The sequence below is a fragment of the Henckelia pumila genome, chromosome 4, assembly GCF_033568475.1.
Source record: "Henckelia pumila isolate YLH828 chromosome 4, ASM3356847v2, whole genome shotgun sequence".
Classification (NCBI taxonomy): domain Eukaryota; kingdom Viridiplantae; phylum Streptophyta; class Magnoliopsida; order Lamiales; family Gesneriaceae; genus Henckelia; species Henckelia pumila.
The window spans coordinates 185,895,553-185,967,641 of NC_133123.1; the positions used below are offsets into that span (position 1 = coordinate 185,895,553).

The 72,089-nt window shown below is 37.1% G+C and overlaps 3 protein-coding genes across 17 annotated transcripts; 2 read left to right on the forward strand and 1 right to left on the reverse strand.

Annotated features, from left to right (window-relative positions):
- Nucleotides 1–24,480: 24,480 nt before the first annotated feature.
- LOC140862439 (uncharacterized) lies at nucleotides 24,481–26,081 on the forward strand. The gene is made up of 2 exons (XM_073265461.1): nucleotides 24,481–25,632; nucleotides 25,830–26,081. Exons 1-2 carry the CDS (start codon nucleotides 24,481–24,483, stop codon nucleotides 26,079–26,081), a joined length of 1,404 nt encoding a protein of 467 aa, XP_073121562.1.
- Nucleotides 26,082–42,417: 16,336 nt separating this feature from the next.
- LOC140864296 (cytochrome P450 83B1-like) lies at nucleotides 42,418–45,557 on the forward strand. The gene is made up of 2 exons (XM_073268391.1): nucleotides 42,418–43,364; nucleotides 44,915–45,557. Exons 1-2 carry the CDS (start codon nucleotides 42,477–42,479, stop codon nucleotides 45,530–45,532), a joined length of 1,506 nt encoding a protein of 501 aa, XP_073124492.1. The 5' UTR covers nucleotides 42,418–42,476; the 3' UTR covers nucleotides 45,533–45,557.
- A 1,268-nt stretch (nucleotides 45,558–46,825) lies between these two features.
- LOC140863264 (galacturonokinase-like) lies at nucleotides 46,826–51,804 on the reverse strand. Of its 15 annotated transcripts, XR_012143878.1 has the most exons (10): nucleotides 51,514–51,804; nucleotides 50,431–50,471; nucleotides 49,927–50,027; nucleotides 49,482–49,544; nucleotides 49,255–49,334; nucleotides 49,014–49,113; nucleotides 48,660–48,865; nucleotides 48,474–48,566; nucleotides 47,743–47,973; nucleotides 46,826–47,109 (listed from the first exon to the last, which is right to left on the reverse strand). XR_012143878.1 is itself a non-coding variant. In XM_073266571.1 (7 exons), the coding sequence occupies exons 1-4, from the start codon at nucleotides 49,554–49,556 to the stop codon at nucleotides 48,766–48,768; spliced, it is 261 nt and encodes an 86-aa protein (XP_073122672.1). In that variant the 5' UTR covers nucleotides 49,557–49,917; the 3' UTR covers nucleotides 46,826–47,109; nucleotides 47,743–47,973; nucleotides 48,474–48,566; nucleotides 48,660–48,765. The 15 variants fall into 15 exon arrangements, 4 of the variants coding, with proteins under 4 accessions (XP_073122672.1, XP_073122669.1, XP_073122670.1 ...); XR_012143881.1 differs by lacking the exon at nucleotides 49,927–50,027; XR_012143879.1 differs by lacking the exon at nucleotides 49,482–49,544.
- Nucleotides 51,805–72,089: the final 20,285 nt, after the last annotated feature.

The following is a 72,089-nucleotide window of genomic DNA, read 5'->3' on the forward strand; positions in this document are numbered from 1 at the left end:
CCGAGTCACAAGGAGTTGTGAGCCCACGGCTAGCTGTATCCCTGAACCATTGAGGGTCACACAGTGTAATGGAGTTTTAATCCCCGTTGAGATAGTTAAATTTAAAGAGTTAAATTTAATGAACTAAGGAGTTGGACTTCTTAAATAAGAGTAAGGGAGTAGGATTTCCTAAAATGACATAGGGATGGACATTTTTGGAAACCACTGAATTCGGATTCAGGAAAATTTATTTTGACTTTAAAACGTGCAGAAATGGTTTCTGTGCACATTGGTGAAATCGTTTCATCAATCGGAGTCACGATGAATTTTATATTAATTTCTGAACGAGCGGGCTTTGCTTGTCGGGCCCCAGCTTATGACTAATGGGCCCTAAGGTGTTAGTGGCCTGCATTATAAATAAGTTATTTCAGTACAGAAATTAAACACAACAGGTCATAAATTTTGAGAGCAATTTTCGAAAACCCTACCCTCTCTCTCAAACATATTTCGGCCGCCCCCCTTCACTCTGCCCGAGAAATTCCGGTCTGTGATTTTGAATTGCAGTCAGGAATAACGAATCAGATTCGTGTAATTCTCTTCGCAGAAAACTTCTGATAGATTTTCTAGTGCAATCTATCAGAGGGATTAAACCTCTGTTCGTGGACCTGATTGAAGGCGTTCATCGGTTCCAGGGAGAGACAACAAGAGCAGAATTGTTCTGTTGGTGTCCATTAATCTCGTTGCGAGATTTGAGGTAAAATTTATTTAATTGTTATTTAAATTTTACACACACGTAATTCAATCGATGAACGGTTGATACCCATACCATGGAAACGTTCCATGAAAATTTTTAAACTTCCGCTGCACCGGGTATCAATCGTAATTGGTCTGGGAACTCGCCAGTTTTCCAACAGTGGTATCAAAGCCAGGTTGCTCAGATCAATCGATTGAATAATCAATTGTACAAAATTTTTGAGTCTCGGTTTATGAAACAAAATAAATATTTTTAATAAAAAAAAAATTTTTTCGGGGCAAAACCCGGGCAGCGATTGGATCGCTGCCCGGTGGGGCAGCAATTGTTGCTGCCCCGGGCGGCGCACGGCGCCGCCCAAAGGGGGCGCACGGCGCCGCCCAGGGCGGCGACCGTCGCCGCCCAGGGCGGCGCACGGCGCTGCCCAGGGCGGCGCACAGCGCCGCCCAGGGCGACGCACGGCGCCGCCCAGCGGCGGCGCCAGGCGCCGCCAGGGCAGCAAACGTTGCTGCCCTAAGGGGGCAGCCGGGCTGCCCCGGCCCGCGCCCCGGGTGCGGGCCGGCCCGGGAGTGTCCCGGGCGGCCCGCGGGAAAAATTATATTTTTAATTTTAATATTTAAAATTTTATTTTTGGTCCGGTCAAAAATTGTTTTTGATTGGTTCACGAGATTTCGGATCGAATTGTTCGAGTCCGTAAATTTTAAAATTGATTTTGGATAAATTTGAATTTTTGGAAAATTTTAATATTTTATCCGTAAATTGAATTTTGAAATCAATTATTTTGGTACAATTGATGATAAGATATGATCTTATGATATATTAGATAAAATATGATTTTATTTGTAAAATTGGATTTTATAGATAAAATATGATTTTATTTGATATGGAGATAAAATATGATTTTATATGTGAAATGTGATTTTATATATAAAATATGATTTTATCTTGTTTAAATTTGAATTGCCACAGCATGTTATCCAATAAATTAATTTTGAATTAAATGTTATTGGATAATGATGATCGATTGCCATGACCAATTTTGTAGGTGTATGTTAGGAATTTACATTTTGTCTTTATTGTTGTTGGTTTTATTAATGGGCCTGGTTTATGGCCCGATATGAATGTCATATGTAATAAAAGTGGGCTTGGTTTATAGCCCGTTCCCACCCCCTAAAAATGTATCCCCTACTTGTCATTGTTATTTAATTGTAAATACATTAGATTTAGTGGGAGATCAAGATTTGAAGATGGTGGGCCCAGCAGACAATGAAGACTGAAGAAATGTAAATTGGAAGCATATGTAATAGGATTGCATTTGCATACTGCATATTACCTAGGATTGGACTAAGACCCGTGATTGGCAACCACGGGTCAATTAGAAATGGAATCGATCATCCTATATAATATGTGATATTATGATTGTATGCATGTTTAGACATAAATTGCGTGAATCCGGCAATGCATGCAATAAATTTAATATGATGAGACAAATGTTTTTATAAATAAAAATCCCTCATTTTAAATATGATTTAAAATTTATATCAAGATAAATAAAGGAAATTTAAATATTGTTTAAATGTTCCTACCTTCCATCAACGGTCAATGTATGTGATGCTACCCGCGGATACGGTCCGGCTCATATTATTGGGGGGGCCCGTCCGTCGGAAAGCTGTACATTGGATCGACAAATGTTGTAAGTTGGGTGGAACTCCCATGGGATCGGCTCATATTATTGGGGGATCCACATGGCGACCGTCCATCACAACTTAATATTGATGGGTCATCTTGACATGTCACTTTAAACGGCGTCATATTATTGGGCCCTTATTGGACATGAGGTAAATACATGGGGGTTGCTTAGGAAGCAATTGGGCTCTACCTTTTGAGAATTATGGTTGGCTGATATTATTCGGGACCATAAGTTTGTCAATTGGACTCCATGTTCTCACTAAGGAAAAAGTTTCCCGTTTTCACTAGAGGGTGGTGAAATCGTTAAAATAGTGGGAGTGAGATTCATAAAATAAAATTCGCCAATTTTATGTCTTAGTAAATTATTTAAACAATCATCGATAATTGTCTGTTTTATCTCAGTAATCCACATGTTTCTGTTCTCCAACAAAACAAACTTATTGACGCAAACAATACAGAATGATTCCATAAGTTAAGATTGTCCTAAGTTCGGAAAAAGATTTTCTAAGTGTTAGAAAAGGCTTCTCCGAAAACAGCCACGGCTGATGTAACTAGAGAAATGGTTGGACCATGATCTCAAGGCAAAATGTTACATACAAAATTGGACAAGTCTAAACAAGTTTGCCATCACTGCAAGAAACCCGGTTATTGGAAACGTAACTGCAAGGAATACCTCGAGCAGTTGCGAACTGCAAAGGGTATGTTATACATTGAAATAAATATTTTTAATACTACTTCTTGGGTATTGGATACCAGATGTAGATCTCATATTTGCAATGAGTTGCAAATGATGATAAGAAGTAATAGGCTAAGGATGGGTGAGACCCAGTCAAGGCTCGGGAATGGTTCCAGAGTTAAATCCATAGCTATGGGAAATATTTATTTTTTGCAGAACGGTTTTAAGTTACTTTTGATAGATGTTTTATTTGTGCCAGATTTAATTAAAAACATTATTTCTATTTCTATGCTTGATAGAGATGGTTATTCTTGTAATTTTGTGAATGAGATTTGCAATATTTACAAGAATGAATGTTTAATTGGAAATGGACAACTTGAAAACGATCTATACAATTTAAAACTAAAAGACGTTCCAGTAAATTGTATTGACAAACCGGCGACAACAAACAAAAGGAAAAACGATAGTCAAAACCCGGCAAACCTTTGGCACGCTAGACTAGGTCATATTTCCTCAAGGAGGATGAACAAGCTAGTGGGAGAGGGCATGTTTGATATGTCTGATATTAACTCTCTACCTACTTGTGAATCCTGCCTAAAAGGGAAAATTACTAAATCCCCTTTTAAGGGGAAACCTGAGCGTAGTCAAAATCTGTTGGATTTGATCCATACAGATGTTTGTGGTCCATTTAGAGTAGGGACTCAACATGGCCACACCTACTTCATTACCTTTACTGATGATTATTCAAGGTATGGGTATTTATATTTAATGAAATATAAGTCTGAAGCATTTGAAAAGTTCAAAGAATTCAAGGCTGAAGTAGAAAACAAGCTAGGTAAAAGTATTAAAGCACTTCGATCGGATCGAGGTGGAGAATACTTGAGTACCGAGTTTTTGGACTATCTGAAAGAGAATGGGATTCTCTCTCAGTGGACTCCTCCTATGACACCACAGCTTAATGGTGTATCGGAGCGTCGTAATCGAACTTTGTTGGACATGGTTCGATCTATGATGAGCTTCACTGAGCTTCCACCTTCGTTTTGGGGCTATGCGCTTGAAACGGCGGTATTGTTGTTGAACAACGTCCACACTAAAGCAGTGGACAAAACACCATACGAGTTATGGAATGGCAAAGCTCCTAAGTATTCGTACTTGAGGATTTGGGGATGTCCTGCTTACGTGAAGCGGACAGTAGGAGATAAGTTGGATAGTCGATCCAGCTTGTGTTATTTTGTGGGGTATCCGAAGAATTCAATCGGATATTATTTCTATTATCCTGCTGAAACAAAGGTGTTTGTTTCACGGAATGCCACCTTCTTGGAGAAGGAGTTCTTATTGGATAAGAAAGGCGAGATGATGGAACTCGAAGAAGTTCGAGAAGAACCCGAAATACAAAATAACGATCCCACACCTCAGGAACCATTGCTGGACACGCCTGCACCTAGAAGATCCGAGAGGACTTCTAGACCTCCAGTTCGATATGGTCTTCTTCTTGAAGAGGGTCAAGATGAACCCGACATTGGATGTGATCCAAGAAGCTTCAAGGAAGCAATTTCTGATGCGGATTCGAATTTATGGCTTGAAGCTATGCAGTCAGAATTGGATTCGATGCATACTAACCAAGTCTGGACTTTAGTGGATCCTCCCGATGGAAATGTTCCAATAGGGTGTAAATGGATCTACAAAAGAAAGCTTGGGCCTGATGGTAAGGTATTGACCTACAAGGCGCGATTGGTGGCTAAAGGTTATACTCAAAGGCAAGGAGTTGACTATGACGAAACCTTTTCACCAGTTGCAATGTTCAAGTCCATAAGAATCCTTATTGCCATAGCTGCATGGTATGACTATGAGATATGGCAAATGGATGTGAAGACTGCTTTTCTTAATGGAGACATTAAGGAAGAAATCTATATGAAGCAGCCTGAGGGGTACACATCCATGGGAAGCGAGCATAAGGTATGCAAGCTTCAGAGATCAATTTATGGTCTAAAACAAGCATCAAGAAGTTGGAACCAGAAATTTGATGAAACAATTAAAGACTTTGGTTTCATCAAGAACCCGGAGGAACCTTGCGTGTACAAGAAAGTAGTTAAGGATGCGGTGACATTCTTAGTACTTTATGTTGATGACATCCTACTCATTGGGAATGATGTAGGGATGTTGCAGTCAACAAAGATATGGTTATCAGGTAGATTTTCGATGAAGGATTTGGGTGAGGCATCCTACATTCTTGGGATACAGATCTATAGGGATAGATCTAAGAGAATGATAGGACTCACTCAATCAACCTACATCGATACCATATTGAAACGGTTTTCAATGGATGGGTCCAAGAGAGGACATCTACCCATGTGTCATGGAGTTTCTCTATCCAAGTCTATGTGTCCCAAGACTGATGCAGAGATAGAGAATATGACACATGTACCATATGCGTCAGCTATAGGTAGTATCATGTATGGGATGATATCTACCAGACCGGATGTAGCATTTGCTCTGAGTGTCACGAGCAGATATCAGTCTAATCCTGGTCAGATGCATTGGAAAGCCGTGAAGGACATTCTTAAGTACTTGCGAAGGACTAAGAATATGTTCATGGTTTATGGAGGACGAGAACTCAAACTGGAAGGCTATACCGACTCTAGCTTCCAAAGTGATGTGGATGACTCGAAGTCAACCTCTGGATTTGTGTTCATGCTCAATGGCGGTGCTGTCTCTTGGAAGAGTTCCAAGCAGGACACCACAGCGGATTCCACCACTGAGGCTGAATACATTGCAGCATCAGCTGCTGCTAAAGAGGCCGTTTGGATGAGGAATTTCGTCCAAGAGTTGGGCGTCATTCCTGAATTTGTTGGTCCAGTCCCGGTGTACTGCGACAACACGGGTGCCGTTGCTCAAGCAAAGGAACCAAGGTCTCATCAAAGATCCAAACACGTACTGAGGAAATACCACATAATCCGGGAGATTGTGGAAAGAGGAGACATCAGTGTCGAACGAGTGGCCTCTGCAGACAATATCGCTGATCCACTTACTAAGCCTTTGCCAGGACCATTGTTTGACAAACATCGCGAAGCAATGGGTCTACGTAGTATGACTAGTTGGCTATAGGGCAAGTGGGAGATTGTAAGAGTGGGTGCCCAGTGAGCCAACTGTGTGGCTATGGGCTTTGTTGACTCTTTGTATAAACAATCTTTTGTTTAATATTATTTACACTTTTATGGCAATGACTTTATATTACTTCATATTGTTATATTATGATATACTATTGTTGTTTTGATAAAGACCTTGAATATACTATAGTGTATGTAAGATGTGGTAGAACATGGAGATGTCTATCATGAAATACATCTTATAGTCACTGTATATTCTAAAACCGTTCCTAGTCGATTGAGCCGTCCGATAATAAGGATAAGGATCGCTCGAGTTTGAGACTAGCATTTGCGATGCGGAGTACCACGTTTCATTGGTAGGGAACATGGAGATGTTCGAAGCATGCAAATGGATATTCATAGGATGAATAATCGAACTACCCTATCCGGACTTTCCAAGTGGTTATCACTTATCGAGTGGATAAAGTCCGCGGTTTTGGTTGTACACCATTAGTCCTTACGACTTGAAACATCATGGAGACTCTATATGCTAGTACTGTGCTTTGACTCGTTTACCGACTCTGAGGGGGTCATCAGGTGTCGAGATTGGGTACAGTTACGACACATATAGGAGTCAATGCATTGTTGTCAAGGATTCACCACATACTTGCGAGTGTGGATATCCTATGCGATCTGAGGAGATATTAGTGTGACAAATCTCTGGCCAGAGTACTTGATGTGATTTAAGAAATGGTTTCTTAGTAGCACATGCGATGTCACTAATTTGATCTTCAAGATGCATTGCATAGTTATCGAATCTTGAGCGACTCTCGATATACCAATGGTTGTTGATTCGATCGGGATATATGGATGAAGGGACCGTACTGTACGTTAACCAAAATCTACTGGTTCTTGTAGGCACTATCAGTGATACCTAGGGAATCATGGGGCGATGTTGCTAGGCGCTTTACCATGATTCGTTGGGCAAGTCGGAAAGTGTTGTTCCGAGTCACAAGGAGTTGTGAGCCCACGGCTAGCTGTATCCCTGAACCATTGAGGGTCACACAGTGTAATGGAGTTTTAATCCCCGTTGAGATAGTTAAATTTAAAGAGTTAAATTTAATGAACTAAGGAGTTGGACTTCTTAAATAAGAGTAAGGGAGTAGGATTTCCTAAAATGACATAGGGATGGACATTTTTGGAAACCACTGAATTCGGATTCAGGAAAATTTATTTTGACTTTAAAACGTGCAGAAATGGTTTCTGTGCACATTGGTGAAATCGTTTCATCAATCGGAGTCACGATGAATTTTATATTAATTTCTGAACGAGCGGGCTTTGCTTGTCGGGCCCCAGCTTATGACTAATGGGCCCTAAGGTGTTAGTGGCCTGCATTATAAATAAGTTATTTCAGTACAGAAATTAAACACAACAGGTCATAAATTTTGAGAGCAATTTTCGAAAACCCTACCCTCTCTCTCAAACATATTTCGGCCGCCCCCCTTCACTCTGCCCGAGAAATTCCGGTCTGTGATTTTGAATTGCAGTCAGGAATAACGAATCAGATTCGTGTAATTCTCTTCGCAGAAAACTTCTGATAGATTTTCTAGTGCAATCTATCAGAGGGATTAAACCTCTGTTCGTGGACCTGATTGAAGGCGTTCATCGGTTCCAGGGAGAGACAACAAGAGCAGAATTGTTCTGTTGGTGTCCATTAATCTCGTTGCGAGATTTGAGGTAAAATTTATTTAATTGTTATTTAAATTTTACACACACGTAATTCAATCGATGAACGGTTGATACCCATACCATGGAAACGTTCCATGAAAATTTTTAAACTTCCGCTGCACCGGGTATCAATCGTAATTGGTCTGGGAACTCGCCAGTTTTCCAACAGGTCCATATAGGAATGTTTCTTAGTAATGATTTATCAAAGACTCAGGGATGAGTTATGCCAGGATGCTGATGATTGTCGGGTTTTGAGATGGTATAGTAAGTGCGACCTTATGCCGGTATTATGAGGCCTAGATTCTAATCATGCAATCTCAGGGTAATTAAATTAATCAACTCAATTAAAAGAATAGGATTAAAGAATTCAAATATATTTTTTTTTAAAGATGGTGCTCGCTCGATCGGTAAAATCTTACCGATCGAGCGGGCCAAAGATTCCAGTTCTCTGTCCAAGGATCAGGACCCCTTGCTCGATCGGTAAAATCTTATCGATCGAGCGAGCACAAAATTCAAATACACTGCCTCGCTACAAAAGGTGCTCGCTCGATCCGCAAGAATTCGCCGATCAAGCGAGACCCTTTGCCCAGAAAAATTCTGGTTTCTTCTCCAATTACCAATTCCATTCAATCCACAATAACAACATCAAAATCCCATTCAATAAGATACAACATATATGTAATAAGTTATACAAACCTCACAAAATAAAGCATGCATAATAAGGTCCATCTAGTTCTGACTTATTCAATACAAAAAGGAGTTCAATTACAAAGTGACTCCTAACATCCCAGCCTCACTCTATTCTCTCAATCCTCTAGCCATGTTGTCTCTGATTCGTTCCTGCCCCACCTGTTGCCAAGTACACATACAAACAAAGACAACAGCCGGATAATCCGGTGAGAATAATATTCCCAGTAAAAGAGACTGACATGCAATCAAATAAACATATCAAGTCATATAAAAACTCGTTCCCCATATAATCAAATAATCCAATCAAGTACTTTATTTAAAATGATATGCATGTCTTTAAACTTCTGGATTATCAGACTCAGATAATCAAATGAAATTCTTCTATTATTTCTTTCTTCGGTTTGGGATCCCGAGGTTAAAAACATCCACAATCACACCGACTCTCCTCTCGAGGTGGACATGGCATGCTTTAATCCCCTAGACTCAAGAGCATTATAGTGAGCTACTCGACAAGGTAGTAAATCGCCTACCAAGCTACTCAACTACAATCCCTAGATCGTCTAATTCAAATTCAATAAATCAAGGCTCAATATGAATGCATATGTAATCTCATGCAATCAATATAAATTCAATCATATAATCAATAAGCAATCAAATCATGCAATATGTGATTTATTCTAGGACACTCGAATCAATCCCGACTCGAGTTAATCGTCCTATTCCATTCCAAAGTCATCTTATACCTCTTCTTTGTCGTTCCCAAACTTCAATCTGAAAACAACAATTCTCAATTCAAAAACTGTCCAATCAAGTTCATTAATCGATATAGAAAGACATCGATACTATATCGGCTCAACTCTTCCAAACTTGCCAAAAGCTGCGACTCTAGCAACTTCAAGGACTCCCAATCAATCTATCAGAAGAAGTCACGGATCAAAATCGATATCAAAACTCAATCAAAACTCAATACGATCAAAATATCGAAACGATATCCAAAACTCAAACTGACGGCATAACCGATATAAACTGACCAATCCGGAAATGCAAACAGCAAAACAACAGCTCAACATACTCATTCCAATCCTCAAACATCAAACTCAACACAAAATCAACACATCTCAAAATCATCATTTTCGAAAATGACAAGAAAAATCATAACAATTCCATTCGTTGCCCAAACTCAAAACCGACAGATAATAAACGATCAGAACTCTGTCAATAACAACATACTCGAATCTCGCACGATTCTAACAACATCCAAAAACTAGAATGTATCCGATCGTAGAAAAACTTACGATATAACGGAGCTCTCGAAGCCGTGATCGTAGATATCAAGTCAGAATTCAATTCTACCGGACGGATTGAGACAGAATCGAAATCACAAAAGCTTGGAAGCTTTTTGATCGTCTTCAATGGAGGGAAATCGAGATGGAGGAGATAAGGGAAGGAAATTAAGACTTATTCAAAGTCTCAATCTTATAACAAATCCGCTTTTTGCATTTTAGTCTCTGAAATTTCCGAAAATTGCAAAAAGGTCCCTGATTAATAAAAAGTCCGATCTCGAATTCTGAAATCACCGAATATCTCAAATAACATCAATTAAGATAAAAACGGGGCGTTACAATTCTCCCCCTCTAAGAAAAGATTTCGTCCTCGAAATCATCGATATCAACTCATAAGAAGATAATTAAGAATTCAAGAACAGAATTAAAACTCACATCAGACGAATAACTCAGGAAATCTCTGTCTCATGTCAGATTCTGTCTTCCAAGTCGCTTCTTCGACTCCGTGACGACTCCACTGAACTTTCACCAGAGGAATCGATTTGGTTTTGAGCTGTTTCTCCTTTCTGTCAAGGATCTGAATCGGTCTTTTGAAATAACTCAGAGTTTCATCAAGTTCGGCTTCATCAGGCTGAAGTACATGAGAAGGATCGGGATGGTATTTCCTCAACATCGAGACGTGAAAGACGTCGTGAATACCAGATAAATAAGGAGGAAGTGCTAAACGGTAGGCTAGATCGCCTATCTTCTGTAAAATTTCATACGGACCGATGAATCTCGGTGACAACTTCCCTCTCTTCCCAAATCTAACAGTACCTCTAAACGGAGAAATCTTCAAGAATACACGTTCTCCCTGATCAAAAGATAGAGGTCTGCGTATGATATTCGCATACTTCGCTTGTCGGTCCTGAGCAGTCTTCATTCTCAATCGAATAATCTTCACCTGCTCAGCCATATCACGAATCATATCTGGTCCCAAGTCTGGGGACTCAGACATCTCATCCCAGTACAGAGGAGATCTGCACTTCTTCTCGTACAACACTTCAAAGGGTGTCATTCCTATACTCATCTGGAAGCTGTTGTTGTACGAAAACTCAACGAGAGGCAATGAATCTTGCCAAGTAGTGCCAAAGTCAAGCACCACTGCTCGTAACATATCCTCCAGAGTCTGAATTGTCCGTTCTGATTGACCGTCGGTCTGAGGATGGTATGTTGTACTCAAGTGAAATCTAGTACCAAGAGCCTCTTGCAGACTGTGCCAGAAGTGAGAAGTAAACCGAGGATCTCAGTTAGAAACAATGGATCTCGGCACACCGTGCAATCTGACGATCTCTCTGACGTACAACTCTGCCATCTGGTCGTGTCGATAAGTCATCCGATACGGAATGAAACAAGCAGACTTCGTCAACCTATCAATCACAACCCAAATAGCATCACAACCCCGAACAGACGGGGGTAGTTTCGTGACGAAGTCCATCCAGATATGATCCCATTTCCATTCCGGAATAGACAAACTGTGCAGAAGACCTCCTGGCCTCTTTCTCTCGGCTTTCACTTGCTGACAGTTCAGACATCGGTAAACAAACCTCGCAACATCACTCTTCATCTTCTTCCACCAAAACTGAATCTTCAGGTCGTTATACATCTTTCGGCCTTTGGGATGAACACTGAACCGACTACAATGCGCCTCTCTCAGAATACGCTGTCTTAACTCATCAATCTCAGGCACAACAATATGGCTATTCACAAACAAAACATCATCCCTGACCTGAAACTCAGACTGGTGTCCTAATCTCACTTTCTCTATCGACTTCCGAATACTCTCATCTGATTTCTGTGCTTCTTTGATCGACACAAACAATTCTGGCTCGGCCTGAATCGCACAAACTCTGATCGGATTCCTATCTGACTCAAACTCCAATCCAGAATTGCAACAGTCGTCAATCAAACGAGACACACCGATCGTCGAAATAGATAAAGAGCAAAGCTTACGACTCAAAGCATCAGCAGCTGCATTCGACTTCCCCGGGTAATACTTAATCTCGCAGTCGAAGTCTTTCAGAAAATCTAACAATCTCCTCTGTCTCATATTCAACTCAGACTGTGAAAATAAGTATTTAAGACTCTTTTGATCCGAAAAGATCTCAAAAGACTCACCGTACAAGTAGTGACGCCAAATCTTCAAGGCAAAAACAATAGCAGCAAGTTCAAGATCATGATCTGGGTAGCGAGTCTCGTGCGGTTTCAGCTGCCTCGACGCATATGCTATCACGTGCTTCCTCTGCATAAGAATACATCCGAGACCAAGATGAGAAGCATCGCAATAAACTGTGAAACCTCCAGAACCAGATGGAATAGAAAGAATCGGAGCACTGGTTAATCTCTTCTTCAACTCAACAAAACTGGCTTCACAATCATCTGTCCACAGAAAAGGAGCATTCTTCTGAGTCAGCTGGGTGATAGGCTTCGCAATAGAAGAGAAAACCTGAATAAATCTATGATAGTAACCCACCAAACCCATAAAACTGCGGATTTTTGGCACAGAAGTCGGCCTGCGCCAGTTCGTCACTGTTTCTATCTTGCGGGATCCACAGCAATCCCATATCCTGAAATAATGTGCCCCAGAAAGACAACTTTGTCAAGCCAAAACTCACATTTCGAAAGCTTGGCGAATAACTGTTCCGTCCTCAAAATCTGCAACACAGTTCTCAAATGTTCTTCATGCTCGGTACGGCTCTTAGAATAGATCAAGATATCGTCAATGAAATAATCACAAACTCATCATGAAAACGTTGAAAGATTCGGTTTATCAACCCCATAAAGACCGCTGGGGCGTTCGTCAAACCAAACGGAATGACAAGAAATTCAAAATGACCATACCTCGTTCGAAACGCCGTCTTAGGGACATCCTCTTCATGAACTCTCAGCTGGTGATACCCAGACCTCAAATCTATCTTCGAATAGATACACGAATCCTGCAATTGATCAAAAAGATAATCTATACGTGGTAAAGGATACCTGTTCTTAACTGTCGCCTGATTCAGTTGGCGGTAGTCAATGCAGAGACGCATAGAGCCATCTTTCTTTCTAACAAACAGGACAGGATCACCCCAAGGCGATACACTGGGTCGAATGTATCCCTTGGCAATCAAATATTCCAACTGCTCCTTCAGTTCCTTCAATTTGATCGGAGCCATTCTGTACGGATCTTTCGAAATCGGTTGAGTACCTGACGTCAGATCAATGCCAAACTCAATCTCTCTAATCGGTGGCAAACCCGGAATTTCATCTGCAAACACATCAGGGAATTCCCTAACCACTGGTATATCGTTCAGCTCAGGGCTAAACTTCAGAATATCGATCGCATAAACAAGGAATCCTTCGGCTCCTCTCTGTAATAATCTGGTCATAGATAAGACAGATATCAAAGGAATTTTAGAATGAGAACCCTTACCGAAGAATCTCCATTCATCTGCCATCTCTGGTCTGAAACGTACTATCTTCTGAAAACAATCTACTTTAGCCCTGTACTTAGTCAAAACATCTATGCCAACTATGCAGTCAAAGTCAGACAACCCAAGTACAATACAGTCGAACTCGATCAAATTCCCCTCAAAACTCAAACCACAATTTCTAACGAAATTCTTCAAAACAATTCCTCCACCCAAAGGTGAAGTAACAGAAACTACAGCAGGCAAAGGCTCAAAAGGCAAGGCATGCATCGACACAAATTTCTCAGATAAGAAATAGTGAGAAGCACCTGTATCTATCAGAATAAATGCAGGATAACCAAAAATCTTACAGTTACCTGTAATCACATCATTCGGTGCAGCTTGAGCCTAATCTTCGTTCAGAGCAAACACTCTAGCCTGCGGTCGGGAAGATTGATTCGAACTTTGATTACCTCCCTGACGATTCTGTTGTTGAGGTTAGAACGAGTGAACTACAGTCGATTGCCTCTGAGGCTGAGATGACTGTCGAGAGGCATTTCCACTCCGAGTCTTGTCAGAACTGAACTGTCTCGAACCACTCGAGCTCGAAGAACTGCTTCCATACTTCTTGAACTGCTTTCCTTTGGGACGGAAATAGTTCTTCTTGCCACCACCACTGTTACCACCCTCATTCATCTGCGGCTGATTTTGATACTGCCTCTGCTGTTGCTGTTGAGGCTGGTACTGATTCTCCCTCTTCCTTAACATTCCCGCTTCTGCCACCTTGGCCTGATCCATCGCATCTGAAAAGTTATCTGGCCTCCCAGTATTCACCAGAATAAAGATGTCAGGGTGCAAACCGTTAATGAACTGGTCTGCTTTTGCCTCCTCATTGTCGGCAATATGCGGGGCGAACCTCAGTAAACTGTCAAATTTCGCAACATAGTCCTCGATACTCATATTCCCTTGCTTCAACTTTGCAAACTCGGCACCTTTGTCCTTTCGATAGGAAACTGGGAAAAATCTTTTATAGAATTCAGATTTAAAAAGTGCCCAAGTGATTTCCGTACCTCTGTTCTCTTTGGCTTTCTTGGTTGTCATCCACCAACTTTTTGCCACTCCCTGCAGTTGATGAATAACCAACCTAACCCTGCGGTCGTCAGAGTAGTCGAGCGAATCGAAGAGCTGATCTATATCATCAAACCAACTATCACAATCTACCGGATTCTCTTTCCCATTCAAATACGGTGGCCTGAAGGATTTGAATCTTTTCAGTAAGGCTTCCATAGGCATGATCGTCTCATCCATCTTTACCACCGGAGGAGTCATAACCGGAGGAGTTTCTGTAGTAGGAGCAATCGGTGGAGTATTCATGTCTAGCCTTCTTCGAGTACCCATCTAAATTGACAGGGGTTAGAACACGGATAATTCAATTCACATCTCACCATTTCAGTGTTAAGAAACCTCTGATCATCTTACCAATACGATAGATGGAACTCAGATCAATGCATGAATACAGTTCATATCTCAATCAAATCATGCTTTAACAATTTGAATCTCCAAGTCACGCAATTCAAATAAATTTTCAATCCATAAAGCATGCTCGCATATTCTGTAATCATAGAATTAATCAATCACATGCGAGAAATCCAGTTCAAGCGGACTCGGTCTACCCCGCTCACTTCTAGAACAAAGTCCAAGAACTTATCTCTCTGATACCACTTAATGTGAGGCCTAGATTCTAATCATGCAATCTCAGGGTAATTAAATTAATCAACTCAATTAAAAGAATAGGATTAAAAAATTCAAAAAATTTTTTTTTTTTTAAAAGATGGTGCTCGCTCGATCGGTAAAATCTTACCGATCGAGCGGGCCAAAGATTCCAGTTCTCTGTCCAAGGATCAGGACCCCTTACCTCGAGCGAGCACAAAATTCAAATACACTGCCTTGCTACAAAATGTGCTCGCTCGATCCGCAAGAATTCGCCGATCGAGCGAGACCCTCTGCCCAGAAAAATTCTGGTTTCTTCTCCAATTACCAATTCCATTCAATGTAATAAGTTATACAAATCTCACAAAATAAATCATGCATAATAAGGTCCATCTAGTTCTGACTTATTCAATACAAAAAGGAGTTCAATTACAAAGTGACTCCTAACATCCCAGCCTCACTCTATTCTCTCAATCCTCTAGCCATGTTGTCTCTGATTATTTCCTGCCCCACCTGTTGCCAAGTACACATACAAACAAAGACAACAGCCGGATAATCCGGTGAGAATAATATTCCCAGTAAAAGAGACTGACATGCAATCAAATAAACATATCAAGTCATATAAAAAATCGTTCCCCATATAATCAAATAATCCAATCAAGTACTGTATTTAAAATGATATGCATGTCTTTAAAATTCGGGATTATCAGACTCAGATAATCAAATGAAATTATTCTATTCTTTCTTTCTTCAGTTTGGGATCCCGAGGTTAAAAACATCCACAATCACACCGACTCTCCTCTCGAGGTGGACATGGCATGCTTTAATCCCCTAGACTCAAGAGCATTATAGTGAGCTACTCGACAAGGTAGTAAATTGCCTACCAAGCACTCAACTACAATCCCTAGATCGTCTAATTCAAATTGAATAAATCAAGGCTCAATATGAATGCATATGTAATCTCATGCACTCAATATAAATTCAATCATATAATCAATAAGCAATCAAATCATGCAATATGTGATTTCTTCTAGGACACTCGAATCAATCCCGACTCGAGTTAATCGTCCTATTCCATTCCAAATTCATCTTATACCTCTTCTTTGTCGTTCCAAAACTTCAATCTGAAAACAACAATTCTCAATTCAAAAACTATCCAATCAAGTTCATTAATCGATATAGAAAGACGTCGATACTATATCGGCTCAACTCTTCCAAACTTGCCAAAAGCTGCGACTCTAGCAACTTCAAGGACTCCCAATCAATCTATCAGAAGAAGTCACGGATCAAAATCGATATCAAAACTCAATCAAAACTCAATACGATCAAAATATCGAAACGATATCCAAAACTCAAACTGACGGCATAACGACTATAAACTGACCAATCCGGAAATGCAGATAGCAAAACAACAACTCAACATACTCATTCCAATCCTCAAACATCAAATTCAACACAAAATCAACACATCTCAAAATCATCATTTTCAAAAATGACAAGAAAAATCATAACAATTCCATTCGTTGCCCAAACTCAAAACCGACAGATAATAAATGATCAGAACTCTGTCAAGAACAACATACTCGAATCTCGCACGATTCTAACAACATCCAAAAACTAGAATGTATCCGATCGTAGAAAAACTTACGATATAACGGAGCTCTCGAAGTCGTGATCGTAGATATCAAGTCAGAATTCAATTCTACCGGACGGATTGAGCTAGAATCAAAATCACAAAAGCTTGGAAGCTTTTTGATAGTCTTCAATGGAGGGAAATCGAGATAGAGGAGATAAGGGAAGGAAATGAAGACTTAGTCAAAGTCTCAATCTTATAAAAAATCCGCTTTTTGCATTTTAGTCTCTGAAATTTCCAAAAATTGCAAAAAGTTCCCTGATTAATAAAAAGTCCGATCTCGAATTCTGAAATCACCGAATATCTCAAATAACATCAATTAAGATAAAAAAAGGGGCGTTACAGGTATACTCTGGAAGGATCCTTCTATTCCAATGTGGCATTTTAGTAAGACTTACCTCAGTCTCGATGTATGTACAGTCATAACAATGGGTATAACTATCCAGAGGATATTCAGATTTTATTTGAGTCTTCTAAAGCTTATTCTTGATAGTGTCAAGGATTATGATAAGTTATCATCTAACTTCGTCAGAGATGCAGGTCTTGATTTCCGTGGATAGAATAGTCTTGGAAATGATTCCTTGACAAGTTTTTATCCTTGACGGATAGTTTTTCGCACATGATACTAGGGGAGAACCAAGAGGTTTGACCAGTATTGACAGATTCTATCAGAGATGTAGTTATTAATCAGGATCTTGATTAATGAATGGGAATTCCAATTGATGGATTTACTTAGATAAGTTTTCCTGTAAGAACTAGAATTTGATTGTTGGATTTTCAAGTAAAGACAAGTTTACATCAGAACACTGAGATGATTTATATTGGGAGACGTGAACTATGATCAGGACTAGACTTAGTGGAGTATATTTTCAATATTATTCTGGAAGTCTTTTGCACTTCAGAGGGTTATGAAAATTTACTCAATATAGAGATCATTGAAACAGTAACTTGGTGTCAGTTTGATAACCTTGAAAGGATACTTGATCTTATTAGTGGATAAGAATTGTGACGGGATAAGTGTTTCCTGGCTAGGAATGTTTTGCATCAGAAGAGTTTGATATCTATCAGATGATTGATCTAGTTAGTATTTGATGGATTTCATGAGCCTAATAAGTTACAATATGGATTTGGCAGTATGAGAATTCAGTTGGATAGTTAAAAAGCGCACTTAGGTGTTCATGTTTGCTATGAAATAGTTAGTCTTGGAAAGATTAGTGCCCAGTGACCATTTGTGACTATCATCTGAGGCAGTCAGAGATAGACATAGTTATTACCAAGAAATATGCTAGTTCAGCTTTTGGGTTTCCTTCTGCTTAAGAAGAATTGATAAGAAGTTTTACTTCTAATCTATCTGTGGTAGATACAGATGTTGTAACCTCGTGATGGGGGAGGTAATTGTTCTTTTGTAGAAAGAACAATTGAAATTGTTCATTACTTGATGATTAGGAACTGAACTGTGAGATTGTTGAATACAGTACCCTGATAAGCGGTACTTACAAAAAATTTTGCAGTACTTCTAGGATTTAAGTATCAGAAATTGATCTAGCAAGTGTTTAAATTTCAATGGGTAGTAATAGGATAGCATCAAGTGTTTAGACATGGAAAAAGAACACCAGCTGAGATCTAAGTTACCAGGTCTAGTGGGATTGTTGACATGGATTTTCTGGTATGTATAATGGATGTGTTAGGCCATTGATAAGTGTGATTCGATGAATCAAGTGATGGGTTAGCTAGATTTTTTTGATTTAAGGACTTTGCCAAAGAGGGATGAAACAGTTTTGTTCATCTAGTAGCGCATGTCAGAATTCAGCAAGGAATTGTTATCCATGGCAAGATAATCAGTATTCTCATTTTCAGGTGCTATCTCAAGTTATGAAATAGATGTCATTATTAGTACTAGGGATTGTACTAATAGACTTTTGAGTCAACAGAATAAATATTGATATTTCCAAGAAGAGAACTTGAAGAGTTCAGAAAACCAAAAATTGTAGACAGCGACGTTGTCACATGTGTTATGACAAGTGTTAGTCATTAGTATGAGAATATTTTCGGTATACAAGGTTTTGGTGGAAAGGAATGAAGTGAAGTATGTATCAGTATGTCTCTAGATGATTGGTGTGTCAGTAGGTCAAGACAAAACACCGACGACCTGGAAGGTTGCTTCACTGTTCACCTATTCCTGAGTGGAAATGGGAGCTGATCACGATGGACTTCGTGACCCATTTATTGGTGACCTCGAGAAATTGTGATACTATTTGGATTGTGATGGACCGACTCACCAAGTCTGCACATTTCATTCCTTATAATCGGGATTTCAGTTTTGACAGGATGTCACATTTGTACATCCAGGATATTGTTCGATTGCACAGAGTGCCTGTGAGCATGGTTAGCGATCGAGACCCCAGGTTTACTTCCAGGTTCTGGGGAAGTCTTCAGCGCGCTATGGGTACTACTCTTAGCTTGAGTACTGCATATCACCCAGAGAATGACGGGAAGTCAGAGCGCACGATTCGTACTCTTGAAGACATGTTGAGTGCATGTTCTTTGGATTTTGGTCCAGTATGGCAAGATCAGTTGTCATTGATTGAGTTCGCGTACAACAACAGTTACCATCGCAGTATTGATATGGCTCCGTTTGAGGCGTTGTACGGACGACGATGTCGTACTACACTGTTATGGAAAGAAGTGGAGGAAATGACAGGTTGAAGAACCAGAATTGAAAGGTATATCTTGGGTTTATTGGTCTAATTGGGTTATTGTACAATAATATGAGATATAGTACAGATTTTCAATGTTGCTTTATAGGTCTAGCATTCAAGATGTGTACTATGTATCACTATAGTGATGATTTTGATAGATGAGTCTTACATCTTGTAATCATCTAAGGTACAATGGATATAGATTTAACGTTTATGAAGATACCATGTTGTTATTAGTGATTATTTGGATTATAGTGAGATCATGTAAAATGATATAAAAGAATAAATAACTTGTTGTTCTTATTCAAGTCCGTATCGGTACTTAAGATTTATTTCGAGGATGAAATTATCTTAAGTGGGGGACAATGTAGTAGTCCGGTTCTATTTTACACGATTAAGAGATTTTAAACATGCTAGAAAATGACATATAATTTTAAAAGTGTCAAAACATGTTTAAGGAGTCATTATTTGGTAAAACTAAGTTGAAAATAAGATCCGAAACGTCCAAAAATGGTAGGAATGGTCCCGGGGGTCTCAGACAGTCCAGAAGCAGCCAAACGAGTTCGGAAGGACCAGACCACAACGTTGTGTCCGAACCAGAACGGACGCAACGATACGAGAACGTTGCTTTCAATCTGGAGAACGTTGCTTCCGTTCTGCTGGCTGGACAGGTGTCAACGAGATCAAGACACGTGGCTGTATGGTGCAAGAACATTGCGTCCGATTTGGAGAACGTTGATTCCATTCTGCTGGCTGTACAGATGTCAACAAGATCATTACACGTGGCTGGATGGTGCAAAAGGTTGCGTCTAATCTCCAAAAAGTTGCGTCCGTTCTCCGTCTATAAATATGGGCGAGATTTGTTCATTTTGAGCCGTTCAGAATCCTCTCCTTTGCCCATATGGCTCTATTTTAGGGCATTTTGTGTACTCTTATTTTAGAGTTGGAGTAGAAAGTATATATTTTAGTATAGTCAGACTGTCTGACATAGTAGCGGACAGTGTCCGTAGTAGCGGCCGGGTGGCAGAGCTCTGGCAAAGCGTCCAAGGGTCGTAGCTAGGCTATGCCCAGGCTCTAGGCATGCGCCAGCAGCGGGCTGACAACGGACGAAGCTATGGCTCTGGTTCCCTGATAACTGTGTTTTATATGCATATTTTTGTGATTTTTTTTCATGCATTCATATGTTTTTGTTGTTGTTTTATTTGGTTTTAGCATATTTCATGCATTTGTCTGAATAATACTCTTCCTGGTTCATTTTGTAGGGAAACTCGGAAAAAACAAGATTTTGGACAGCTTTACACTCGCTCGAGCAGATGGTTATGCTCGCTCGAGCGAGGCCGAGAAGACGGGAAAAATTTTATAAGGTTTCTCGCTCGAGCGCATTTTGTGCTCGCTCGAGCGAGAGAGAAAGAATCATCGAAACAGAGAAGTTCTCGCTCGAGCGCACCTTGTGCTCGCTCGAGAGAGAAAGACGGGCCAGGAAATCTTCGGAGCAGAAATTTGCTCGCTCGAGCGCATCTTGTGTACAGAGTTTTTATTTTTTAAAATTCTTGCTCGGGAAGGATATTATATTTTGGGGATTCTTGGAAATTGAAATACCGACTTATTCATTAGATTAAGGGTTACGCTGAAAGAGTGGGTGCCCAGTGAGCCAACTTGTGGCTATGGGCTTTGATGACTCTTTGTACAAACGATCTTTTGTTTAATATAATTTACACTTTTATTAATGGCAATGACTTTATCTTTCTTCATATTGTTATATTGTGATATACTATTGTTGTTTTGATAAAGACCTTGAATATACTATAGTGTATGTAAGATGTGGTAGAACATGGGGATGTCTATCATGAAATACATCTTATAGTCACTGTATATTCTAAACTGTTCCTAGTCGATTGAGCCGTCCGATAATAAGGATAAGGATCGCTCGAGTTTGAGACTAGCATTTGCGATGCGGAGTACCACGTTTCATTGGTAGGGAACATGGAGATGTTCGAAGCATGCAAATGGATATTCATAGGATGAATAATCGAACTACCCTATCCGGACTTTCCAAGTGGTTATCACTTATCGAGTGGATAAAGTCCGCGGTTTTGGTTGTACACCATTAGTCCTTACTACTTGAAACATCATGGAGACTCTATATGCTAGTACTGTGCTTTGACTCGTTTACCGACTCTATGGGGGTCATCAGGTGTCGGGATTGGGTACAGTTACAACACATATAGGAGTCGATGCATTGTTGTCAAGGATTCACCACATACTTGCGAGTGTGGATATCCTATGCGATCTGAGGAGATATTAGTGTGACGAATCTCTGGCCAGAGTACTTGATGTGATTTAAGAAATGGTTTCTTAGTAGCACATGCGATGTCACTAATTTGATCTTCAAGATGTATTGCATAGTTATCGAATCTTGAGCGACTCTCGATATACCAATGGTTGTTGATTCGATCGGGATATTTGGATGAAGGGACCGTACTGTACGCGAACCAAAATCTACTGGTTCTTGTAGGCACTATCAGTGATACCTAGGGAATCATGGGGCGATGTTGCTAGGCGCTTTACCATGATTCGTTGGGCAAGTCGGAAATCGTTGTTCCGAGTCACAAGGAGTTGTGAGCCCACGGCTAGCTGTATCCCTGAACCATTGAGGGTCACACAGTGTAATGGAGTTTTAATCCCCGTTGAGATAGTTAAATTTAAAGAGTTAAATTTAATGAATAAAGAAGTTGGACTTCTTAAATAAGAGTAAGGGAGTAGGATTTCCTAAAATGACATAGGGATGTACATTTTTGGAAACCACTGAATTCGGATTCAGGAAAATTTATCTTGACTTTAAAATGTGCAGAAATGGTTTCTGTGCACATTGGTAAAATCGGTTTATCAATCGGAGTCACGATGAATTTTATATTAATTTCTGAACATGCGGGCTTTGCTTGTCGGGCCTCAACTTATGACTAATGGGCCCTAAGGTGTTAGTGGCCTGCATTATAAATAAGTTATTACAGTACAGAAATTACACACAACAGGTCATAATTTGAGACAGGTTTTTCGAAAACCCTAGCCTCCTCTCTCTCAAATCGGCCGCCCCCCTTCCCTTCTCTGCGTGAGAAATTCCGGTCTGTGATTTTGAATTGCAGTCTGGAATAGCGAATCAAATTCGTTTATTCTCTTCGTAGAAAACTTCTGATAGATTTTCTAGTGCAATCTATCAGAGGGATTAAACCTCCATTCGTGGACCTGATTGAAGGAAATCTTGTTCATCAGTTCCAGGGAGATACAAGAAGCGCAGAGAAATCTGTGTGGTGTCCAATAATCTCGCTTCGAGATTGAAGGTAAAATTTAATAATAGTTATTTAATTTTACACACACAAATAATTTAATCGTTAAACGGTTGATACCTACACTATGGAATTGTTCCATAATAAAATTTTAAACTTCCGCTGCACCGGGTATCAATCGTGATTGATCTGAGAGCCGAGTTTTCCAACATACGCAACACTTTTGAAGGCAAGAGGCGGCCAACATCATCCTCTCAATCTATTCTTCTTCCTTTCTTTTATTTTTGATTTTTGGTGGATGTTTTGGATTAAAAACCTTTTTTTATGAATCATGTTGAACTTTGAGTATTTTTTTTCTTTTTGACCAAGGCCACATGATTGGGCCAGAAAAATTTATATAGAAAATTTGAATGTTTATTTGGGATTTTTCAGACTTGATTTTATTTTATTGATTGTCAAATTTATATTTTTCTTGTAAATGATCTGGCCAGTTATTTGCTTGCATGTTAATCGATTCAAAGTCGACAGAGCAGGAATTGACTTTGATCACTTTGATAATCAACACATGGAAAACCAACTAGAAATAGAATTCGGTTTCAGTGTGCGGTTTAGGTGTAAACTGAATTTTCACAATTCTTTATGCATTCAAATTTGATTAGAATTACGAAAAATTAATTCGTCAATATTTGAATAGGTTTAATTGTTCTAAAAATAAACCTTCGAATAAGTTAGGAGAATTCCCATAATTTAAGATTAACTCTGAGTCCTGAATTGAATACTTGTTACATAATTTGTCTGGTACCTAACGTGTGTCCTTGATCGTGGTTTTCCTATATTGAATTTAATCCAAAATCTATGCTGCATTTTCAATTGAACTTTATTTGCAATCTAATTTCTTTTAGTTAAAAATATGAATTTTCATCACTTTTATTGATTAGTCTAGATTAAGTAGGAATAATCATATTTTGGTATTCATACATATACGGTCCATGTGGGTTCGATATCTGGACCTTTGTACACTTTACTATTACTTGATCTGGTACGCTTTTCAGTAGATTTCTATCACACCGATTTAAGCGGTCAAGTTTTTGGCGCCGTTTTCGGGGACTGTTTTGATATCAGAATTTTTATTTCACTTCAGATTAGACTTTATTTATTTTCTTAAATTTTGAATTTTATTTCTTGGTGATTTTCAGGTACTACCTGTTGTGCAAGCATAGCATTTGATCTAGGGAACTACTACCACTTGATTTAGAGAAGAGAGCTATTAATCTTGAACTTGAGACAGAATCTGAATCAGGGGAAGATATGGCGGACAACAAAAGTTTTCTTGATTTGATTCGTCCACCTACTGCAGGCTATGGCTCTAGCATCGTTTGCCCTGCTGTGGAGGAGAATAATTTTGAATTGAAGCCTTCAATCATTCAGATTATTTAGTTACAAGCAATATTTGGGGGCACGTCTGTGAAAGACCCCTACGCTCATCTGGAGAGTGCGACTATGGTTATTTCAAGGTTAATGGGGTAACATCTGATGCAGTGCGACTATGGTTATTCCCATTCTCTCTGCAAGGCGAAGCTGTTGAATGGCTGGATGAATTGCCTGTGGGTTCTATCACTACGTGGACCCAACTTGTTCAAACTTTTTTGAAGTATTTCCCTCCTACGAAGATGGAAAAATTATTTTTTGACATCATCTCATTCAAGCAGAAGGAGGCTGAATCTCTTCATGTGGCATGGACCAGATTTAAAAAGATTTTGAGGATGTGTCCTCAACATAATCTTACTTAGAGGCAGCAGACTCAAACTTTCTACAATGGAGCTGATCAATCTGTTTGATCTATGCTGGACGCTGTTGCTAATGGAAGCTTATTTAGGAATACACCAGCGGAGGCATGGGAGATCATTGGAAACATGGCTGAAAGCAACATTGGATGGCCAGATGTGAAGAAGGAGAAAAAGGCTGGAGTTCTAGAAGTTGATGCACTTACAGCACTGAATGCCAAAATTGATGCTCTTACACATCAGATGGCGATTATGAAGACAGCTCCAGCCAATCAGGTACAATCTCAACAACCCGAGGAACAACAAGTATTTGAGATTGATGCGGCAAACTTCATGGGAAATCAAGGGAGACATCAGTACAATCCTTACAACAATACTTATAATCCTTGCTGGAAGAATCATCCGAATCTCTCATGGAAATCTGCAGATCCCACCGTCAACACATCCAAGCCAGTTGAGCAGAAGCCATCCTTTGAAGAAATTATGATGAAGTATGTAGCGGGTACTGAGACTCGCTTGCAAAATCAAGAAGCAATGATGTATAGGTTGGAAACACAAATGGCTCAGATAGCGACACAACTGCCAACCAGGCCAGAAGGGTCGTTGCCTAGCAATAGAGTTAAGAATCCAAGGGATGTGAATGCAATTATGGTGGTGACAAGGGCACAACATGAGGAGCCAGAGGATAGTGACAATGGGAAGAACATGGAGAGGACAAAATATTCAGCAGTCAAGGAGGACACGCATGGTGCGGAACATTCTTCCATGACAGGTAAGAAAAAGAAAGTTAAGACTTCAAAATTTGAAGTTAATGATGATGTAGATGTGTCTAGCCTTCCCTTTCCTAAGCGAGCTAAGCAAGTACTATTTGATCATCAATTTAAAAAATTTCTTAAAATTTTCAAGAAACTATTTATTAACCTTTCTTTTGTAGATGTCTTAGCTCAGATGCCGAGTTATGCCAAATTTTTGAAGGACTTGCTGAAAAATAAAAAGAAGTTGAATGATATAACGCACACAATGAACGAGGAGTGTTCGGCTGTGATGCAAAACAAGTGCCCACGCAAATTTCAGGACCCATGGAGTTTTTCTATACCTTGTCAAGTAGTGAGTTTGTCTTTTGAGAATGTATTGTGTGACCGAGGAGCAAGTATAAACCTGATGTCGCACTCACTTTCTAAGAGGTTGGGTATAAGCAACATTGAACCGGTAAATATTTCTCTTAAATTTTGTGATGGGTCCATAAAATACCCAAGAGGAGTTGTGGAAAATGTTTTAGTCAAGATAGACAAATTAATATGTCCTATAGATTTTGTTATTCTTGACATGAATGAAAATTGTGAAGTTCCTCTGATTTTAGGACGTCTCTTCTTAGCTATGAGTATTGCGTTAATTGACGTGGAAAGGGCGAATTAGTTCTAAGGATGAATGTTGATCACGTCGTATTTCATATGCTTAAATCGGCAAGCGATAGTCCTCACTCCAATTCTTACTCTGCTGTGAATTTTGTAGATGTGTTTGAAGAATTTTTTGATAAAAATTTGCAGGTTCAGCGCTATGAAAGCATAAATCCCATACACCAAATTTGTGGAAGTGAAGCACGCAGCAGTTGTGGGATTGATCAGACATTATTCAAGAGGGTGGATAAGCCACCATGAGTTTGCCACTAAAGAGGGGAATATAGTCGGGCTATAGACTATAAATTTAGCGCTGACTGGGAGGCAACCCAGTGTTCTTTACCTTGCTTTTTAGTTTCTTTTTGCTTAGTTTTATTTTATCTTTATTTTATTTTTTGCTTCTTTCTCATTCCATTTTGTCGTGCCTGACTCATATACCCAGTCTGCTACTGTCACCCGAAAAGGTACTGCCGAGGAGGAAGATGAAGATGATTCTTATGACCAGGGGAGTGTTTTTTTTTGTTTCATTGTGTTTATGCTTGTTTTGCATTTGTTCGTTTTGCATTCTGTTCATTGTTCTGAAGCATTGAGGGCAATTCTTTAGATAATTATGGGGGGGTGTTGTTTAGTTATGTTTTGTTTCGTTAATCATTGTGTTTTGCATTCATTTGGTTTAGTTCATTGCATATAGTTCGTAATCATGCATGTCATGATGTTGTTGTGTTGTATGAATAAGTAGGATGATGAATGTTGGCCGATGATGATAGAGTTGAAAAAAAAAATTTGTTGTTTGTGTGAAAATGTTGCTTTTGATTGAACATGAAAATCTGTTGGTTGAATCGTGAATCATTTTAAGCACGCATGTTAGACTATTGTAGTGTAGCGATGTAATTGATGAAGTTCATGTTGCTTGACCGTTGCACGATAATAGGTGTTTGTTGATCATGATAGTGTATTTTGATTCTTGATGATTGTCTGACATTGCAAGAATGATCTTGGGGTACCTAAAAAATTTTTTGAAAAATTTTTGGTTGAAATTTAAGTTAACTCCATCCGGGTTACGATTAAGGGATTGAAATCCTAATCCCCTGTTCTTGACTAAGTATGCGGATTTTATGGGGTTAAAATTTTGAAATTTTTTAAAATAACAATTTCATCCTAGCTTGGAAAATTATTGAAATCCTAATCAATTTTCCATAGCTAAGTTTGTGGGTTAAATGAGATTGTTGCTCCATCCGGGCTATAGACGAGGGGATTGAAATTCTAATCCTATCTTAGTTATAGCTAAGTTTGCGAGTAATTATTGGGGCTTAAGAAAACCGGGTGCGAAATCTGGAGATATGTAATTAATCTCAAGAAAGTGCATGCTTTTTCTTGGGATTGTTGGGATGAAGGAATGCTGGAGTGTGACACTTCCATTGAATTGTCATTGGTCGCTAAGCATGTTTTAGGATGTATTCTTTTGAAGTTGCACGAAACTGAAATAACATGGCACACACGAACGTTTACGTTAAACCGTAAGTGTATTGTGGACAATCAGAAGTTGTTGTGGTTTTTAGTTGTTGAAGTGGACTTATTTGAGGCTATGATGTACATGAATCATTCTCACTTATGTCGTTCTTGCATTTTGTTTTTGTATATCTTGCTCGAGAGCGAGCAATGTTTAAGTATGGGGGAGTTGATAACTGTGTTTCATATGCATATTTTTGTGATTGTTTTTCATGAATTCATATGTTTTTGTTGTTGTTTTATTTGGTTTTAGCATATTTCATGCATTTGTCTGCATAATACTCTTCCTGGTTCATTTTGTATGGAAACTCAGAAAAAAAAAAAAGATTTTGGACAGCTTTACACTCGCTCGAATGGATGGTTATGCTCGCTCGAGCGAGGCCGAGAAGACAGGAAAAATTTCAGAAGGTTGCTTGCTCGAGCGCATTTTGTGCTCGCTCGAGCGAGAAAAACGGGCCAGGAAATCTTCGGAGCAGAAAGTTGCTCGCTCGAGCGCATCTTGTGTCCGCTCAAGCGAGCCATGCGTACAAAGTTTTTATTTTTGGAAAATTCTTGCTCGGGAAGGATATTATCTTTTGGGAATTTTTGGCCATTTAAATACCGACTTATTCATTAGATTAAGGGTTATGCAACACTTTTGAAGAAAAGAGGCGGCCAACATCATACTCTCAATCTATTCTTCTTCCTTTCTTTTATTTTTTATTTTTGGTGGATGTTTTGGATTAAAAATTTTTGTTTATGAATCATGTTGAACTTTGAGTAGTTTTCTCCTTTTCGATCAAGACCACGTGATTGAGCCAGACAAATTTATGTAGAAAATTTGAATTTTTATTTGAGATTTTTTAGACTTGATTTTATTTTATTGATTATCAAATTTATATTTATTTTGTGAATGATCTGGCCAGTTATTTGCTTGCATGTTAATCGATTCTAAGTCGATAGAGTAGGAATTGATTTTGATCACTTTGATAATCAACACATGGTAAAATCGACTAGAAATAAAATTCGGTTTCAGTGTGCGGTTTAGGTGTAAACTGAATTTTCACAATTCTTTATGCATTCAAATTTGATTAGAATTACGAAATATTAATCCGTTAATATTTGAATAGCTAGGTTTGATTGTTATAGAAATAGACCTTCGAATAAGTTAGGAGAATTTCCGTAATTTAAGATTAACTCTGAGTCCTGAATTGACTACTTGTTACATAACATGTCTGGTACCTATGTGTGTCCTTGATCGAGCTTTTCTTATATTGAATTTAATCCAAAATCTCTGCTGTGTTTTCAGGAACTTTATTTGAAATTTAATTTCTTTTAATTAAAAATCTGAATTTTCATCACTTTTATTGATTAATATAGATTAAGTATGAATAATCATATTTTGGTATTTATACATATACAGTCCCTGTGGGTTCGATATCAGGACCTTTGTCCACTTTACTATTAATTGACCTGGTACGCTTGCCAGTAGATTTCTATCACACCGATTTAAGCGGTCATTCCCTATAGTAAATAGGGAGTAGACTATAGTTTAATTAAGGTTTTTAGAGCCTGTTAGGTAATGTTTGACATGATTAGATAATGCATAGTATTTATGCATTGTAATGCTGCATGGTAGGCTTGGACCTAGAGGGAAGCTTCTAGAATCTGCCTTAGAAAGGTACATAAGTATTATTCGAGATATCCAGATTGAGTATGCATGCATTATTTGTTTACATGGATTATGTGATTGCATGTTTTATATGCCTTTATATACAGCATGTCATGATTGTATGTTGCATACATGAGCATATTGAGTCTTTACCTTAGAGGTATCCTGTAGTAGGGTGCTCACCCAACGAGTTTGAGGTTGGTTGGATATGTAAGTCTTGTGTCAAGTCACCGTGATGATTGGACACAAGTACTAGTATCAGGTCACCATTATCCACTGGGTATATGAGCCACCTCCTGAGGCGACGGCGCAGCGTGCTATATGAAAGAGTGGGTGCCCGGTTAGCCAACTTGTGGCTAAGGGCTTTGATGACTCTATGTAAAACAATCTTTTGTTTAATATAATTTACACTTTTATAATGGCATTGACTTTATCTTTCTTCATATTGTTATATTATGATATACTATTGTTGTTTTGATAAAGACCTTGAATATACTATAGTGTATGTAAGATGTGGTAGCACATGGGGATGGCTATCATGAAACACATCTTATAGTCACTGTATATTCTAAACTGTTCCTAGTCGATTGAGCCGTCCGCAAATAAGGATAAGGATCGCTCGAGATTGAGACTAGCATTTGCGATGCCGAGTACCACGTTTCATTGGTATGGAATATAGAGATGTTCAAAGCATGCAAATGGATATTTATATGATGAATGATCGAACTACCCTATTCGGACTTTCCAAGTGGTTATCACTTATCGAGTGGATAAAGTCCGCGGTTTTGGTTGTACACCATTAGTCCTTATTACTTGAAACATCATTGAAACTCTATATGCTAGTACTGTACTTTGACTCGTTTACCGACTCTATTGGGGTCATCAGGTATCGGGATTGGGTACAGTTACGACACATATAGGATTCGATGCTTTGTTTTCAAGGATTCACCACATACTTGCGAGTGTGGATATCCTATGCGAACTGAGGAGATATTAGTGTGACGAATCTCTGGCCAGAGTACATGATGTGTTTTAGGTTAATTGGTTATCCTAGTAACACATGCGATGTCACTATTTGATCTCCAAGATGTAAGGCATAGTTATCGAATTTTGAACGACTCTCGATATACCAATGGTTGTTGATTCGATCGGGATATATGGATGAAGGGACCGTACTGTACGCTAACCAAAATCTACTGGTTCTTGCAGGCACTATCAGTAATACCTAAGGAATCATGGGGCGATGTTGCTAGGCGCTCTTACCATGATTCGATGGGTAAGTCGGAAATTGTTGTTCCGAGTCACAAGGAGTTGTGAGCCCACAGCTAGCTGTATTCCTGAACCATTGAGGGCTACACAAGTAATGGATTACTAAAACCCCGTAGAGATAGTTAAATTTAAAGAGTTAAATTTAATGAAAGAGAAGTTGGACTTCTTAACTAAAGGGAGTGAGATTTCCTAAAATGACATAGGGATGGGCATTTTTGGAAATCACTGAATTCGGATTCAGAAAAATTATCTTGACTCTAAAAGATGCAGAAATGGTTTCTGTGCACATTGGTGAAATCAATTTATCAATCGGAGTCACGATGAATTTTATATTAATTTTTTAGAACAACGGGCTTGGCTTGTTGGGCTTAAGTTATGGATTGTGGGCTTTAAGGAGTTAGAGTCCTAACACAATTATAACTTAACCTAGTCTAGAAATTATCTATAAATACATGTAATGGGTTCAAAAATTGTGTGTGATTCAGTCTTAATTTTCGAACACTGCATATTATTTTCTAAGGGTTTTTCGAAAATCCTTGCTCCTTTTTGAGAAAATTCGGATTGTGATTTTTGTGAAAAATTACAATTCTGAATTAACAGATCATATCTGTTTATTCTCTACGCAAAACTTCTGATTGATTTCTAGTGCAGTCAATCAGAGGGTTTCTTTTTTTTGTTCGTGGACCTTATTCCGGTGATTGATCGTGACGCCATCAGTTCCCGGGATTTACAAGAAGAGCAGATTAAATTCTGTTGGAGTCCATTATCTCGTTTCGAGATTTAAGGTAAAACATTAATTGTGATTATTTGTTTTACTTGTGTGAATTTAATCGTAAAAGTTTTGATACCCAGATATGGAATCGTTCCATATTAATAAAAATAAATTTTTAAACTTTCGCTGCACCGGGTATCAATTCTAATTGATCTGAACACCGTTTTCCAACAGTGGTATCAGAGCCAGGTTGCTCAGATCAAACGATTAAATTAATCGATTGTACAAAATTTTTAAGCCTCGGTTTTTGAAACAAAACAAATTTTTAAAATTAAATTTTTGACGGGCAAAACACGGGCAGCGATCGGATTGCTGCCCAGGGCAGCGATTGTCGCTGCCCAGGACAGCTCACGGCGCTGCCCAATGGGCAGCGACGGGCTGCCCGGGATTGTCCCGGGCAGCCCGAGAAATTAAAATTTTAATTTTTTAAAATTTTGAATTTTTGAAATTCGAGTGTTTGATCCGATCGAAAATTGTTTTTGATTAGATCACGAGGCATCGGATCGAATTGTTCGAGTCCGAAATTTTTAAAATTGATTTTTGGATAAATTTGAATTTTTGGAAAATTTATAAATTTTATCCGTTAAATTAAATTTTATAAAAATAATTATTTTGGTACAATTGATAATAAGATATGATCTTATGGATGCATAAGATAAAATATGATTTTATCTTTTTAATTATGATGCCATTGCATGTTTATCCAATTATTTTAATTATTGAATTAATTATTGGATAAAAGGATGATCGATTGCCATGACCAATATTTTAGGTGTATGTTAGGTGATTTACATTTGTCTTATTGTTGTTGGTGTTTATTAATGGGCTTGGTTTATAGCCCAATATGATTGTCATATGTAATAAAAGTGGGCCTGGTTTATGGCCCGTTCCCACCCCTAAAAATGTATCCCATATTTGTCATCGAAATTTATTGTAAATTTATTAGACTTAGTGGGAGATAATGTTTTGAAGAAATGGTGGGCCCAGCAGACAATGAAGACGAAGAAATGTAAATTGGAAGCTCAATGTAATAGGATTGCATACTTGCATATCACCTAGGATTGGACTTAGACTCGTGATTGGCAACCACGGGTCGATTAGTAAATGGGATCGATCATCCTTAAATAATATATGATATTATTGATGTATGCATGTTTAGACATAAATTGTATGAATCCCGCAAGCATACATAAATTGCATGATGAGACAAATTTTCAAAATAAAATCCCTCATTTTAAATATGATTTAAAATTGATATCAAGATAAACAAAAGGGAATTTTAAATATTGTTTAAATATTCCTACCTTCCATCAACGATCAATGTATGTGATGCTACCCGCGGATACGGTCCGGCTCTTATTATTAGGGGGGCCCGTTCGTCGGAAAGTTGTACATTGGATCGACACATGTTGTAAGTTGGGTGGAACTCCCATGGGATTGGCTCATATTATTGGGGATCCACATGGCGACCGTCCATCACAACTTAATATTGATGGGTCATCTTGACATGTCACAATAAACGGCGTCATATTATTGGGCCCTTATTGGACATGAGGTAAAAACATGGAGGTTGCTTTGGAAGCAATTGGGTTCTACCTTTTGAAAATTATGGTTGGCTGATATTATTCGGGACCATAGTTTGTCAATTGGACTCCATGTTTCCACTAAAGAAAATGTTTCTCGTTTTCACTAGAGGGTAGTGAAATCGTCAAAATAGTGGGAGTGTAATTCATAAAATGAAATTTGCCATATTTTATGTCTTAGTAAATTAATTGAACAAATCACTGATTATTGTCTGTTTCCTTTTCAGTATTTCATTACTATGAATTCGCGTAATCCACTACTCTCAATTCTCGATCAAAACAAGTTGACTGGCTCTAACTATACGGAATGGTTCCGTAAGTTAAAAATCATTCTAAATTCAGAGAAGGCTTTCTACGTGTTAGAGAAGCGTCCTCCGAAGGAAGCCCCGGCTAACACTAGTCTGGAAGAGTTGAAAAAGCTTGACGATTGGTGGGACCATGATGTCAAGGCAAAGAGTTATATGCTAGCATCAATGTCTGATGAACTCCAGAGGCGATTTGAGGATGCGGTGAATGCTGCTGACATTCACAGCGCACTCAAGGAACTTTTTGGAGCTCAGTCAAGGGCCGAGAAATTTGCGAATGTCAAAGAGCTCATGACTTGCCGCATGCGAGATGGGACTTCGGTCCGTGAGCATGGGGTACACATGATTGGGCTCATTGAAAAGTTGGTAAAACTCGAACTGACATTAGATCATGAACTCAATGTGGACTTGTTACTTCTTTCACTTCCTTCGTCATTTGACGGCTTTGTGATGAACTTCAATATGAACAAGATAGAGGTCACCCTTGAAGAGATGATCAATATGCTTGTGACTTATGAAGCCACACTAAAGAAGGATAAACCGGCACTCTTGGTTGGCTCCTCTTCTAACTCTAAGAAAGGACCAAGTGAAAAGGGTAAGAAACGTTCTGCCCCGCCCAAGAAGATTGTACCAAATAAGAAGGGAAAGGCCAAGGCTTCAATTGAGATAAAAGATGAAAACGTTTGCCATTACTGCAAGAAATCCGGTCATTGGAAACGTAACTGCAAGGAATACCTCGAACAGTTGCGAACTGCAAAGGGTATGTTTTACATTGAAATAAATGTTTCGCTTAATACTTCTTCTTGGGTATTGGATACCGGATGTGGATCTCATATTTGCAATGATTTGCAGGTAATGACAAGAAGTCGTAAGCTAAGGATGGGTGAGACCCAGCTAAGGCTCGGGAATGGTTCTAGAGTCGAAGCCAAAGCTATAGGAGACATTTATTTAGTTTTGCAGAACAATTTTAAGTTATTTTTTAGAGATGTTTTATATGTTCCGGATTTGGTCAAAAACATTATATCTATTTCTATGCTTGATAGAGATGGTTTTTCTTGCAATTTTGTAAATGGGATTTGCAATATTTACAAGAATGAATGTTTGATTGGAAATGGACAACTTGAAAACGATCTATATAGCTTAAAATTAAAAGACGTTCCAATTAATTATGTTGATAAACCGGTAACAACAATTAAAAGGAAGGACGATAGTCAAAACCCGGCAAACCTTTGGCATGCTAGGCTAGGTCATATTTTCTCAAGGAGGATGAACAAGCTAGTGGGAGAGGGCATGTTTGATACGTCTGATATTAACTCTCTACCTACTTGTGAGTCCTGCCTAAAGGGAAAAATGACTAAATCTCCTTCCAAAGGGAAACCTGAGCGTAGTCAAAATCTGTTGGATTTGATCCATATAGATGTTTGCGGTCCATTTAGGATTGGTACTAAATGTGGCAACACCTACTTCATTACCTTTACTGATGATCATTCTAGGTATGGGTATTTATATTTAATGAAATATAAGTCTGAAGCATTTGAAAGGTTCAAAGAATTCAAGGCTGAAGTAGAAAACAAACTAGGTAAAAGTATTAAGGCACTTCGATCGGATCGAGGTGGAGAATACTTAAATACCGAGTTTTTTTACTATCTAAAAGAGAATGAGATTCTCTCTCAGTGGACTCCTCCTATGACACCTCAGCTTAATGGTGTTTCGGAGCGTCGCAATCGAACTTTGTTGGACATGGTTCGATCCATGATGAGCTTCACTGAGCTACCACCTTCATTTTGGGGCTACGCGCTTGAAACGGTGCTATTGTTGTTAAACAACGTCCACACTAAAGCAGTAAATAAAACACCATACGAGTTATGGAATGGCAAAGCTCCTAAGTATTCGTACTTGAGGATTTGGGGATGTCCTGCTTACGTGAAGCAGACAGTGGGAGATAAGTTGGATAGTCGATCTTCCTTATGTTATTTTGTGGGGTATCCGAAGAATTCAATCGGATATTATTTCTATCATCCTAATGAAACAAAAGTGTTTGTTTCAAGGAATGCCACCTTCTTGGAGAAGGAGTTCTTATTGGATAAGAAAGGCAAGATGATGGAACTCGAAGAAATTCGAGAAGAACCCGAGATACAAAATAGCGATCTTACACCTCAAGAATCATCACAAGACACGCCTATTACTAGGAGATCCGAAAGGACTTCTAGGCCTCCTATAAGATATGGTCTTCTTCTTGAAGGGGATCAAAGTGAACCCGACATTGGATGTGATCCAAGAAACTTCAAGGAAGCAATTTCTGATGCGGATTCAAATTTATGGCTTGAAGCTATGCAATCGAAAATAGATTCGATGCATTCTAACCAAGTTTGGTCTTTAGTAGATCCTCCCGATGGAATTGTTCCAATAGGGTGCAAATGGATCTACAAGAAAAAGCTTGGGCCTGACGGAAAGGTATTGACCTACAAGGCACGATTGGTGGCAAAAGGTTATACTCAAAGACAAGGAGTTGACTATGATGAAACCTTTTCACCAGTCGCAAAGTTCAAGTCCATAAGAATCCTTATTGCCATAGCAGCATGGTATGACTATGAGATATGGCAAATGGATGTAAAGACTCCTTTTTTTAATGGAAACATTAAGGAAGAGATCTATATGATGCAGCCTGAGGGATACACATCCATGGGAAGCGAGCATAAGGTATGCAAGCTTCAGAGATCAATTTATGGTCTCAAACAAGCATCAAGAAGTTGGAACCAGAAATTTGATGAAACAATAAAGGATTTTGGTTTCATCAAGAACCCGGAGGAACCATGCGTGTACAAGAAAGTAGTTAAGGATGCGGTAACATTCTTAGTACTTTATGTTGATGACATCCTACTCATGGGGAATGACGTAGGGATGTTGCAGTCAACAAAGATATGGTTATCAGGTAGATTCTCGATGAAGGATTTGGGTGAGGCCTCCTATATTCTAGGGATACAGATCTATAGAGATAGATCTAAGAGAATGATAGGACTTACTCAATCAACCTACATCGAAACCATATTGAAAAGGTTTTCAATGGATGGGTCCAAGAGAGGACATCTACCTATGTGTCATGGAGTTTCTTTATCCAAGTCTATGTATCCCAAGACTGACGAAGAGATAGAGAAGATGACACACATACCATATGCGTCAGCCATTGGTAGTATCATGTATGGGATGATATCTACCAGACCGGATGTGGCCTATGCTCTGAGCGTCACGAGCAGATATCAAGCCAATCCCGGTCAAATGCATTGGAAAGCCGTGAAGGATATTCTTAAGTACTTGCGAAGGACTAAGAATATATTCATGGTTTATGGAGGAAGAGAATTGAAGTTGGAAGGCTACACCGACTCTAGCTTCCAATGTGACGTGGATGACTCGAAATCAACCTCTGGATTTGTATTCGTGCTCAATGGCGGTGCTGTCTCTTGGAAGAGTTCCAAGCAAGACACCACAGCGGATTCCACCACTGAGGCAGAATACATTGCAGCATCAGATGCTGCTAAAGAGGCGGTTTGGATAAGGAAATTCATCCAAGAGTTGGGTGTAATTCCTGAAGCTGTTGGTCCAGTCCCGATGTACTGTGACAATACGGGTGCCGTTGCTTAGGCAAAGGAGCCAAGGTCTCATCAGAAGTCCAAACACGTACTGAGGAAATACCACATCATCCGGGAGATTGTGGAAAGAGGAGACATCAGTGTCGAGAGAGTGGCCTCTACAGACAATATCGCTGATCCGCTTACTAAGCCCTTGCCAGGACCATTGTTTGACAAACATCGCGAAGCAATGGGATTACGTAGTATGACTAGTTGGCTTTAGGGCAAGTGGGAGATTGAAAGAGTGGGTGCCCGGTTAGCCAACTTGTGGCTAAGGGCTTTGATGACTCTATGTAAAACAATATTTTGTTTAATAACTTTTATAATGGCATTGACATTATCTTTCTTCATATTGTTATATTATGATATACTATTGTTGTTTTGATAAAGACCTTGAATATACTATAGTGTATGTAAGATGTGGTAGCACATGGGGATGGCTATCATGAAACACATCTTATAGTCACTGTATATTCTAAACTGTTCCTAGTCGATTGAGCCGTCCGCAAATAAGGATAATGATCGCTCGAGATTGAGACTAGCATTTGCGATGCCGAGTACCACGTTTCATTGGTATAGAACATAGAGATGTTCAAAGCATGCAAATGGATATTCATATGATGAATGATCGAATTACCCTATTCGGACTTTCCAAGTGGTTATCACTTATCGAGTGGATAAAGTCCGCGGTTTTGGTTGTACACCATTAGTCCTTATTACTTGAAACATCATTGAGACTCTATATGCTAGTACTGTACTTTGACTCGTTTACCGACTCTATTGGGGTCATCAGGTGTCGGGATTGGGTACAGTTACGACACATATAGGATTCGATGCTTTGTTGTCAAGGATTCACCATGCGATGTCACTATTTGATCTTCAAGATGTAATGCATAGTTATCGAATTTTGAACGACTCTCGATATACCAATGGTTGTTGATTCGATCGGGATATATGGATGAAGGGACCGTACTGTACGCTAACCAAAATCTACTGGTTCTTGCAGGCACTATCAGTAATACCTAGGGAATCATGGGGCGATGTTGCTAGGCGCTCTTACCATGATTCGATGGGTAAGTCGGAAATTATTGTTCCGAGTCACAAGGAGTTGTGAGCCCACGGCTAGCTGTATTCCTGAACCATTGAGGGTTACACAAGTAATGGATTACTAAAACCCCGTAGAGATAGTTAAATTTAAAGAGTTAAATTTAATGAAAGAGAAGTTGGACTTCTTAACTAAAGGGAGTTAGATTTCTAAAATGACATAGGGATGAGCATTTTTGGAAATCACTGAATTCGGATTCAGAAAAATTATCTTGACTCTAAAAGATGCAGAAATGGTTTCTGTGCACATTGGTGAAATCAGTTTATCAATCGGAGTCACGATGAATTTTATATTAATTTTTTAGAACAACGGGCTTGGCTTGTTGGGCTTAAGTTATGGATTGTGGGCTTTAAGGAGTTAGAGTCCTAACACAATTATAACTTAACCTAGTCTAGAAATTATCTATAAATACATGTAGTGGGTTCGAAAATTGTGTGTGATTCAGTCTTAATTTTCGAACACTGCATATTATTTTCTAAGGGTTTTTCGAAAATCCTTGCTCCTTTTTGAGAAAATTCGGATTGTGATTTTTGTGAAAAATTACAATTCTGAATTAACAGATCATATCTGTTTATTCTCTACGCAAAACTTCTGATTGATTTCTAGTGCAGTCAATCAGAGGGTTTCTGTTTTCTGTTCGTGGACCTTATTCCGGTGATTGATCGTGACGCCATCAGTTCCCGGGATTTACAAGAAGAGCAGATTAAATTCTGTTGGAGTCCATTATCTCGTTTCGAGATTTAAGGTAAAATATTAATTGTGATTATTTGTTTTACTTGTGTGAATTTAATCGTAAAAGTTTTGATACCCAGATATGGAATCGTTCCATATTAATAAAAATAAATTTTTAAACTTCCGCTGCACCGGGTATCAATTCTAATTGATCTGAACACCGTTTTCCAACACTATATACTCTGGGCCCGGTCTATGAGCTAGTTTCTTGACCTGAGTGTCTTGGTACCCAGTTCATTTTCATTCATGCGCATAAATAGTGTATACTCATTCTCTCGTACTGAACATTTTATGCTCACTTCCGGTTATTTTTTGTTATCTGGATACCCCATTCAATGGGAAAGATGCAGTTTGTTACTCCTGAGGTCAAGAAGATTAGGTGGTGACCAAGACTGGATAGCAGAGTTGACCACTAGACTTTACTTTCTTGTATTGCCTTATTTTAAGTTCCGCATTTAATGTGATTTAGATTAATTATTGAATAATTGCATGCTAAAGGTTTTGATTAGTTGGTGATCACGAAGTGGGTCACTATAGAGATTATAGCCGAGATTCACAAGATTGCAATCCCTATATCCTCGGGTTTTAATTATGGAAAGGCGGCACCAAATCTGGAAATCTCTCCTACAAATACTAGGTTTGATTTCATTATAAAGGATTCCAATTTCTTTCGAGTGCACACACATCGCTCACTATATTTTGTTATCCTAACATCTGATTTGAGCGTAGGAGGGGATACGCCGGAACACCTTCCGGCCCCTTTTAACACTTTTGCTTTTGGTTGTAGATTCCATTAGCTTGGATTCATCTTCCTTGGCTCGGTCAGGGTAATCATTTTATTGAGTAATATCATTATAAATCGGGTTATTTTAATAAAAATATATTAAGCCAACTATTTTATTAAAATTTCAAACTTCCCTCTACTGTGCAATTATGTGTTTTCAAATAACTTTACTTGATCTTGAGGCCAATATCCCGTTCTTCTTTGGAAAATAATAAAATTGGTCATGTAATTATTGAAATTTTCAAGATTAATATGCACTCTTTCTGTCCACGTTTAAATTCGATACTCCAAACCCGATAAAATTTAACTTAAGTAGATCACTTATTTGAGTTCTATTTTTCAAGATAATTGTCCATGTTTAAATTCGATATTTCAAACCCGATAAAATTTAACTTAAGTAGATCAATTATTTGGGTTCTATCTTTCAAGATAAAAATTCATAAATGCATTTAATTAAATATGTAAGCCGATCAATTTTTGAGGTCTATCTTTCAAGATAAAAATCCATAAATATATTTTAATTAAATATGTAAGCCCGCAAGATTATTTTTCAACCTTTCGAATTTCAATCTTTCTTATCTCTCTAATCAAAGTTCAATCTCAATACACTGAAAAACAGGAATTGTTTTTTTTTTTTTTTTAAAAAAAAAATTGACCTCGAAGGGGACCTCATCCCAGAGACTCATTGGGTCATTCGTGGTTAAATCGAGAGATGTGCACGAGTGACAGAAACTTAAGATGGAGCAACATGGTCAACCTCCAGAGCATACCCTACAATATTTCAGTAGGGAATATGCTTCACACAAGGATCGAACCCGCAAAGCTGGGGATTTTTTTCCACGTCACCTCAGGCCTTACCAACTCGCTTATGCCCCTGTGCGCAAGCAGAAATTGCTTTTGTTGCAATTTTAGTTCGTTTTCATTAAAATTCTCTCGTAGTATTGGATATTTTAGTCATTAATATCTTACACTCCTTATCACACATGAAAAAATGAATGAAATTGTAGACGAAGCAAAGCTATTGCATTAATGTTAAAATTTAATTAATAAGACGATCAAATTTTTTTTAAAAAATAGGATAATATTCAAAAATTTCGGCCTTCTTTTTCTACCATTCCACCGCAAATTTCTTGCAGGCCCCTCTTTGGAAAAGATGGAGCACGTCCTTTTTCCTTTTCACAAACTAGTTTGAATTTAATTCTCTTAGATTTTGTCATATAATTAATTTAACGCGCGCGTAACCACAAAATTCAAGTCTTTTATATTATTATATTATTATATTACATATGTAAAAATTCAAAGAATTCGTGTTTACTTGATTCAAACATAGGCCATAGCAACTACCAATCTCGTGGAAATATCACATCAAAATACCTCATGAAATATTATTAATTTTTATGCAAAAAAATATCACTTTTTATTGTAAACATGAATATGTATGATCCGTTTCAGAAATAATTAAAGAGTTGTGTGACTGTTTATAAAGAACCTACTCAAATATAATTGATGGACCTTTTTTCCAATGGTCGAAGTCTCTTTCATCTGTAGAATAAATTCCGTGAATTAATACCAAACACGCAATTTTATATATGTTGAAATTATATGTCCTCCAAAGTCCAAACAATTTATTTGATATTAATCATGCATATTATATTTTTGGTAACATACTATAATTAATATGTGATATCATTTTAATATTTACTTAGATATATATATTTATTATTAAATCATGATTTTGATTAAATAATCATTCGTAGAAATTAATACTTTAATTATGATTATCGAAGTCGTTATGGATAATAAAATAATGTAACATATCCTGGTTGTAACGTGCGTATACAGTATGCTAATTAGTTATATAAATTCACAACTCTCAATTAAAGAATTTCCATATTTGACTAGACTCAAATTAAATCGACCGGTAATTAGTTATATAAATTCACAACTCTCAATTAAAGAATTTCCATATTTGACTAGACTCAAATTAAATCGACCGGTGCTATTTTAAAGTATTTTATATTTTTTGACGATAACGCTTGCAATTTTATTGAAAAAACATATGATTTAGAATCATGCTAGATATACACTTCAAATTACACCCAAAATGACATATTTTCTTTTCTAGGGTAATCGATAATAAACAAAATAAAAAAGATGCAATTCAATTCAAGTGTATGTTTGTAATTTATCACGCAAAATGTAAGCCTTGCGTGTAGCCTAAAGCGTACCTCAAAATTTTCCTATGATTATGATATGTTGGGAGAAAAAACTTGCAATTTTGTAGATATAACGGATTTGGAAAATGCTATACGTACAAGTTGTTCGGTTACATATTCTCTTTGTATTTTACAAATTATTTATGCACTTTATTTGAAAAAAAAAAACTATTTCAAAAATGCATTTAGGATAATTTTGTAATTTCAAATAAAATATGTAATCCAATGTGAACTTTCATCATACGTGTACCATAACCCAAACGATTTTATCAATATCAATATCTATATCGATGATTATTTATGGAACTCAAAATAAGTGATTCTCTATATAAAGGAAGATTGATGTGCATTTTGAAAATCATGATCAATCAACCACAAAAAAAAATACATTCACAAAATTTTATAGAGTGCATGAATATCTTGTGACGTAACATATATATACTTGAATTGCTCGAAAATCCAAATTCCAAAGGTTAAATCAAATCAATATTCATTTTTAACTTATTAATAAAATCTTTGAATCAAAATTTTCTGTTCGAGTTAAACTAACAATAATTAACTTTGGCTGAAGATATTTGATTAAACTAGCTAACAATATGGCCTCTTAATCAACTTTGGCGTTCGAAATTTATCTTTTCTAAAATAATTTCAAATGTTGACATTGGACTTTTCCTGTGTTTATACAAAGCCAACTTTGACGTTTGAAATTTATTAATGCAAATGGGGTTTAATTATATTTATAGAAAGAGGTAATGACATCACTTCGAGTGTCAGCTCTTTATACAAAGTCAATTTTTCATACAAAGAGGTAATGGTCAATGGGGTTTAACTTTGACGTTTGAAATTTATTAATGCAAATGGGCTTAACACTAAATTGTTTCATTTTCAAGGTAAGAGTAAGACATCATAAAAATATATTTATATATATACGAATTATCTTTACATTTGTTAGATTTTCTATGTAAAATATAATGGCGTAGACTTTAAGAACCAAGGAATACAAAGTCCCCCAACTATAAATAACAAGCATATATAGTACACTAATAAAAACACAAACCAGCTTTACAAATTATAATCTAAAAAAGGAAGAATAATTATAATACAATGTATTTTCTTCTCCTAGTGCTAGTGCTGTCTTTCTCAATCATCTTTCTTTTCAATTATCTCTTGAAACCTAAAAATGGCAAGAAAAGCAGTGTTCTTCCACCAGGTCCCAAAGGGCTTCCGTTGATCGGAAACTTGCATGAGATCGACACGGTGCATCCCCACGTCTATCTCCACCAACTCGCCAAAAAATACGGCCCCCTCATGTCGTTGAGATTCGGTTTCCGGCCGACGATCATAATTTCATCTGCAAGAGTAGCCAAAATAGCCTTGACAAAAAATGACCTAGTACTCGCAGGCAGGCCACCACTTATTGGGTTGCAAAAGTATTCGTACAATGGCAATGATATTGCTTTCTCTAATTACAACGAAACTTGGAGGGAAATGAGGAAACTGAGCGTGATTCATCTGTTTAGTCTTAAACAGGTGGTTTCATTTCTTCCTATTCGAAAAGACGAAGTTTCGCGAATGATCAAAGATATGATCAACAAATCCCATTCGTCTGAGGTCATAAACTTGAGCCAGGCTGCCTTTTTTTTGACTAATAGGATCATATGTCGAGTAGGGTTCGGGAAAGAGTACGATGAATTGGGTAAAAGAAAATTCGGTCTGGTTTTTAAAGAAGCTCAGAAACTATCCAAAGCCTTTTGTTTTGGTGATTACTTTCCTTTATTGGGTTGGATGGATAAATTAACCGGGATGATTTCAAGACTCGACAAGAATGTTAGGGATTTGGATGATTTTTTTCAAGAACTTATAGATGATCATCTTGATCCAAATCGGCCCGACTCCATGAAAGGGGACATTCTTGATTTGTTGATTAAGTTGAAACAAGATCAAGCAGCTTCAGTTCACATTGAATGGGAAAATATCAAGGGAATTCTCATGGTATGACTTTCAAATCTACCTTTGCTTTTTAAATCGCAACTACTTTATATATTTTCAAGATATTGATGATGATATATATTTCAAAAAAAAAAAAAAGAATAGAAGATATTGATAATATATCATATATATGACCGTTTGCGAACTTATATAACAAAATCTGTAGTTTGCATTCCTTCATAGCTTCTGATTACTGATTTGTGGGTTCCCATACCCCATTTATGCTACTAATTTCACATTAATTTTTTTACAAGTTATTTTACATTAATTTTTAAGAATATGTTTTTGTGTGAGATGGTCAAACAGATTTATATTCTTCAGATGGATCGACGTATTTCATATTTGTATGACAAAAAATATATTTTTGACATAAAAAACACCTTTTTCTTGAGCATGCGTTGGGTGAGAGTTTGACATATTTGTCTCACAAAATTGACGAGTAATGATAATTTTCCAAGAATATATATTCCGGATAGGTTATTAAGATAGTGTTTGGAAGAGCTTCTAGGAAGCATTTTTCAACTTTTCGTTAACAAAATTTCACAAAATTTCAAATTTTTGTTAACGAAAAAACTGAGAAATGCTTCTAAAAAGCTCTCGTAGACACTACCTAAGTGTTTCAAACTTTTCTTCATGGCGATCACCGGCCGTACAATTGGATAATCGTCCTTTGATAGCTCATAGGTTGAAATTATAATTATTTCCCTGGTTAACATTGCATTATTGATTGATGTCAAAATTAAATATTTTATCAAATTATAAAATTTTTAAAAATGTCTTGAATATAAATAATTATTTTTGTTCAACCACGTGGTGTCATGTGGTCCAAAGCCAAATCATGTGTGGTCCAAAGCCAAATCAATGGCGACGATCAATTAGGTGTACGTGTTACACTTGCACCTAATGGAGCATAGAAGTTCCTTTGATTGGATATGTATATATAGATATCATTCATTAATTAATCTGTTTCAAATATATAAACTTTGATGAGAAGGATTAAAACCTACAACATATCAACTTATAGGATTAAAATTGTAATTTTTTCCTACTTTTATAATGTATTGTGTGTCATTTATTTTATTGGGTCCTAAAATGATACCCTAACTAATATTTTTTTGATATTGATCTAGCATCCAAACGACTTATTTTTCAAAAAATTTAGAAGTTATCATATATATAAATGATCAAAAAACATCTTAAAATTTATCCTAACTCCTTCATGGCACCTAATAATTACACTGCATGCATATTGTTGATATGATCTAGAGCATGCATCTCGGTGAAAAAAACAAAGATCAATTCATCGAACTAGACTAAACAGGATCCAAAAAGAAATTATATGTGCTAACTTATAGAGCAAATTAAATTTGTTATTTACCCCTTAATGTTCATAGCTTAATTTTGATGATTACTGAGTTAATTTCGTCTCCCTTATCCCATGCATGCTTATTATGCTTTTAAATGCACATTAATTTCTATAAGTACTCTTCAAATGATAATTAATTTTCCAAGATTCTTGATCGATTATTATGTGTATGAAACTTTTACTATAGAACGTGTTCATCGGTGGAACCGATACAAGTGCATCGTTGATAGTTTGGGCCATGACGGCTCTCATCAAGAAACCCCAAGCAATGAAGAAAGCACAAGTAGAAGTCCGGAATGTTGTAGGAGCCAAAGGTCACGTAGATGAAGATGATATACAAAATCTTCCTTATCTGAAAGCAATCATCAAAGAAGCACTAAGATTGTTTCCTCCAATTCCAATGTCCGTCCCAAAAGAAGCCATGGAAAAGTTCACGATAGATGGATATGAAATCCCAGCAAAAACCATGGTGTATGTGAATTTTCATGCGATCGCTTTAGACCCCGAATATTGGGAAAACCCTACTGAATTTATTCCCGAACGATTCTTGAATAGCACTATCGACTACAAAGGGCAAGATTTCGGGTTGCTCCCATTCGGATCGGGTAGAAGAGGCTGTCCTGGGATGAACTTCGGTATTGCAAGTGTGGAGCTTGCACTTGCCAATCTTCTCTACTCGCTTGACTGGGAGTTGCCCAAAGGAATGAAGGAAGAAGATGTTGACATGGAAATGTCCCCTGGAATTACAACCTCCAAGAAAAATGATCTTTGCCTTGTCGGAAAATACTATGAATATAATCACTAAGATAAACCAATTAATATGATATAGATATCTGGTTTTCATCATTTATATACTCGTACGAAAAATACCACGAGCCTTGTAATAAATATATATGTTATGTACTCCTGTAATAAATAAAAGACCATGGTTTTTCAGCATCATTTCTTAATTCTTAATTAGTACTTTTCTCACTTCTTCCTCTCTAGAGAGCGCACTATATATTAAAATCTTGATATATAACTCATATGACCACTTTTGCAATTTCCCCAAATATATTTCGCAGTTTCCCAAAAGTCATTTTATTGAATAATTATAGAATATTGGGAGTTATTTTAGATATTTGAGTAGCAATTTGGAATCATGCACTATAATTTCTTCATAATTTTTTTTTTGAGTTGGGGAAGGAGGATATTGTTATAATTGAGTCTCAAATCAAGACTTTGTTCAAAACTTGAAATCTTTGTGTCAGATAAACTACACGTCATTAACCATGCATAAATTGCAGTTAGATATGTAATTCGAGATCAAATATCTTTTCTTCATCTCCAAATTGGCAAAAAAGAAATTTTGAGTATCAAAATTTTTGATGAATTTTTTTTATATATCACCTTCAAGTCGACACATGCATGATAAGTGCAAATATTTTTTCATAATTATCTTCAGATATTTTGAGAAGCTTTTCTAAAGTTAGCTCCATATTGCCACACGTCATTTATCAATGGTTTCTCATTGAAAATTCTTACAAATGATGGTTCTAGATACTAATTATTTTGCATAAATTGATAGAAAAATAATCATCCATAATTATAACATTTCGATCCAAAAATTTATATGATAATAATTTGTTGAAATAAAGATTATTGTTATTCTTTAAGAATAATATCTTCCAAATTGGATCCATCGAATTAAATATTGACCGATCACGTTTCTAGCATCTTCTATATTTACTTGCATGTAAAATAAGATGATCCAGTAACATCAATTTCTTGTAGAACAACCAACTTCTATTATTTTTTACATTGTGATATTCACTAGCTCATTTCTTTAAAGGGATTATTTGTCGCTTTTCAGACGAGCATTGTTCTACTGGAACCATTACAACAAAAACATTGAAAGACTACGGTGAAAAAACGTAGTTAATTGGGGTTGTAAAACAGATGTTAAACACTATGTAGTTAAAAATGCGGTCATAGACTACGATTTTAAACCGTAGACTTTTGTCGTAAAAAACTACGGTTTTAAACATACAATAGACAACGTTTTTCCACCCTTGTCTTTTGTCAACTAAAAATAAAAAAAAAATTAATAAAAAATTAATATACAATTATTCAATTTTATAAAGTGCACAAAATTCAAAAATAAAATTTATTATAAAATATTTTAGTATCACAATGACTAAAAATTTAAAAATTAAAATTTGAATCTTATGTTTTCATGGGAACGGTTAGCATCTTTCAAAGGCGAAGAGAGCACCTCCGAAACCATTTCCAAGCCTAACTTATCACTCTCACCACCATATTTGAATTCCCATCCTCCAACTTTGAGTTCTGACGGATCGAACATAACTTGAATCTATTCACCATCCAGGGCTGTCAGTTTTCCTGTTTTATCAACCAAAAATATAGTCAGACAGAATTTTGATGGAGTTCAAACAAAGGTGTTCAGTCCTGACTATTCTGGCCGATTCACATACTTACAAGTCCTATATATACACAACGAAAATGACTCAGAGCTCTGATACATTTGAAATTACTTCAAGTCAAGTTTGACAGAAAAAATTATTTTTCCTGGGCCACAAAATTGAATCATAATTCAAGCTTATGCTTAATTTTTTAGGCTTAAAACTACATAACAATAAATGATGAAAAGGAAATTCAGAAACCAATATTCCAATTTGGAAAAAGTACTAAGCTAGTCGGTGGATGAAACAGGAAGCCTAAACCAATCCTAAAAAGTATCATACTAAAAGCATATTGTCTCTAAACTATTACAGAAACAAAATCATAGGAAGACAACGCAAGGTACTTAAAGCATTCAAAAATGCATTGTAGCAAATTTGACTGAAACTAATATATGAAAATATGAACAGCTTACAGTATAACTTGAATATAATTTGGCTTTGCTGTATTCACTTTCCATTGTTTTGATTATTACAAAATCCTAGAATAGGCCTTCTTTAAAGCCCAAATCAACCTATCATTCACATCCTATTTCAAGTTAAGATTATGTCTCACCTTTTTCGGCCGGCAAAACCAATTCACAGAAGCAGGAGTCAATTTGAAGAACCAAACTTTATAAAAAGCCATTATCAAACTCGACCTGGAAGCGCTCACTATGCTATCAAGGCTTTGGATTAGAAAAACTGGCAAGCCCCCGAAGCAGTTTCACAACATCAGCAGTGTCATCAAGATAATATTTAGCCTTTCTTCGCTTCTTCCCAACAGTGCAAGCAAATATTTCTGGAGCTACAGGAAGGGTTGGATTAGAAACTGTTCTTAGTATGCTCTCAAGACAATATGTATATAGAATATGGCAACCAGAGGCAAAAAATATTCAGACCCTCATCTGAGAAGCATAACTCCTATAAAAATCAAAAGGTATCACCTACCTCAAGGTTTGTGCATTATACCTATAAGAATCATAGAATATTTGGAAAATATTTGCACTGCAGTGAAGTGATAATCAAGTTCTTCTAGTATGATTAAGTATTTAGAACGAGCAAGAAAATAACTTCTGAATTCATGTGGCCTTTACAAGACACAATTATAGGCCTATGTTGACAGGGCGTAAGAAACTAAGAAGTAAATAGCTAATCATACACAAGATAAACGGAAAACTAGCATTGATATAGATAGTTTTGGAAAAGATAAGGTTGATTTCAGAAACTAGCATTGATATAGATAATTTTTAGATATCAACAAAATCTTGGTATGAAGTGGCCATTCAGAAAAATATTGGGTGGTACCTCTTTCAATGCGAGTATGATTTCAGTAAGGAAATAACCAGTAATTTCTTGCCTTCTCTGTTCAGATCCATCTTGTTGGTACGCATGCAAAACCTTAGAAATACCCAAAAGATAGTCTTCATATAGTACATATTAGCTTCTGATGTAAGAAGAAGCCTAACATAAACTAACCAGTGTCCCTGTTACCTCAGAGCCATGGATGATCAAGGATCTTATTGAAGGAGAATTCTTGTAGCTTCTTAACATTCTTCTAATCGTTGATTGTATCCAGGATTAGTTGTCAATGCCTGCTTTAAGCCTGAAAATGCCAGTAAAATCTTGAGTTTCTTGTTCATCCCAATGTTACATTGACTATTCATTTCTAGAGCATGTACGATTTTGTGTTCTTTGTTCTGCACAAGAAAACAGGAATTAGAAAAAAGTTTCTATTCACCTAAAAGTTTGTGTTATCGCCAGTTGCAGAGAACAGAGCATGCAACTAATGATAGGACAATGAAAATCAGAAAATGCAAATATAATCAACCACGTTGAAACTCTCACCTTGCAGTTCATACAAGTTAAACATCCATAACTTGAAAGCAGTATGGCTGACTGATTGATTATGCCATTTTTCAATCCCAGATATTCATTTACAATCAGCCTGCATCCATGAAAATTATTTAAACTGAGAAACAAAAATAGTTGTTTCCTCTATTTTCTAGAAGGATTACCACCATATCCATAATCCTCACTGGCTTGATAAAGGTAGGAAAGTTACAATGTCTACATCAAACAACCATACCTATCATATTCAATATTTTCTTCTGGATCAACTTTAAGGTTATTTGAACTTTCAAAAGCCAGCAGATATGCCACACCAACCTGAGAAGCACGTAATCCAATAGAGATACTAAATTAATTTTAACCAAAGCCTTACAACTCTGTCACAACAACAAATAAGTCAACAAACTAATTAGGTAAGCTGAATGATCATGTAGGCGGTCGGCCAAAAAAGAGAAGCATGCTAACAGCTGCAAAAGAGCTAAGCCCTGAAATGTCTAATCCCTCAGCACCATAAATAAATCCAATACCCTGTAAAATCATAAGAGAGATAGTCCTGTACTGAGAGATAACAATACAGCTATACAAACAACATGAAATAACGCATTGATGTGTTACAAAAATAAATGATGAGCTCTTTAAAATACAGAAGAACTGAGGTTGAGTTAAATAAATAAGCCATTGAATATAGACATTTCAACTCATTCACCAGCACAAAGATGACATATATGGTTCACTACAACTCTGATATTATTCGTTGAGAAAAGTGATTACCCAATAAAGCAAAATCAGAATGAGTGGATTAACATCGTGCTCATCTCTAGTGCACCAAGATCTTTCCATCGTTCAATAAAATTAATCTATAGTCAAAATCCTGAATCAAATGTGTACGAATAAAGGGAAAAATATATACCCATTTAACATTTTTGCCACTCTTCTGTAAAGTATAAAGAGCTCCTCTAGAATAATTTCCCCAGTTACATTCTTCCCCAGGACCAGGACCATTTTGTTGGCCTGAATTATTTAAATTGATTTACATTAAAGATAACAATAAGAAACAGATGTAAATTACTATAATTTCAACTCAACAGAAGAGAGTAGGGAAGAAAAAGTTTGTGGAACTACATATTCCAATCATTATCATGTGTCGTAGTACCAGTTATTAAGTGTTTTTCAGTTGATGAGAGGTTTCTTGACTAGGTAGCTGAATTTGAACAATGATAGGCTCTTTTAGATGTAAAGGGCATATATTTCGGAATGCATACATGAACATAGGAATAGGTTCAAGAAAAAATGATTGGCATCATAAAAACGGAAGTTATATAACATTAGATGTCGTGGTGAATTATCCACAATGAGCTGGAAAATTTTCCTTTTCAAGTACTATTAGCATCAAATCATATGTGTTGATCATTACCAGAACCTAACTTCGCCTTTGAACTGACCTGATATCACAACCTACAAAAAGACATTTTCTTAATCTGTCATCAGGCAATGTACTGAGGAAATCATGTTCATGTCAATGAAATATCTGAAACATATTCGTTAAACCAACAATACTGACGTATAAAGTTCGAAAATATAAATATAAATGATTTTTATACTCTTATCTAGACTTGAAAATTATCAATCTTTATAATCCATAATTCAATATCAAATGTAAATAAGGATATTGAACATTGTATTATGTAAAGAAGATTGAATAAAAAAGTTTTAACGACAGTTGAATAATTGAATCAATGCTCATTACATTATAAATTCGAAATATTATGTAAAAGGTCAAGCATGGCCATAATCAAGTTCGAGGAGTCCACTCCTCGTGACTGGCATGTCTCAGCAGAACCCCATTCCCTGCCACTATACATGAGCAAAAGGCATATGAACTAAGCTAAATAACTAGAACAAATCCTGAATCAAGGTGTTAATTTTCATTTTTATTTTATTTTTAACATTTTGGTTTTAGAATCCACCCACAAACGGTGTTCTATAAACCCACAATAAAAAAGATTCCAAAATTGGCATACAATGCACTTCCAAGGCATAAACGGTGTGTCCATAAACTCCTTTATCAACACAACCATAAAAACTTGGAGAATCAAGGTAGAGTCATTTTGGTGAAAAATAAGATGGAAATCACAGATGAACCGGGTCCGTTCACAAAATATTGAACTGCCAGCATTTGTTTTATAGTATTGTATCTTCAAAACATGTAAATAAATTCACATAATCAAACTAACATCATATTAAAATTGCTAACTACGATAACTTTACTTTTTTAAAATAAATAAATAAAATCAAGTGCGATTATCATAAACCAAGAAGGTTGAGTATGATTTTCATTCTCAATCATGAAATATCGAACACCAAGAAATTAAGAAGGTTGAGTATGATTTTCATTTATCAACACAACCACAAAAACTTGGAGGGCCAAGAGAGAAACCATACACTAAATTATAAATCAAAATAACGTTTATGTTTAAAACAGAGAATGCAACAATACCTTTTTCACCTTAAAACCTCAACTACAGATTCTTCGATGGGATTTCCAAATGGCAGCAGAAACTTAAAATCGAAAAGCGATGGAAAATGACTGAGAAAGAAGTTCGACCCGATTAATTCTTAGAATCCATTACAACGAAGGGGGAGAAACTTAGAATCAAAAGCGCTGTAATCGATTTAAGAAAAGGACTGAAACTTAGAATCGATTACAGCAAAGGGATAGGGGAAAGAAGAGGGAGAGGAGAAAGAAGATGATAAATGCGATTAGGGCATTGCGAGTATCGATCTGTGATTTCCATCGATCTGCAAAAATTTCAAGCCCGCTTTGTAAAAAAAGGCCTACAAAATAATGAAATAATGCGAGGTTTAGATTTGGTAGACATTTTTTAAAAAAAACACTTTTTTAATTTATAATTTTTTGCTTTTAAAAAATTTCTAATTTTGATTTAAAATGGTCAACCAAACACTTTATTAAATGAAAAGCACTTAAAAAAGTATTTTTTTAGCCTGGCTTTAGAAACCGAACGGGGCCTAAGCTGCCTTATAAAAAATAAAAAAAGTCTCATAGACTACAGTACCAATAACTATAGTCTATTTATTAAAAAAATGCTCATAGACTACGGTAAAACAAATGCTTATAGACTACGGTACAAAATAATCGTAGTCTATTTAAAAAAACACGTTCTATTTATAAAAAAAACACGCTCATAGACTACGGTTCAAAATAACCGTAGTCTATTTATAAAAAAAAACACGCTCATAGACTACGGTACAAAAAAACCGTAGTCTATTTATAAAAAAAACACGCTCATAAACTACGGTTCAAAATAACCGTAGTCTATTTATAAAAAAAAAGCACGCTCACAGACTACGGTTTTTAAAACCGTAGTTGTAGAACACAAACAACAACGGTTTTTACAAAACTGTAGAGGTATATTTTAAAAAAACGCCCATTAACTACGGTTTCTGTAAAAATCGTAGTTAAATGTAAAAATACTACGGTTTTATTAAAAACCGTAGTCTTTCTAGTGTAGTCTATTACCAAATTTCTTGTAGTAAACATTAATGAAACTAAATAGTACAAGAGATTTTATGATGAACAAGATCAAAGAATGTATTTTGAGAATTAAACTTTGAACTTCATGTTCACTTATATTACTCGGGGATCGAATAACTTAAACAACAATAAATTATTGTTGGGGATCGGGTGTGTGTGTAGAGAGAGGGAGAGGGGGGGAGGGGGGTGTGAATACACTATTAAAAAAGTATGCTTTAAAGTTATGTTAGTTAAGTAGATGTTAGTCTACTTAACCTATTTTTCTCAGCTTCCAGCTAGAAGAATAAGAGCTACTAGATGATAGTGCAGAAACAGTTCTCACTAGTTTAGGTGATAATATTTGGAAAAGTAATCCAAGATAGTAATTGTAAATATGCAAATTAAAGGTTTGTTTATGGATGTTCGGAGCTTAATCTCCTACGTCATCCATTCTTCTTCACAGGAAGGATATACTAGAATACTTTGGTTATTACAACGTCTTGTAATACACCTACTCCAAGTTAGGACTTATCACTACCTAAAATAAAACTCCTAGATTTACACTGATAAGATCTTAAGTTCTTATCAAACTTATTGAGATGATGGTGTATGTGACTAAGATTTGAAAGCTTAGACTCTCAAATCCTTAGAGTGCAGTTGATCTTCTTTAAACAACAACTGGATTTGAGTAAGCCTTGAAAAGATCTCTTGAAGATCGAATATGCTTCTGCTTTGCGAAGGGTTAAGTGAGCGATTGATTGTTGAATGTGTTTTGAGTGCTCAAGATTGATAACTTAGATAATGCGTTGGATCTCTCTTGTATCTTCTTCGCATTATTCACTGATATATATAGTTCAATCATCCAACGTCTATTTTTCTTTAATATCTGCAATTTGCCCTAGTTTCTTTTATCAACGTTGGGAGTGATGTCTTTTTGGGCAGATACTTTATCAGAGTAGTTTCCTCTTTAAGCGGAGTAAAGTCTTCTAGAATTTGAATATTTGTACTAGAGTTGCCATTTTGCCCATTCAATGTGTCTCCACCATAAATGCTATATATGGCTTGTAATCTATTATCAGACGGCTCCTTAAATATTTATGGCTTAGAAGATCAGTAGGCATCTCTGAGACGGTAGATATAAGCTTGTACTCGGTTGACATCAAGATTTTTCATGTGACTTTAGTAGGCTTTTTAGAGCAGTTAATATCTGAGGGCTAATTGTAATATTGAGAGATGAAGGGTTGATAGACATCCTGAGATTGGTAGATATCCTGATATCGGTAGATATCCTGAGCAGTTTATATCTTCATATAAGGCAGATGAAGATCGGTTGACATGAACCTGTTTTACATTGAATTGGCGGCAATCCTATAACAATGATATATTGTTTTGTTATCACCAAAATTTAGGATTCAACAATTTGCACTACAAGAAAAAGGCAAACGACAATGCTTTTTTCGCGTTGTTATTTTCACAAAAAAGCATTGTCGTAGCCAGTGTTGTGAAAGACCGTAGTCAAAGACAACGCAGAAAAAGCGTTGTCATATTTGAAAAAGACAACGCTTTTTTCGCGTTGTCTTTTTTAGCAACGACAACGCTTTTTATGCGTTGTCTTTGAGCGCGGTCTTTCACAACACTGGCTACGACAACGCTTTTTCACAACGTTTTTAAAAGTGTTGTATTTTGCAAGGACAACACTTAAACCACCTACGACAACGTTTAAAAAGCGTTGTCTTTTCTCAAATAAAAAACAAAAAAAAATTAAAATTTAATTCACAAAATTTCAATATTATAAATCACTCAATATTCAAAATTTTTGAAAATTAAATCTAATATACAATATTTTAATATTATAAATCATTCAAATATAACAAAAATCATTCAAATATAACAAATAATCGAATTCTTCATGTTCATCTCGGACATGTGCGCTATGCTTTTTGCCTCAAACCGGAGTCGGCGATCAGACCAATTCTAAAAAACCAGTGTCTGCTCTCAAAGAGCTCATTATCTAATATGATATCTTTATCATCTGTGTTTTCAGGTACATCCACGGCAATCTGAAAAAGATCAGAAACCAAATATGAAAAAGAAACATAAGAATGTTGAGTGCAAAATTACCAGCAATCGAGACAAAATTTTCAGGTTAAATAAAGCACCTGAAGGAGGAGATGTTTTTCCGGGCAGCAGGATTTAGTGACTGTTTCCTTTGCTGGATTTCCATCACGGCATGGCATATGGGATTAAAATAACACAGAAAATGGTATTAAAGCCCCTAAGGAAATTATCCTCTGTAAAATTAATGTTATGTAGAAATGATTTCATTTCTTTGTTCTCCAAATTAATCACGTGATTCAACACGCACTCAAAAATCATATTGGACATGCTGATGGTATGAATAATTAAATGGTTTACTTGTTGATGGATGATATGAAACAAAGTTAATAGATAGCTCCTTAACTATTTCTTGAGTTAAAAAACAAAAGAAAGGTTTTGGTCTTGAAGACCATACTCACCTGCTACATAAATGGTAGTGGCATTGATTGCAAGTCCAATGATTTCCAGAGAGTATTGCTTCACGGCAGTTCACGCACATGAACTACAACCGGACAACAAAAAAGTCTTCCTTATATGGCAGGATAGCATCCCCAAGCTGCAAAATTCAGGAAATAGCATAAAATTAGAGGCAATGCTACAATATATAAGTCACTTTGAAGGTGAAAATCTTGATATGCTAAAATCTTGAGGGGCCAAAGGTCTCTCACTTCCCAGCAATGTTACTGTATATAAGTCACTTTGAAGGTGAAAATCTTGATATGCTAAAATCTTGAGGGGCCAAAGGTCTCTTACACCCTCAACTCTTTTTCTCAACTAAAATATTTAACCCAAGGTTTGCAGACAACTATCACTCAACTAGCATGAATAATAAAACACAGATTTATGGGGGAAAAAGGGAAACCCATTGAGAAGTGACATTATACCCACTGAGGCCATCCCAACCAAGATGTCAAGTTTCAGACTAGCATTCAACACAGAATACAATAAAACAATAGTAGAGATAAGTGACAGAGCATAGGCAAATCGAGAATAGGCACAACGATGCCGCCTGCAGTAGCAAACATAGATAAAAACCAACAACAAAAAGAGTCTGAATCCAACAAACCATAATGTAGCAACAAGAAAAAGCTCCACCTAGTATAAAGAACAGACAACATCAAGAAAAACTACTTCAAAAATGGTAAATCTTTGCACCTAACCTTTTATTTAATTTCCTAATCCATACAGAATGCAAAATCATAAGAAACACATCAAAACATATCTACTGGCTGATTCAAAATAAGGCAGAGATTTCTCATGAGAGAAATACAGTACATCTGTCTGCATGTTTCTTAGAGGAACGAAATACAAGTTTCACTTTTATCAAAGAAATTATATATATGTAGTTGAATCGAATGCTACGAGCCTAAACCATTGGATAAAGTATGAAATTCAACAGCAGAACCGATCAACCACTTATATATAGAATATTCAGTGGAAAAAACTCAAATTTTGATCTTAAAACCATATATGCAACTATTTATGCAACTAAAAAGTAGATCTACTGAGAATATAAGTCCAACTAAGTTTTAGGGGGGAAAAAAAAACAAACTAAGAAAATTACATCACAAGCTTGAAACATCGATTAAAACTTTTAAATTACCAAAAAAAAGAGATAAACATCACAGAAAAGTCATCTTCAAAATCAACGAAACCAAGAAATTTTGCAACAAAACATCACAGCTCTCGGGCACTAGCACTGCAATATGTTTATACTTTTGACCCAGCCTGGGAATCCACTAATGACTCTAAGTTTCTAAGTTTTGTAATTAATAGAAGTACTAAAGCACAAACTTAGAAACAAAACATTACACATCAAAAGTCTTGGGAGTTACCTCTCGGGCCTAGCAGAGGCTTCCTCCCTTCTTTTATAGTCTTCCTTATATCTGCCGGTTTCCATGCTGCATACTTCTGTTTATGGTCAAGCTGTAGGAGAGGGGAAACAGAGAGAACAAGGGAAAAAAAGTGAAAAAAATACAGTAGAAGAAATCTGCACGATAAAGTGTCTGAAACGCAATGCTCGTCAAAAACCTATAATGTAGATTCAGGAATGAAGTGGAAAACTTACATCGGACAACGACGATGAATCCAAGTCATTCCTTTTGCCTCCAATTTTTAGTGATGAATAGCTTTGGCTACTCTCCTATTTCATGTCGATTCCACGTTGGTTTTCGAACTCGAGTCACCAATTTTTGATTCATAACATCTTCAAAGCACACATTCAGAGCTTAGCCATATAACATCATAAATCATAATTTCTCAAACTTCCTAGAAACTTGCTTTCCTGGTTTCATTACTGTTGAGAAAAACAGCTACGAGGAAGATCGATAGAATATGTTTAACGAGAGAAAAAGCAACAAGGCAGCAACAATAAGCAAAAAAATTCTAAAAATTGTTGACAAATGAAAAAGGACCAGAATCCTTGTAAGCCAGATGACTATTCCGGAGTGACAAGTGCACTGGTTTCCCATCATTAATAGTAATAGTTGTAAAAAAGGACCTTCTCGAGTATACTAACTTCACTGGTTTTGGTTATACAAAATTTTAGAGCTTCTTCTTTCTACGTTCTGCATGCACAATAAATAGAATATAAAACACACTAAACTCCTTGAGAAAGTAACATTTCAATCTGAGATGAAAGGTAAAAAATTTTTATCAGCATAGCCATGAAGCTACTCTTTATAAAAATATATAAACAACTGGCTGTTAAATTAGAGAGAAAAACAAATCAGAAATTTGAAAAAAAAAATTGCTAAGTCATTCGGACCCCTAGCTGGGGACAACAACAAACCTGCTGTCTAAAATACGCCTTTCAGCTTTTGAGGCTGAGCTAACAAGAGATTTTGATAGTACCTTTAGCTTATCAACCTATACAGTGAAGACAAGAACATTAGAGATAAAACCGAGAGCCATTTAATATGTGCTACCAGTGTCATTGAGCTGAAGCAACATCTCCTGGGTGATATTGAAGCCAGAGTCTAAACTAATAAATGCACGCGCATATTTCCAATAAAATTTTTAGAACTCAATAAAATTGTTCCATATCAAGGAAAATCAAACAACTAGTGTATCACTCAACTAATATATGATCATGCATATTTTCAAGCCAATAAAGTAACGAGGTTGACAGTTGACTCATACCTTTAGCCAAGGGGGAAGCAAAAATTGTGTGAAGCAAAAAATTTGAATTTAGAGGGATCGTAGTAACTTACTAGACGATAGGAACACTTAGATCCTTGATGGAAATGGTTAGATCTTCATTCGACACAGGATTTCAATTGTCCTTAACAACTCTTGTCTTTACTTTCTGCAACAATTTTTTGTGAATGCATGCATAATTAGGTCATATGAATTTGATAGAATACAGATAAATACATGTCTTTTTTTGTTTAATTATTTAAATTTATATATTACATATATTATTTATTTTACTCAAAATATTTCTTATGGAATTAGCATATATCAAATGGGAACAAATCCTCATCGAGAATGCTAGTAGCAAGGTGAATGAGCTAGTTACAATTAGGCTAGCAATGACTTCTTCACAAACTTGTGAAAAGCTTGTATTGCGAAAACTTCATGTAAATCCATACTTTCCTAAATTGTTTTATTCATAGTACGTGCACAAGAAAACAATGGAGAACATAAATATATATTTATATATTGTCATATATATGGGGAATTCATAATGAACAAACCTGAGTACCGGAGGTGATTACGACATAGGGGTCGCTGCTAACATTGTCTCACACAGCAAGATCGATACCTCGACGAACCCGAATTTTAAGTAATTCCAACGCATCCATGGATTCTGGATATAGCTTTATCATAATAATAATTCTTTTGTTTTAGTTTTTGGTCCTTTACTTGTATTGTTTATTTTTTGAAACAAAGTCTTTCTTAATTTTAATTCACATGAAAGTTCAAAGACAAAAGAGGTCCTCAAAGTGTCTAGATAATTAAGGCAAGTAATCTAGGCAATTGAACAAAACAAAGCTGAAATAGGATCAATATTTCCATCAAAATAAGCATAACCAGAACCAATATTTCTCTCATACAGAGGATCATAAACAGATTAATAAAGGAATTATTTAAAACAACAATCTTATAAGCACGATTTCATTTAAAACTATACCAAAATATCATAAAATTTCAACTGGTACATCTAATGGGTCAGATCTTCAACAGAAAAAGGCATCGGGAGTAAAAACTTGGATGCTGAAGTTAAAATACATCTAAGGTTGAAAATAGAATTTGCATTTCAGGAAAAACAATGTACAATATGAAAAACGTTAAAGGATTAGCATAAATCAGATTTCATCTAAAGAGAATCTACAAGAGCTTGAGGCAAATGAATAATCTTACCCAGCGTCGAACCAACTATGAAATGGGTAGCTTTCTGACAGCTAATTTTAGACAGAGCAACACGGAGTAATGGAGACGATCGATTGAGCAAAGAGGAAAGACGATCAATTGAGCGAAGCTGGAAAACCAAGAATGAAAAGAAATAGATCAAAGTCGGAAAGAACAAGAACTAGCGCAACTCCAATCGCGAACGAGCTAGGCGTGACGGTTTGATCTTTGGCCCGAGATTCCTAGATATATTGGAATTAAATTGAAGCCAATTACGAGCTCTTACCATTTCTAGCTTCAACCGGTAGCTTTTCGGCGGCTAGGGCGGCGAATCGACAGCATGGAGAGGCTGCTAGGGTTTGGGGAAAAGGGGATAACGAGAATGTCTTTGAGAAGGAGAGAGAAGATCCCGATAATATGTGTTTTTTCTTTTTTTTTAAGCGATGTATGTATCTATTAAATTTATATATTTGTATCTATTATATTATATATATCTCTCTCTCAAAAACAAGCTAATCCACAACCCCTTATAATAAGCATTGTCGTAAACATTTATTACAACACGAATTAACAACGCTTTATTAAAAGTGTTGTCGTTGAGGTGAAAATACCGCTTATAGACAACGCTTTTAAGAAAAAGCGTTGTTAAAGGTCAAAAAAATCATTTAACAACGCTTTCACGATCAAAACCTTGTTATATCTATGTTGTTGTTTTCATATTTTCTTGTAGTGAATTCCCTCTTTTTGGTGACCACAAAAACTATGCCCCGAAAGTAAATCATTAAAACAAAGTAATATATTCATTGCGAAAATGAATTTTATTGATACAGAAGCTATTACAATGTAATGTCAAAATGTAAAGTAGATCCTATTACACCAACTAAAATAAGCATAAAAAGATTTACCTTTTGAACCAACTGCTGCCTCTGCTACTATCACCTCTGCTTTTCTTGTGTTGCGAGGTTTCATGTTTGCATTTATGTTGTTCTATGTCAGCTGATCTACTCAATTCTTCCCCCCTTTTGGCATCACCATGGTTGAAATGAGAGATGATTTCTCCAAGTTGTGCTCCGACTGATGCTTGAAACAAGTTGTTGATGGAGATGATATGAGCAATTAAAACAAGTTGAAGCATGGATAGGCAAACTGATGTGTGATCATTCGTGTGTTGCACATTTTGAGCTACTTTATCAGCTACTGCCTCCATAGCCTTTAGGTTTCGCTCCTTGTAGTTCTTTAATTCAGTGACACATTTTTTAAGATTGGAGGAAAAACCATCAAGGCGTGAGATGAGAATGGATCGTGCTTCAGCGAAATCAGCATCTTGGCCTTGAATGTGATTGCTCAATATGTGAAAAGTAAGTCGCAGATTGGAAATGACATCTTCTAAATTGTCTTTAGGAGAGTTGTCGGAGACAATTAAAAAAGATTTACTTTGGTCTGTCGGAATGGTCTCGCAAGTAGCAGAGCTGACACCAGATAAGGTGAGCTAGATGAAATCGTGTTGCTGAGTGGTCCCTTCATTTTTTGGTAAGACGAGAGAGACTTTATGATCTACTTCCAAGATATCAGTATGCTTTGGATGAAGGGTGATGATCTTCTGATTGTGCTTGCTCACTTCAAATGTAGGTAGAGCTTCTTCAAAGATAGTTTTTGGAGAGGACACATAAGTGGTGGTCTCAACATGAGATGAAGGATGCTGCATAACGTAAAAATCTGATAAGGATTGTAGAACATCGGTTACAGACGTTAACGGAATTTCTGGAAGAGGATCTTCAATTGTAGCATTTGTGGTTACAATTGAGGAGAATTGATGAGATTCTTCCTGATGGAATACTGTTGCTAGTACTTAAGATGATGTAGTGAGATCCAGGGAAATATTTGAAGAAGATAGTGGAAGCTCACCTTGTGTTCCCAAAAAGGCTTGTTCCTCAGTAGTGAAAATGGGTTCGTAGTTGTCAGAGTCATCGTGAGCATGCATAACAGTCATCATTGCCTTTGCTTCAGTTAGATATGCTTGGATGTATTCGTCTAAGAGTATTGAAAAAATGTGATTCTTTTCTCGGTATGCGTGAAGAAAATTGCCAGTGACGTTGGTAGCCTGTTTCAATCTTTCAATAACTTCTAGATCATCTCTGGTAGTTCTACTGAGAGGGTCAAAGTTCCTTTCCCTCTGAATGATGATATACCGGGCTAGGATATCGCGAATTTGGACATCAACAAGCTTCGATCTTCCTAGTGCTGTCTCAAGATGCGAGGTGGCCATGAGAACGAACATCTTGTCTTCTAGATTAGCCAGATAGCTCAATTTTTTTTCCTTGAGAATTTGAGAGTAGGATACTTGGGTTCTATATGTGAACCATTAATCAAATTCTCTCAATCTGAACCAAACTTATCGAAGAATACTTGATAGAATGAGCATAGCTTTCAATTTGGCAACTGGTGACATCTTCAATGATGGTAAAATAACTCCTTTTTCTTTGTCCTTGGGGATCAAGGATGGGAAGATGTCTGGATACTTGAGCAAATGGCTCAATAAAGGCGATCCCTTTGGAGGGAATATCAGAAGAGGGAGCTAAGTGTGCACTGATGTTTTGATCGGTAAAAGTGTGCAACTCAACTGATGAGATGAGCAGTTCCTTAATAAATGAAAATGAGACAATCTCAACTGTTACTGCAGTTCTATCAACTGTGGTGGATAGCATGTGTAGAGGAGATGTAACCTGAGTAGAAGATGGTTTGGTTGATGTGATCTGTAGATCAGACGCATAAGGAGTTGTGAATGAATCTTCGATTGATATGACGATGCCTTCTACTGATGAATTGATAACTTCGAGTGAGGAGACAGTGATCTTAACTGATGGGATAATTTCCTCGACCAATGTTATAGGTACTTCTACTGATGAAGTGGGTACCTCTAGCGATGGAGTAGTAGCCTCTAATAAAGAGCTGATATCTTTGACCATTAATGGGGGGGGGGGGATCTCAACCGATGATGCATATATGTCAACTGATGACATAGGTTCCTCTACCGATGAGCTGATAGCCGATGATGTTTGGATCTCGACTGACAAAGTTGGGATCTTGGATGTTGGAGTAGTGACTGTTGATAGCAGCTTCATCTTTTTAGCTCTTGGTTGGGGTCCTTCACGATCTAGCATTTTCTTTGTTGGGGATGGAGAGGATGTACCAAAAACTTGAACTATGGGAGTGTTATCCATAGCATCTTCTGCTTCATCTGGGTCAAGATTGATGATACGCTTGACTGCCCTTGATCTTTTCTTCTTAATTGAGGCTACTTCTGTTGTTGCTGCTTGTTGTTTGGCTCCAATTTCTTTCTTGATTTCTCAAAAATTATCGGATGTGACTTTGTTCTTTTGAAGAAAAATTGGAATAATGGCAAAATTAAGCCATTTCGATACATGCAGTGGCTCGAACTCCGAAGGATTAACATCTAGTAGTCCATGAATGTGGAAAATATGCAGAGCATACCCCTCTGATTGCCCTTTACCCCTTATCATCTCACATAGGGTAGAATACAGGATAGATGACCAATTGATGTCCATCTTGGAAGGAATTGAGGCCATATATTGAAGTTTCTCAAGAGTGATTTTGTCATAGGATCCAACCTTGGCTAGAAGAGTCTTGGAAACGATGTTGGCCAAAAGTCGATAGACGGGCTTTAAGCTCTGCTTGAGTCCATTACCCTTGATGGGTGCACCATCTAAGGTAAACTGTGCAGCCCAAAATGAAGCATTCCCATTCAATAGGTCTGAGCATTTAGACAAACCCTTGGTGGGCAACTCAAAGGTGTTCCCAAAGAACGGCTGATTAAACTGGAACTTTTTGTCATGGATGACACAAGAGATGCTGCCATGATTGATTTTTGCGGTGGCATAGAATTGCTTCAATATGTTGTAGTTCAATGTAGAACATCGTCCGAGAAATTTCCGAAGTCCTGAAGCTTCAAGAATTTGAAAAATCTCTGTGATATCCGGATCGTTGACTGAGTAGATTTCATCAAAGTGAATTCCCAAGCATGTTTTCTGGATCGACATCTTTTTCTTTTTGCAAGAATAACTTTTAAACAAGATCAAGTGATTTTGTGGGTGATTTAGAGAGATAATATCGCGAGTTATGCGTAAAGAAAATGAGGAGTGCAACGAAAGATATATATTTATATTTTGGGATGGGGTATGAAGATAATCCTCTATGGCTTGCGCAAAAAATAATAGATTTTGAAAATTGAAAATTGAAAAATCCACACTTCTTCAGTGTAACGAGATTTGGGCGGTAGGGATGTAATCACAAATATTATAAGTCACAAGGGGTAGTTGTTAGTGAGTGAAAAGACAATTAATAAAAATGATATAACTTGACGGCTATCTAGTGTTCAATGACTGCCCTCAACTGATGGATATTATAATACCATGTAAGGCGAGTCATCAGTCATTATAATGACTATGGGTGACTTGTGATTAGCAGAGGTAACCTTGCTGACCTTTCACCTTCTGAAACTGCTCCTATAAATATATTATCACTAGAACAGTTAAGGAATTCAGTCATTTTCTAATATACTAATTATATCAAAATGACTGGTCCCGGAGGATATTTGTGCGAGGAGTTCCGTGCATCCCTAACCCGAGTCCGGAAGAAGGACTATGAGGAGAGGGTTACTGAGAAAGTCCTTGCAAAATGGAAAGCTTTGGAGGAGATTCACCTTCATTTGTCTCCTACTGCACCGCCATGCTCTGCTGCTGCTGTCCGTCGCTTTGCTGCTTTGAAGCGTTACTACAAGGAGATGTTGTGGACTTCTCGTACCGAGGAAATCTTCACCTCAGAAGGTGTCTATCTGATTTTGCTCTACAAAGAGCGAGATGAACTGGAGCTCATCCGAAGGGATGATCCTGGTTATGGACGATCACCTAATCTGGAGCTTACTTCCTTCATGACTTTGTGAAGGATGACTGTAGATAGGGAAATTAATAAAGATGTACTAGCCTTTGAGGCTCTTTGAATAAAATCTTGTTATTTTCCTGCAACTCTTGTGTTATTCTACTGCTGGGTGAAAGAATGAGTAAACAAGTTATCGTCCTATAAAAAGTTAAAATGAAATTCCCCCTAAAGTTATGCATAAAACAACTATTCAAGTACTAACTTCCTGAAAAGAGTAAGTAAATACAGATATATCATGTAGCATTAAGTACTAAAATGATCATTTTGAGATTTCCAAAGATCTTTTTCCAATGATACGTTTCGCATTGAATGAGCATTAGCGCGTGATGAAGGGAATTCATCATAAGTACTGCAAGATGAAAATCACTGATGGGACAAATATCTGACGTTTGGATTTGAGTGATTTTCATTTTCTCTTTCTTCCACCTATAAATAATATCAGAAGCAAGGTGAAAGTTATCAAAGCGTATTAGCACACAAATATATTTAGATAAAAATGACTAGGCCAAGCTGGGTTGCAGGTGAAAGATGTACTACTGAAGAATTTGCAACCCGAACGAAGCAGTACGAAGATAAAGCCATGTCGAGAGTGATGAAGGTATGGAAAGATCTAGAAAAGCTTCGACGTCATCTGACTCTTAACTATCCTTTTAGCTCATCTGAAACTGTAATTCATTATAAGATTATGGCGCGTTATTACAGACGTATCTTGAGAACCTATTCCACTAGGGATGTGCTTAAGCCTTCTGGAGTTCTTCTACTAATGCTCTTTGCAGAAAGAAACGAAATGCAAAAAATTAACTTTGATGATGATGTTTACAATGGCACAGACTCTCTGCCAAGTGGATGATCAGTTGGGGTGCTGCAATAAGTATGGAGATTGAGTGCGCTACTGTAACTTATTATGAAGATCGATAAACTATCTTTTGTTGTTGTTATTCACTACTGGAATACTGTCATGTGCGTGAGCAAACAAATAATCAACACAAAAGAATATGATAACTTAGTAGGAAAAAACAGTAAGCAGGAAATGGTGTTCCCCCTAAACTTATGCACGATTTAATTTAAATATAATAAGCCAAGTATATTGCGAAAGTAAGAAAACTTAGCGTTTGGTAGAGGCTTAGTGAATACGTCCGCTTCTTGTTGCTCTGTAGAGATGTAAAACATTTGAATCTCCTTCTTCAACATGTGATCTCTGATGAAGTGATAGCGTACATCAATGTGCTTAGTTCTCGAATGCATTACTGGATTCTGAGTAATGGCAATGGCGCTGGTATTGTCACAATATATAGGAACTTCATTGGACTTGATTCCATAGTCTCGAAGTTGTTGTTGTATCTATAATATTTCTGCACAACAGCTTCTAGCTGCTAGGTACTTAGCTTTTGTAGTTGAAGTGGCGATAGATGTTTGCTTCTTGCTAAACCATGATATAAGTCTATCTCTCAGAAATTGACATGAGCCACAAGTGATCTTCCGATCAATCTTACAACCTGCGTAGTCTGCATCTGAGTAACCAACTAGGTTAAATCATAAGTATTTGGGATACCAAAGGCCCACATTGATAGTACCCTTAGGCATTGTTTGGTTTGGTGTATTATTAATCTATGTATAACTTATCACATTCAATTTCGCGTTATTCTTGTCATATTATTTATCCATCTATTAATTATTAATTTTACATTAATTAAATCAAATTATAATCTATCCATCAAATCAAATAATGTATTAACTATTATTTCTTATTTATTTTTAATTTACATTATATTACTTATCTATATATTATTTATCATATCACTCAAACCAAACGGTGCAAAATGTATTTAAGTATTCTTTTAGCAGCTATGCAATGTGATTGTTTTGGTGCAGCTTGAAATCTAGCACACAAACATACTGCAAACATAATGCCTAGTCTACTTGTTGTGAGGTATAATAGTGATCCAATAAGTCCGCGATACATATGATAGTTATGTTTTTATTGCATTTGTTAGTGTCATTTTGTTGTTGTTTTGCATTTATTTACGTGTTTTATTTATGCATTTTGTTCGTATTTCATTTTCCGTGTTTGCATGATTGGTTTCCCGATTTTGTGGTTAGGTTGTACATTTTGGCGACGGAACTTTGGACTTTAGAGTCATGGAATTGCTGGAAAATTTCTGAAGAATTTGCGCCGCTCGATCTGTTTGATAAAGACAGTAGCCTTTGGATTTTTGGCCGCTCAATCTGCAACTTCTTACCGATCGAGCGGCGCACGTATTTTGAAAATAGAAGGTTGGGAATTTTGGCTCGCTCGATCGGCCAATGTTTACCGATTGAGCGAGCATCGCTATTCGGGAAGGATTTTGTAATTTTGGAAACTCTTTTATTTTGGACTCTAGACTTTATTAGGCTTTTAATTCCTTTTTAGGGGATTATTATCTGACTTTTGGAGATCTCTAAGGAGGCTAGGTTTTATTCTTTTGAATTTTCTCTCAAGTTTTCTTCTCTTCTTTGAATTTTTCTTGAGTTTTTATGAATCGTTGTAGCTAAAACCTTTTACTTGGTTGAGGGAGATGAAACCTTGATATAGTTTATTCATGAGATTCGATTTGCAGTGTTTAATTCTTGTTAAGTACCAAAATTTGATCTGATTTATTTCATGCTTGTATGCGAGATTTTAGGATTGGCCATCTTAGGATTTTGTTTTGCAAACTATAGCTAAATTAGAATTCAAATCCGTAATTGTTTGAATCAACTAATTTGCTAAGAGACTACGTTTGATATTTTCTGTTGTTGAATTTATTAATTCGTAGGATCAATTATTGACTAGGCTAAATACAACCGCTGGTGTTTGTGTTGTCTAGATTCGTCAGTTTTACTAGTTTGAATGCTATCATAAATTTAAATCTAGATCGCTGGAATCCGGGTTAATTTATTGGTAAGGGGTAATCTAGAATGCTGTTTTCTGATTAGCTAAACTTAAGGTGAAATAGGAATTTGATTTCCAATGATGAATATTTGATTGGATTAATTATTTTTAGGGAATCGATGATTGCATGAATGAATATCAAGGGTGTAGTCGACCGATACCAAGTCTCGTCTCTTATTGATTTATCTATTTTAATTTTTAATCTTGCATGCTAGTAATCTTGTTAATTTTAATTGTTTAATTTTCAGTAGTTAATCCAAAACTCAAAAATCCCCTTTAAGTTGGTTAGAACACATTAAATTTGCCTTTCCTCATGGGAACGATCCCTACTCACACTACTACATTTTTCGTGGTTATCTAATTGAGTTGGGTAATTTGGGCGTGACGCGACTAAGCGCTACCAAATTTTGGCACCGTTGCCGGGAAACAGTGTTTAATTTATTGTGTTCTATTTCTTTTTATTTTGTTTTTTTTTATCTCACTCTCGTCTCTTTTCTTTGTTTCTAGTTCTCTCTTGTTCATGCTTTCAGGTGATTTTGCTGAAGAAGATTTTCTCTACGACCCGGAGATTGAAAGAACTTTGCACAGGCGAAGGAGAGAACTTCATAGGCAACAACACGAAGCCGCTGCTCGAGCTGCTTATCTAGAAGAAGAGATGGCTACTAATGCAAATCTGAGTCTTCGACAATTGGGCACTCCTGACCCCAATCAACAACCTTTATGCATTACTTTTTCTACTTTAGAAAATAATGCTACTTTTGAGCTCAAATCTGGATTAATTCACTTTTTACCTTCCTTTCATGGTCTTGCAGGTGAGGACCCGAATAAACACCTGATGGAATTCCATGTGGTTTGCACGAGTATGAAACCCCATGGAGTAACAGAGGAGCAGATTCAACTGAGGGCCTTTCCTTTCTTTTTAAAGAGTGCTTGCTGCTAAGGATTGGCTGTATTACTTGCCCTCTGGTTCCATCATGACGTGGATGGAGATGAAAAGAATCTTTCTGGAGAAATATTTCCCAGCCTCTAGAGCTGCGAACATCCGAAAGAAAATCTATGGAATCAAGCAATACTCCTGAGAGTCACTGCATGAGTATTGGGAGCGGTTCAAAAAGCTTTGCGCTAGCTGCTCGCAACACCAGATAAGTGAAAATCAATTGATACAATTTTTCTATGAAGGTTTGTTACATCATGACAGGAGTATGCTAGACGCAGCCAGTGGAGGAGTTTTTGTGGACAAGACGCCGGCACAAGCAAGGAACTTGATAGAGAGTATGGCCGCCAATTCACAACAATTTGGCACCATTAGGAACGAGCATATACTGAAAAAGAACAACGAGGTAAATGTCTCTTCCTTTGAACAACAATTAATTGAATTGACGACTCTTGTGCGTCAGATGGCTGTAAGGAATGGACAGACTGCAAAGGCATGTGGGATTTGTGCTGTAGTGGGGCACGCTACCGAAACATGTCTCACACTTCAAGAAGAGTCAGTTGAACAGGTCAATGCTACTGGAGGATTTCCTGGACCACCACAGAGGAAATATGATCCCTATTCCAACACATACAATCCTGGTTGGAAGGATCATCCAAATCTGAGATATGGGAACCCTCAGGCAAATCAACCGGGGCCTCCAGCACCACCGCACAATCAAACTTATAGGCCATCGTACCCTCAACAATAGCAGCGTCCTCAATTTCCAAATCCAGGTGAGTTTCTTGAAAATATTGTTAAGGATCTTGCTACTAACACTGTGGCTTTTCAACAGGAAACTAGAACAAGTATCCAAAACTTGAATACTCAGATTGGAAAACTCGCCACCGCCATCAATAAGTTGGAAGCACAGCATTCTCATGCTTTACCATCTCAAACAATTCCGAACCCAAGAGAAAACGCAAGTGCAATCACTTTAAGGAATGAGAAGGAGTTGAAGATCAAGGAAAAAGAAGTGGAGGCTTCAACCAAGGAGAAACCACAAGAAGAACCGAATGCGACTGATGGAGAAGCATCTATGGAAGAAGCGCTAAGTGGTAAGTTTCCTCCACTTTCTGAATATAAGTCTGTTGCCTCTTTTCCCTTAGCACTTAAGGAGTCTAGAAAATATGAAGGGATAAAGGATCTTTATGAAACTTTTCGTAGATGTGAGGTGAATATTCCGTTGTTAGATGCTATTAAGCAGGTACCTCGGTACGCAAAGTTCTTGAAGGAATTGTGCACAACAAAGAGGAAGCAGTCACTGAAGGGTTGTCAAAAAGTGGAACTTGGTGAGAACGTATCTGCTGTGATCCAACGAAAATTGCCCGCAAAATGCAAGGATCCAGGTATGTTTTCTATCCCATGCACTATAGGGAATGTTAGACTTGAGAAGGCCATGTTGGATCTAGGAGCATCAATCAACGTTATTCCATATTCTATCTATGCATCCTTGAAACTTGGTCCATTGAACAAAACTGGAATTGTTATTCAGTTTGCTGATAGGTCTAATGCATACCCTAGGGAAGTAGTAGAAGATGTGCTAGTGCAAGTAAATGAATTGATATTTCCTGCAGATTTTTATGTGCTAGAAATGGAAAACGGTGATCATAATAGTCCTATTTTGTTAGGCAGAACATTCTTGAAAAATTCCATGACAAAAATTGATGTTCACAGTGGCACACTCACTATGGAATTTGATGGCGAGGTTGTGAAATTTAATATTTATGATGCCATGAAATTTCCTGACAGTGATGATTGCGTATTTTCTGTTGATATTGAGGATTACTTGGCGCAAGATTATTGTGAGTATGCAGGAAAAGATGATCTAGAGGTGGCTCTCGTTACACCCATTCAGTAGGATGATGGAATTGGATTCAGCGAAGAAGTGAACGAGATTGTGCAAAGTCTGAATAGTTCGCCTGAGCTACCCCAGTCAGGTAATGTTTCTTACATCTCTTTACCAATCTCTGATACTCGGCGTCTTCCATCTGTTTGTAGGAACCAGTGGTCGAACTAAAGACACTTCCAAAACATCTCAAATATGTTTTCCTTGGAGAAGGCGACACATTACCAGTCATCATCTCTAATAGTTTGGAAGCCAACCAAGAAGAACAGCTAGTCAAAGTACTGCAAGAGCATAAGACTGCTATTGGGTGTCTATAGCAGACATTAAGGGAATTAGCCCTTCCACATGCATGCACCAAATTTTGATGGAGGAAGGAGCGAATCCCTCACGTCAGCTGCAAAGAAAGCTGAATCCACCGATGATGGAGGTAGTCAAGGCTGAAATTTTGAAACTACTTGAAGTTGGGGTCATCTACCCAATCTTTGACAGTCAGTGGGTCAGTCCGGTCCAAGTGGTACCCAAGAAAACCGGGATTACTGTGGTAAATAATAAGGATGATGAGATGGTTCCCACCTGTATTCAAAATGGGTGGAGGGTTTGCATTGATTATAGGAAGCTGAACGCCGGAACCCAAAAGGACCACTTTCCTTCACCCTTTATTGATCAAATGATTGAAAGGTTAGCGTGTCACCCTTACTATTGTTTTCTTGATGGATATTCTGGTTATTTTCAGATTGCTATCGCACCGGAGGATCAGGAAAAAATGACATTCACTTGCCCGTTTGGCACCTTTGCATATCGACGGATGCCCTTTGGCATTTGCAATGCACCAGCCACTTTCCAACGGTGTATGGTTAGTATCTTTTCAGACTTCATTGAGCATATCTTAGAAGTTTTTATGGATGATTTTACTATCTATGGTGATTCATTCAAAAAATGTTTGTCTAACCTTGCATTTGTCCTTAAAAGGTGTGTCGAAACCAACTTGTTCTTAAATTTTGAAAAATATCATTTTATGGTTGGGAAAGGTGTTGTATTGGGTTATGTCATTTCCTCTAAGGTAATAGAGGTAGATAAGACTAAAATTGATATCAGTCTCTCCCTTATCCCACATGTGTGTGGGAAGTGCGTTCTTTTCTTGGCCATGCAGGTTTCTACATGAGATACATTCAAGACTTCGCCAAAATCGCATCTCCCATGTGCAAACTGTTGCAAAAGGATGCCCCGTTTGAGTTTGATGATTCATGCAAAACATCTTTTGATAAACTCAAAGACTCCTTGACATCTGCACCAATAATCCAGCCACCGGATTGGAGCAAACCTTTCGAGATTATGTGTGATGCCAGTGACTATGCAGTTGGCACTGTTTTAGACCAAAAATTTGGGAAAGCATCACATGATATATACTACGCTTCGCGTATCCTTAACAATGCCCAACGGAACTACTCCACCACAAAAAAGGAGCTTTTAGCTATTGTTTTTGCATTAGAAAAATTTCGCTCTTATCTGCTTGGTGCTAAAGTCATTGTTTATTCTGATCATGCAGCTCTTCGTTTTCTGATGGCGAAGAAGGAGGCAAAACCAAGGTTAATAAGGTGGATATTACTTTTGAGCGAATTCGATGTGGAAATCAAAGACAAAAGAGGGATAGAAAATCATGTTGCTGACCACTTGAGTCGTCTAGTTCATGTTGATGAGGAGCTGAAGTTGCGAGAAGAATTTCCGGATGAGCAGTTATTTTCAGCAAGCGCCGAATTACCCTGGTACACGAATATTGTTAATTATTTAGTGACTAAAGGGTTTCCTTCTAAATTTTCTAAGGCACAAAGGGACAAAGTGCGGAGCAATGCGAAGTATTATGTATGGGATGATCCATACTTGTGGAAACACTGCGCTGATCAAGTTATATGTCGATGTATACCCGCGAGCGAGGTAATCCCTATCCTCACGTTTTGTCATTCTTATGCATGTGGGGGCCATTTTGTAGCATAAAGGACAGCAAGGAAGGTGTTGGACAGCGGTTTTTTCGGGCCTTCCTTATTTCAAGACGCTTACCTGTTCTGTAAGTCGTGCGCTCAATACCAAAAGACAGGTAATATCTCCCAACAAAAGGAGATGCCCCAACAACCTATTCTAGTTTGTGAGATCTTTGATGTATGGGGCATTGACTTCATGGGACCTTTTCCAAGTTCATATGGATTTATTTACATATTACTTGCTATGAACTATGTTTCGAAATGGGTGGAAGCAAAAGCCACCCGTACTGACGATTCTAAATTTGTTGCAGAGTTCATCAAGCATAACCTTTTTTCTAGGTTTGAAATTCCGAGAGCCCTTATCAGTGATAGAGGTACACACTTCTGCAACCGAACTGTGGCTAGTTTGCTTAAAAAGTACCATGT

Coding starts and splice junctions, on each gene's coding strand:
- LOC140862439 (XM_073265461.1), top strand. CDS start 24,481: ATGCTGGACGCTGTTGCTAATGGAAGCTTATTTAGGAATACACCAGCG. Junction 25,633..25,829: donor GTATAAGCAACATTGAACCG/GTAAATATTTCT, acceptor TGACGTGGAAAG/GGCGAATTAGTTCTAAGGAT.
- LOC140864296 (XM_073268391.1), top strand. CDS start 42,477: ATGTATTTTCTTCTCCTAGTGCTAGTGCTGTCTTTCTCAATCATCTTT. Junction 43,365..44,914: donor ATATCAAGGGAATTCTCATG/GTATGACTTTCA, acceptor CTTTTACTATAG/AACGTGTTCATCGGTGGAAC.
- LOC140863264 (XM_073266568.1), bottom strand. CDS start 49,556: ATGATTTTACAGGGTATTGGATTTATTTATGGTGCTGAGGGATTAGAC. Junction 49,114..49,254: donor GAAAATATTGAATATGATAG/GTATGGTTGTTT, acceptor TCATGGATGCAG/GCTGATTGTAAATGAATATC. Junction 48,866..49,013: donor TAACTTGTATGAACTGCAAG/GTGAGAGTTTCA, acceptor TTTCTTGTGCAG/AACAAAGAACACAAAATCGT.